This window comes from Salmo trutta, chromosome 27 (assembly GCF_901001165.1).
Source record: "Salmo trutta chromosome 27, fSalTru1.1, whole genome shotgun sequence".
NCBI lineage: Eukaryota > Metazoa > Chordata > Actinopteri > Salmoniformes > Salmonidae > Salmo > Salmo trutta.
In genome coordinates this window covers 7,665,584-7,737,672 of record NC_042983.1, presented here as the reverse complement: position 1 = coordinate 7,737,672, position 72,089 = coordinate 7,665,584, and the positions used below count along the sequence as shown (strand labels likewise).

Sequence of the window (72,089 nt, the reverse complement as noted above, 5' to 3'; positions counted from 1 at the left end):
AAATTATAGGCAATTAGCAAGACACCCCCAATAAAGGAGTGGTTCTGCAGGTGGTGACCACAGACCACTTCTCAGTTCCTATGCTTCCTGGCTGATGTTTGGTCACTTTTGAATGCTGGCGGTGCTTTCACTCTAGTGGTAGCATGAGACGGAGTCTACAACCCACACAAGTGGCTCAGGTAGTGCAGCTCATCCAGGATGGCACGTCAATGCGAGCTGTGGCAAGAAAGTTTGCTGTGTCTGTCAGCGTATTGTCCAGAGCATGGAGGCGCTACCAGGAGACAGGCCAGTACATCAGGAGACGTGGAGGAGGCCGTAGGAGGGCAACAACCCAGCAGCAGGACCGCTACCTCCGCCTTTGTGCAAGGAGGAGCAGGAGGAGCACTGCCAGAGCCCTGCAAAATGACCTCCAGCAGGCCACAAATGTGCATGTGTCTGCTCAAACGGTCAGAAACAGACTCCATGGGGGTGGTATGAGGGCCCGACGTCCACAGGTGGGGGTTGTGCTTACAGCCCAACACCGTGCAGGACATTTGGCATTTGCCAGAGAACACCAAGATTGGCAAATTCGCCACTGGCGCCCTGTGCTCTTCACAGATGAAAGCAGGTTCACACTGAGCACGTGACAGACGTGACAGAGTCTGGAGACACCGTGGAGAACATTCTGCTGCCTGCAACATCCTCCAGCATGACCGGTTTGGCGGTGGGTCAGTCATGGTGTGGGGTGGCATTTCTTTGGGGGGCCGCACAGCCCTCCATGTGCTCGCCAGAGGTAGCCTGACTGCCATTAGGTACCGAGATGAGATCCTCAGACCCCTTGTGAGACCATATGCTGGTGCGGTTGGCCCTGGGTTCCTCCTAATGCAAGACAATGCTAGACCTCATGTGGCTGGAGTGTGTCAGCAGTTCCTGCAAGAGGAAGGCATTGATGCTATGGACTGGCCCGCCCGTTCCCCAGACCTGAATCCAATTGAGCACATCTGGAACATCATGTCTCGCTCCATCCACCAACGCCACGTTGCACCACAGACTGTCCAGGAGTTGGCGGATGCTTTAGTCCAGGTCTGGGAGGAGATCCCTCAGGAGACCATCCGCCACCTCATCAGGAGCATGCCCAGGTGTTGTAGGGAGGTCATACAGGCACGTGGAGGCCACACACACTACTGAGCCTCATTTTGACTTGTTTTAAGGACATTACATCAAAGTTGGATCAGCCTGTAGTGTGGTTTTCCACTTTAATTTTGAGTGTGACTCCAAATCCAGACCTCCATGGGTTGATAAATTGGATTTCCATTGATTACTTTTGTGTGATTTTGTTGTCAGCACATTCAACTATGTAAAGAAAAAAGTATTTAATAAGATTATGTATTTCATTCAGATCTAGGATGTGTTGTTTAAGTGTTCCCTTTATTTTTTGGAGCAGTATATAATTGGCTTAACAACCAATGTTGAATTACTCAACATTACTATTAAAATACTCATTAACAGGATTGGTTAACTGTTTGCTGGATGAAAGCGTCTGCTAAATGGCATATATTATATTGTTTAGAAGTTGCTAGCTATCCCGTAAAGCCATCACCAAAAACCAGAATTATTTTCATCTTGTTCTGTGGTTAGGTAACTTCCTGTTCTATTGACAGAATCTGGCCAGACTGAAGACAACGCAGAGTTTGGAAAAATTGAAAGATTTTATACTAGGAAAGTCAGTTAAGAACAAATTCTTATTTACAATGACTGCCTACACGCAAGTATGCGGCATGCATTTCGCAACTGAGCCTTGGAAGCAAGGTGGCGTTGCGATGCGTCCCCATTGAAATGAATGACTTCCAGCGCAGCGGACTGCAAATTTGGGATGTGTACACGGCGTAAGGTCTGAAACATGCTGCCCTTTTATTAACTTCCATTTATTACATGATGGGGAATAGAGTTCCATGTTGTCATGGCTCTATGTAGTACTTTGTGCCTCCCATAGTCTGTTCTGGACTTGGGGACTGTGAAGAGACCTCGTGGCATGTCTTGTGGGGTATGCATGGGTGTCCGATCTGTGTGCCAGTAGTTTAGACAGACAGCTCGGTGCATTCAACATGTCAATAACTCTCATAAATAAAAGTAGTGATGAGGTGAATCTCTCCTCCACTTTCAGCCAGGAGAGATTGACATGCATATGATTAATATTAGCTTTCTTTGTACATCCAAGGGCCAGCCGTGCTGCCCTGTTCTGAGCTAATTGCAATTTTCCTTTGTCCTTTTTTGTGGCACCTGACCACACGACTGAACAGTAGTCCAGGTGCGACAAATCTAGGGCCTGTATGACCTGGCTTGTTGATAGTGTTGTTAAGAAGGCAGAGCATCGTTTATTATAGACAGATTTCTCCCCATCTTAGCTACTACTGCATCAATATGTTTTGACCATGACAGTTTACAATCTAGTGTTACTCCAAGCAGTTTAGTCATCTCAACTTGCTCAATTTACACATTATTTATTACAAGATTTAGTTGAGGTTTAGGGTTTAGTGAGTGTTTTGTTCCAAATATAATGCTTTTAGTTTTAGAAATATTTAGGGCTAACTTATTCCCTGCCACCCACTCTGAAACTAACTTCAGCTCTTTGTTGAGTTTTGCAGTCATTTCAGTCGCTGTAGTAGCTGACGTGTATAGCGTTGAGTCATCCACATACGTAGAAACTCTGGCTTTACTCAAAGTCAGTGGCATGTCGTTAGTAAAAATTTGAAAAAAGCATGGGGCCTAAACAGCTACCCTGGGGAATTCCTGATTCTAACTGGATTATATTTGATAGGCTTCCATTAAAGAACAAACTCTCTGTGTTCAGTTAGACAAGTAACTCTTTATTCACATTATAGCAGGGGGTGTAAAGTCATAACACATACGTTTTTCCAGCAGCAGACTATGATCGATAATGTCAAAAGCTGCACTGAAGTCTAACAAGACATCCACCACAATCATTTTATCATCAATTTCTCTCAGCCAATCATCAGTCATTTGTGTAAGTGCTGTGCTTGTTAAGTGTCCTTCCCTACAAGCATGCTGAAATTCTGTTGTCAATTTGTTTACTGTAAAATAGCATTGTATCTGGTCAAACACAATTTTTTTCAGAAGTTTACTAAGGGTTTGTAACAGGCTGATTGGTCGGCTATTTGAGCCAGTAAAGGGGCCTTTACTATTCTTGGGTAGCGGAACGACTTTAGCTTCCTTCCAGGCTTGAGGGCATACACTCTCTAGTAGGCTTAAATTGCAGATGTGGCAAATAGGAGTGGCAATATCATCTGCTATTATCCTCAGTAATTTTCCATCTAGATTGTCAGACCCTGGTGGCTTGTCATTGTTGATAGACAACAATACTTTTTTAACCTCTTCCACACTCACTTTATGGAATTGAAAAGTACAATCGTCTTTCCTAATTTGGTCCAATATACTTAGATGTGTAGTGTCAGCGTTTGTTGCTGGCATGTCATCCCTAAGTTGGCTTATCTTGCCAATGAAAAAGTCATTAAAGTAGTTTGCAATATCAGTGGGCTTTGTGATGAATGAGCCATCTGATTCAATAAATGAAGGAGCCGAGTTGGCTTTTTTTCCCCAAAATTTCATTTAAGGTACCCCAAAGCTTTTTACTATCATTCTTTATATAATTTGTCATCTTTGTTTCATAGTGTAGTTTATTTTTTATTTTTATTTAGTTTAGTCACATAATTTCTTAATTTGCGGTACGTTTGCCAAATCAGTTGGGCTGCCATACTTAATTGCCATACCTTTTGCCTCATCCCGCTCAACCATACAATTTTTCAATTCCTCATCAATCCAAGGGGATTTAACAGTTTTTACAGTCATTTTCTTAATTGGTGTGTGCTTATTAGCAACTGGAATAAGTAGTTTCATAAATGTGTCAAGTGCAGCGGCTGGTTGCTCCTCATTACACACCACAGACCAGCAACTATTCTTTACATCATCAACATATAAATCACAACAAAACTTATTGTATGACCTCTTATACACTATATTAGGCCCAGCCTTTGTAACTTTGGTTTTCCTAGATATGGCTATTATATTGTGATCACTACATCCTATGGATTTGGATACTGCTTTAAAGCAAACATCTGCAGCATTAGTAAAAATGTGATCAATACATGTTGATGATTTAATTCCTGTGCTGTTTGTAACTACCCTGGTAGGTTGACTGACAACCTGATCCAGGTTGCAGGCACTGGTTACAGTTTGAAGTTTTTTCCTGAGTGGGCAGCTTGATGATAGCCAGTCAATATTTAAAATCACCCAGAAAATATACTCCTCTGTTGATATCACGTACATTATCAAGCATTTCACACATGTTATCCATTGTCCTCCAACAAGAGTTCCTAAATCCTCTCTTCTCTCACATGTGATGTGAAATTAAACAATGTAGTGACTTTTCCTGCAGGTCAAATATGATGCAGATGTAACAGCCAGAGTGCTCGCTCCCAACGGCAAAAATAGAATTGTCATTCAATGAATTATCTGGGTGAATATTAAAAATGACAGGTCACACAGCAAAATATTTAGGGGCATATGCGACTAGCATGATCGCAAATTAGAGCACCTCACTAACTCCATACACAACTCCTACCACACACACACACACACACACACACACACACACACACACATATACAGACAGGCACATTGACTAAACTCCATACACAAGGGTCAACAAAAGTGGTTATCCGAGGTCAAGAGTTAGTTTAAATAGAGAACACCGTAAAACACAAGCAGACTACTCCACCTTTCACACACACACACCACACAACCATGTGCACACACACGCACAATATGGCATGATAAAGTGAGACAAGCCAACGTCCAAGCATAACTCTACTGAGAAACACAAGGGCCCAAAACTTCCTGAAGTAACAGATTTCGTGAAAGGCCAAAGCCAGGCAGGCCACAACAGTCAGCCCAGCATGGTTTAATTCCATCTCATTAAAAGTGAAATCTGCAGTTGTAACAATAACATAGCATACTCACTGGCTCTGTTTCAGTAAAAAACTGAAGGATGGGGCTGGAGAAATCTAACCACTCAAATTCATACAGAGCTATGGATCCAAGGACTGACCATCCATGATATCAAAATGATAGTTTTAACCATGTTTTGACTGAGGCTATAGTGTTTGTTTACATATACTTTGTTGGGGTACGATAGTTGAACTAAGCTCATGAGACAGAAGTTATATTCTTCAAGAATCAATGGGTTACATATCATTCATTTATTAGTCAAAAAATGTATGTAAGAACTGCAGATTGCCCCTTTAAGACACTATGTGGTAGGCTGTTGATGTTCTCCCAAAAATGGTAGAACTTCCCTTTCTCTTTGCTGACAAGAGGAATTGTAACCAAGTCAACAACAGTATTTAAAGGTGTTGAAACAGCCAGCCTAACACCTTATTACACCATAACATACTATTAAAATTGAAGATCAGACACCCAGAAAGTGAGTCAATGTTGGCAACATCTTTGGAAACACGCAACGGACTCAACCCCCTTTGATTTGTCCTTTCCACAATAGTCAACTCAACAACAGTCAAATATAGCATCTGTCTTGCTTCACAGAACCCAAATAACAATTTACAGTGCAAGTGTATTTACCCTGTTAACTCCATAGCTCCCCCGTGGACAGGACTGATATCATGCTGTTGTGATTTCAACTAAGTGTGCCAGAGAATAACAGATTTTTCTCAGACAAACTATTGTACCGAGTTACATTTTCTTTGGGGAGTCAGAAAATATGTTAAAGATGTGGTTTTTTTGGTAACGGAATTTCAAGGCACAGGGCAATGTCTCTTAAACTTGCACAAGGCAAATAATTTATCCAGAACTAAATATAACCATAGTGTTGATACTGTATTAGTTGCCAGGAGTCTTTACGTCAACATTATTGTGTTTTAAAGTATTTATAATACCTTTTAAGACTTTCTCTGGTAGATAGTTGAAAAATGTATTTACAGTATGCTTTAATTTCAACAACAAAAAATGTGACTCTTAGGTTTCAATTGACAACAGAATTGACACTCCTATGAACTTCCGATGTTGGTACTCATATGAGTCCTTTTACATGGAAATGCCCTTAGGGTAAGTTTTGCTGACAGGAAAAAGCTCAGTCTTTTTTGCCATGCCAGGCTGCATACTATGTGGCAGGCCGGCACTTGTGTGTAGTGGCGTAGTGTGCCTTTGAGCATTTCTGGATCATTCTGTAGCATTCCTCACTGTAGGCTATTATCACTCACAGCTATGCTCACGCTGTCAGGCTCAGGGCCATCAGATAGATAAACCTATAATTCAGCCAACGGGCCCAGTCATGATCCCTGTTACAACCACCCACACGCTGGTATTACCATTGACTCATTATTTTGGAGCTGGGTGATCCTTTGGGTGCATCTCAACAATAGTCTGAAGTACCTTCCTCTCCTCGACTTCATTCGCACTAATCTGAAAACATGGGCATAGAGGAAACTATATAGATACCTGATGCATTGCCCACCAGGAAGTGTCTTTCACCCATCCAGTTCCTTAAAAAGTTGGTTCATGTGAAAGAGAGCAGATGGGTAACTACTTTAGACTATTGAGATGTCCCCTTTGTGTCCCACATACAGTAGCTTCCAGCTGCAGACTAAATGGGTTCCAGTCAGTCCTATCAGTGGCATCGGAGCTCAGCTTCCTGTCCAGAAGAGGGTTGGGAGGAGGGATAAGACAGACACAAACACATCAAATAGCTGGCAGGATACTTTTCCCATGATGCCCCAAGGAGAGAGAGTGGAGGATAGAAACTGCCCTGAGTAAGTAGAGGGTCCAGACCAAGCATTTAGGAGGGCCCCAAATCAATACTGGTCTGCTATCCTACCACTACTCTACTCAAAGTATAATGCTTATCTTGCAGAGTTTAACTGACAACAGCAGGTGTAGATCTAAGAACACTGTCTATATGTCATTGACATTTTAATTGATTCATACATTTGCCTTAGTAGAGAGGATAGCATTGACATTCTTCCTACAGAGCAAATATTTGCACTTATCTTGAATTCCTCCTCTATCTTGGGTAAGAAACCAATATTTCCTGTTTTAAAACAGTCATGAAGTGAAAAGAGAAGTGAAACATCTGTGTGTCAAATAGCAGGATTTCCTTCTCACTCCATCTTGAGAGAGAAAGAGGAATGTGCTGATCTTTGCATGCGTATGTTTGCGTGCATGTATGACATGCTACAGTGGACTGGACGAACAGTGGAGAACCAAAAATGGTTGAGTGGATTTGTTGTATATTACTTCCAAACTGCCTGCCTACTTCATTCAACGAAATAGAATATGAAACGTGTTCACATTTGGAAAAATACAAATGGCTGATAAATTGTCCGTCAAGAATGTAAACAATAGCTTTTCATCATCACACAACGGCAGAAATGTGTCAAACTCAGTGAGTGACAGATTACTGTTGTTAGGGGTGAACCACCACCCACCCACACACTAGGGCTGCATAATTAATCTAATTCATATTGAAATTGGTACCAGAGCATCAGCTCTCGGACCAATAGGGTCCGAGACAAGCTTTACCCCCAAGCCATAAGACTGCTAAATAGTAAATTAATGGTATCCGAACTATCTGCATTGACACCCCCCCCCCCCCCCCCCACAAACACACACACACACACAACACCGGTCAAAAGTTTTAGAACACCAACTAATTCAAGGGTTTTTCTTTATTTTAAAAAAGTTTTACATTGTAGAATAATAGTGAAGACCTCAAAACTATGAAGAAATAACACATATGGAATCATGTAGTAACAAAATAAGTGTTAAAATATATTTTGATTTGTTTTTGAGATTTTTCAAATAGCCACCCTTGCCTTGATGACAGCTTTGAACTCTTGGCATTCTCTCAACCGGCTTCACCTGGAATACTTTTCCAACAGTCTTGAAGGAGTTCCCACATATGCTGAGCACTTGTTGGCTGCTTTTCCTTCACTCTGCGGTCCGACTCATCCCAAACCGTCTCAGTTTGGTTGAATTCGGGGGATTGTGGAAGCCAAGGCAACTGATGCAACACTACATCACTCTCCTTCTTGGTAAAATAGCCCTTACACAGCCTGGAGGTGTGTTGGGTCATTGTCCTGTTGAAAAACAAATTATAGTCCCACTAAGCCCAAACTAGATGGGATGGTGTATCGCTGCAGAATGCTGTGGTAGCCATGCTAGTTAAGTATGCCTTGAATTCTAAATAAATCACAGACAGTGTTACAAGCAAAGCCCCACCACAGCATAACACCTCCTCCTCCATGCTTTACGGTGGGAAATACACATGCGGAGATCATCCGTTCACCCACACAGCGTCTCACAAAGACACGGCGGTTGGAACCAAGAATTTCCAATTTCGACTCCAGACCAAAGGACAAATTTCCACCGGTCTAATGTCCATTGCTCGTGTTTCTTGGCCCAAGCAAGTCTCTTCTTCTTATTGGTGTCTTTTAATAGTGGTTTCTTTGCAGCAAATCGACCATGAAGGCCTGATTCACACAGTCTCCCATATCATGCATCCCTAACACACACACACACACACACACACACACACACACACACACACACACACACACACACACACACACACACACACACACACACACACACACACACACACACACACACACACACACTCCTGAACTTTCACAGGTTGGTGACCAGCTATGGTCAGCAACAAAAACCCATGTGGACAATATAGGCTGTAGAGACAGAGCCAGACCATTAGCTGGCATAGCAGTTCATTCAAAGAGCAAGATAAGATGCTCTCTGCCTTTCAGCAGCTGACCTCAGCCCTATTACACAGGAGATGCTGCCCCATCTTCTCCACTTCAATCAAACTGACAATCAAATAAATGGTAGGTCTCATCAGCATACTGAAGGCAGGGGGTGAGCGACTGAGCTAAATGGACAGGATACACATTGATTAATGTGTAATGTAACTTATAGTTCAGTCTAGGTTGGCGATTTGGATACTGGATACATGTTAGAATGCCACAAAATGTTCAGAAATGACAAGAGGTATGGGTTACTCAATACAAGGGCTTTCACAGCTCCACAGTTACTCCTTTTTGTATGTAAAGTTATAGAAGTCTATTGGGCCATGGGAGATATGTATTTATTTGATCAATGGCCTAACGGCATGACACACAATGGTCTCACATATACTACTTCCTCTGCACCTGGTCAGTGTGTCAGAGCAGGAACAATGACTAATACATCCCTTAATTTATAGCATCTCCGACTGGGCTGCGAGATGGGCTTCATATACACCATGCAGAGGGGAAATGATCGAATACAGACCAGATATAGAAACATACCCAATGAGGAGGAAATGAAGCAGACAAAATATGTTTGCATCAACTCAATGAGCTGTAAGTAGACAGAAAATATGCATGTTTTCTTGTTCATTGAGGGGAAATACAGTATAAAAGCGCTACTGTAGATAGAATAGGGTTTTATTGTTAGTTTACTACTTTAAAGATGGTATAACAAAATGTGTGATTGGTTTATTACACTCAAAAGCCTGTGTTTAATATTCTGTTTAATATCCTTATTCATAGAGAATTATTATTGATAGTTATTAAAGCAAATATCTCAGTGTTTAACTGATGGAAAGCAACCCACCCATGACAGAGTAGCCTAGCCTACAGTATTAACATATATTCACAACATGTAGCTGCCCGTTTAGGAATACACTCGCCGTCCTTTGGCATAACACAGCTCACTCAAATCAAGCCTGATGCAAAAGGCATAAAGGTGTGTGAAAGAGACGAACATTACCTGTTGATCTTCAGAGCGAACGCACGTCGCTCTGCGCTCGCCAGAGACGCCATGTGAAGTTTACTCCAGTTCCGCGGAGGTACAGCAACAGTTTCCCTGCGGAATGGTAACTTCTCCTAAAGCGCTGCTAGCGCAGATGTCATTGCAAGCCTCATCTTCGCGGTGGCAGCGTTATGGGTGGAAACTTCCGCATTTGAATCCTTCCCCATCCCAAACAGCCAGACACCGGCTGCGGAGTGTGAGAGGATCAGACACGCACACTCTCGCTGCTAGATAAGCCCTTGGGTTTGCGTAATAAGCAGTCTGGTGAGGGCGGGAGAGAAGTGTTGGAATGCCCACATTGACATAAACCCATTTATTTATAATATGTTCTGATCCCAAATGTGTGTAGTAGCACAACTTTTGAAAAGTCGTTTGTTGATAGTGACATGTGCTCCGCACCTCGAGGGTTAGATTGGACGGGAGTTTGATCTTCACTAGGTGGGTTTAAATAAAAGTATAAAGGATTGACTACATCAGAGGGGATATGTAAAAAAAATATTTGTACTATTGCTTGATTCAAAACAAATGTGCTGCACTGCTACAAAATGTATGCCATTAGGCCAATGGGGGCCTATAGCACAAATAGAACAATGATTCAGATAATTCACCGGATGAATAAATGTGAAGCTTCCGCTTGGCGTTTCCACTCAATTTCAAATATGTTAGTGAGAGGAAGCCCAGTGGCCGGCGGTGGGAGAAGACGGAACGAGATGTATTTTAGCCGACATTCTGCACATTTTCTCATCGATGAAACATCTGATCTCAATACAGTTTGCTGTTTTTTTTGTTGTTGACAGAATGCAAAGGCGAATTGAGTTAGTGCACACGTTACAGGCGTTCCTTAAATGAAATATGTAAATGTTTGCTAGAACGCGCCAATAGAATCTCATTAGCTCGTGCTTGTTCTGCCCACTATGACCCATTTGTTCCCATTTGAAACGACGGGTTGTGGTCTATCTTGGTTTAGTTATAAAACTCTGGCTGTAGCCTGTGATTGAATAGCTAGGTGCGTGCGCCCTCTACCGTCAGACAATAACTGTGTTGACATGCTATATACAGCCGCACGTTGTACAAGGCATAGTTAATTCGTTGTATTGATTAGAGGTGTGTATTTTCATACTTATTTTTAACGAATACCTAGCTACGTCTCAGAGATGTCGGTCGGTCGGTCTTGCGGAACTGTTTAACTAACAATCATTTTCTCAGACGGATTGTCTATATTGTTGTACAAAACTGAAAGGAACACGTGACAAAAACATCAGCATGGAAGTAGTTATGAAATCGCCTACTAATTAAAGCTAAAATCAGGTAAATTCAATGAATTGCCTTGATTTGTTTCAGACTGACAGTTTTAAACGCAGCGGTGTTTTAGCTAGATGCTCTGCTAACATTTCATATACATGAATGGGCAGCGTCAGCAAGCTAGCCTAGAAGCAGAGTTAGCCAGCTAGCTGATTTATCTATACTACAGCACTGCTGGTCCCTTAAACGGTCCCACATTGACAGCTTGCAAATTGACCAAATATACCAGATTCAACCTAAGGCTGTAAGAGCTAACTTAGACCTGTGCTTGAAATGAAAAGTTAACGTATTAACTGGCTATGTTAGCCCAGTGATAGGCTAAAGGAGCCTAACGTTACATGTTCTGTTTAAATCTCAATTGGCTCTGGAAACCAAAACAGACAGATAACGTTACTCCGTCTAAACGTGAATCAATTCTCAATAACAAATCCCTCTACTTTCATATCACTTCAAAATAATTTCACAAAAGCAAAATACACACTTAATGTAAACTGTTTTAGCACAGTTGCAGCTGACAGTATTTTTGAATGACAACACGTTTGTGGCGTCCGTCTTGTTTACACCCAAGTGTTGGAATATGCAGATAGCTAATTAGAACACTGTGGCTGCGTTTAATACAGGCAGACCATTTCTGATCTTTTTTCCACTAATTGGTCTTTTGAACAATCACAACAGGTCTGTTTCAGAGCTGATCTTATTAGTCAAAAGACAAATTAGTGGGAAAAAAATATCAGAATCGGGCTGCCTGCGCAAATGCAGACTGTCTTCTGTCTGTTTTCCGGAAACAAGTCAGTACAACATGAAAATATGGCCTTGTGGGAACCCTAATCCTATAAAGGAGTGTATCAATTTAACCTTTTTTTTATTGTTATTTCTCGCTGATATGAAAGAAAAGGTCCTTAAGCTTCCAAAACCGTACTGCAAGGGATGCATGTTAATGTTCTGCTTTTGTCCAAGGACTCTTATGTATAATGTAATGGAACTGAGAGTCATGAACAAGGGCTATAGCTAGGGCTGGGCGATAAGGCCAAAATATTACATCATGGTATTTAAAAAAAAAATGGACAGTATGACTGTATTTGACGGTATTTTTTGTTTTTAAATAATAAAGGTTTTACGTTTGTTTTATGAGTAGTGAGTGATCCTAGTGCTTTATGAGTAGTGAGTGATCCTAGTGCTTTATGAGTAGTGAGGGATCCTAGGGTGGCAACACATACATTCTCTGTGATTTCAATTAGTCTTTCTCCATTCTGATTGGTTTATACTGTTCAATTCAACTTCAACCAAAACAAATTTCAGCACTTTTATCATTTCCTGCACTAAATTGCAGTGGTGGAAAAAGTATCCAATTGTCATACTTGAGTAAAAGTAAAGATACGTTAATAGAAAATTACTCAAATAAAAGTGAGTCACCCAGTAAAATACTATTTGAGTAAGTCTACAAGTATTTGGTTTTAAATACACTTAAGTAATGTAATTGATAAAATGTACTTAAGTATCAAAAGTAAAAGCATAAATAATTTCTAATTCCTTATATTATGCAAAACAGAGGACACCAGTTTCTTGTTTTTTTATTTACTTACGGATAGCCAGGGGCACACTCCAACACTCAATCATAATTTACAAACAAAGCATTTGTTATTTAGTGAGTTCTCCAGATCAGAGGCAGTAGATGACCAGGGATGTTCTCTTGACAAGTGCGTGAATTGGACCATTTTCCTGGCCTGCTAAGCATTAAAAATGTAACGAGTACTTTTAGGTGTCAGGAAAAATGCATGGAGTAAAAAGTACAATATTTTCTTTCGGAATGTAGTAAAGTAAAAGTAGTCAAAAATAAAAATAGTAAAGTAAAGTACAGATACCAAAAAAAAACACTTAAGTAGTACTTGAAAGTATTTTTACTTAAGTACTTTACACCGCTGCTCAATTGAGAGAATTTTCTCACTGCCACTTAGGGCTGCACGATATGGGCAATCATCTCGGACATATTTTTAACCAAATGTTGCAATTGCGATTTGACTTGCCAATTAGAGCAAAACTGTTGGAATCATGGAAATAGAATGACTATTCTAATTCTGTAGTTAGAATATAATAGTGGGCACTTTGAATACAGTGTTGTTTGAGATGCCATCGAATTAAAATGCCAAGGAGGAGTTATTGTGACAGGGTAGGAACTAAAGTGTTGATAAGTGTTTCCTAGGGGACCCAATAAGCGTTTGGCTACATTGCATGTTTTCTCTTAGCTACTGATTGTAGCTAACATATTCTTGCTATGAATATTCCTCTTTGATTTAGAAGATACTGTTGCACAAACAAGATGAAGATTTAGCTCTACACCATCACTGGTATTATCAGGCTGTATTAGCTAGCTACGTCTCTTACTCAGTACATTTATTAGTTAGCTCGCTATTAGCATTAGCGGCTAACAATTAGCGAAAAGACAAACTGGCTGTTTGCTGATGTAAGAAACACAAACTAATAGTGTCATAGAACGCTAGTGGATTTATATTAAGCAAAGTGAAAACAGCATTGTTGTAATCAACATTGTTGAATGTGCTACATTGACCATGCAGACTGAACGCAAGTGTCTCGTGGTTGAACGTCAAATGCTTTCCTTGAGTGATAGGGGGCGTGGCTAGGTCTGTATGGAAAGTAGCGGAGAGCGATGACTCAAGTAGCGAAGTAAACTATAATGGCGTATCACATTAAACAAACCAAACATTCAAATACCGGTATAGAAGGTAAAGTAAAAACCCAAACCGGTCCCTGCATCAATACCGGTATATCATAAAATACGTTATACCGCCCAGCCCTAGTTATAGCTATTGACGCAATTAATACAATACAGATTTACAGATTGTCCTGTTTGCAAAAAGAACAGCCATCGATTAGGTTTTAATGGACGAGGAGGATGACTGCCCAGAGTTGGTCCCCATCTAAGGAAAGCCTCTCACCTGGCATGTAGCTACTTCGGTATGACTGCCAGGTCAGTCTAGTCCCCTCCCAATGTATACTGCTGTGTTAGAAAATGTGTGAAGGTTGTGGCCATCAATCTTGGTCCTCGAGAGAAACATGATGTGTATTTTTTTTCTTCTTCAAGCCTAGCACTAAAACACGGGTGGGTATAATTTGTGGAACTTTCAAACAGGAATCTCTTCCAAAAACTTCGTAAATAACAAGGTTGCCAACAAACGACGCATACAAAGTTGTATAGCGGCAAATTAAGATACCGCGTCTGTCCTCACTCTGGTCGCCTATGGACAAACATTAAGAATAAGCTATGTGGTGAGTTGATGCCTATTCGGCAGCTAGTTAACTAGGTGAATTGATCGCGCTATTTTGTATGCGTTGTTTGTTGGCATCCTTGTACTTTACGAAGTTTTTAGAACAGATTCCTGTTGGAACGTTCCACAAATTATACCCACCCCTAAAACACCTGGTCCGTCTAGCTCACAAGTCATTTGATTAGGCCCTAGTTGAATCATATGTGTTATTGCTGGGCTGGAACAAAAAGCCTGCCCACCCTGTAGCTCCCCATGTCCATGGGTAGTGACTTACCACTGGGACATAAATCTACAGTAATTACAGTGTGCTATGAATAGAATTCATACCTCTTCTGCAGACCATAACATTTAATTCATAACCCATATAGGTGTTGGGAAGACAACACTGTTGAATTACATTTTAACGGAGCAACACAATAAGAGAATCGCTGTCGTACTCAATGAATTTGGAGAAGGTATGTTCATTTTTGTGGTAACAGCACATGTTGTCCATCTATTTTTTCATGAAGGTACACAATTACTTGTTGCTTCATTACAGCTGTTTTCCGATGGCAGTGTGTTCAAGGGTGTGCATTTTATTTTATTAGTTGTACCACAGGGTTAAGTGCTATAGGGAGCAGAAAACAGCTTGGTTCAAATATATAGATGAAACTCTTGAGATGCTGCAAGGTCATGTACAGCCTCACTTGAGAATCAAATCAAATTTCACATTTTATTTGTCACATGCGCCGAATACAACAGGTGTAGACCTTACAGTGAAATGCTTACTTACAAGCCCTTAACCAACAATGCAGTTAAGAAAATCCCCCAAAAAAGGAGGAAATAAAAGTAACAAATAATTAAAGAGCAGCAGTAAAATAAAAATAGCGATGCTATATACAGGGGTACCGGTACAGAGTCAATGTGCGGAGGCACCGGTTAGTCGAGGTAATTGAGGTAATATGTACATGTAGTTTAGTCTGGCTGTCAATTATCATGAAATAAGCCTACAATATCTATGTGTGGACTCGGTCAATGGAACGCTATAAGGTTATAGCTGAGTAACAACAGATTTGTGCTTTGAACATAAACGTGTTTTATCAGGTGCGAGTAGTAGTGCGTCGAATAAAAAACAGTTTTGCCTCCATTTTGACCATGTTTAATTTTTTTTACTGTGTCAATGAATTTTTCTCAAGCTGATGTGTTCTGTTGTATGCTATGGTTCTATGTCAAAAATAACACGTTTACTGCTCTGATTATATTGTTGTCCCTCATCTGTCCTGTAGGAAGCGCTCTGGAGAAGTCTCTAGCCGTGCAGGAGAGCTGTATGAGGAATGGCTGGAGCTCAGGAACGACTGCTTCTGCTGCCCCGTCAAGTATGTGTATTCTAACAATAAGAAATACTGCCACTTTACATCACCTTTCACTACAGTAGCTTTCAAACCTGTATGGACTTCATATTGATTAATAGATATATTCAGCATTCCAAATCTCCATTTTCATTCCCTCTAGAGACAATGGCAAATTACACACATTGTGCCAAAACAAATAACAAACAAACACTCACAGGTTTTTGGTTCACATTACAATGCATTACCTTAAAAGTGGATATGCTTGGTTAGTTTAGCATTTCCACTCCTGGTTATCAGGCTTGTCTCCTTACATTACCCATGACATACCCTCTATTCCCTGGCATTGACCGCTCGGAGGGAGAATCATGCTGGGGAAGCAGAGGAGAGCGAAAACAGTGCCGGCTCATCTATAGGTTCTAGGGGAACGCATCACTCTCTGGATTGGGGGGGTGATATCTGAACCGCCTATTTCAATCAGGACAGGGAAGCCATCAGGCCGTAAACATTTAGCCAGGGATTCAGGGAGAAAAGGAAATCAATAGGAGGCCATTACAGGGAGAGCCCTGTGACGACTGGAGTTTGTCAATAAGTGACAGGTGTCAGTGGTCCAGGGATGCATCCAGCCACAGCCCACTGGTCCACACACACGGGCCTGACAGAGCGTGCTCAGACCGGGACTCGCCTCACTCCTCCACTGTATCATTGGCTGAGATAGGCTGGTTTTTGACTGAGACAGGGCTGTCATTGGCACAGACAGGCCTGTCAATCAGAGATGTCCCAGGGCTGGCCCCTCCCATTGAGGAAGAGGCTGGACCGGTGGTGCATGGGATGCCACTCACAAACAGTGTTTTCACTACTCTCCTAAGGGGGGTTTTCTCTTGTTGTAGAACAGAGAAAATGTTTGGAATGTCCACTGCCCAGGAGGAATACTCAGCTGTTCCTTCTGTTATGACAGAATACCTGGAAAACCCTCAGAGAAAGTGACTTAAACACACAGGCTAAACCAAACACCAAAAGGCTGCAGGGTCAGAGTTCATCAAAGTGTGTGTACAAGCCCTCTCATTGCCTTTTCTGGTTATGTTTGTTTACAGGTATAGTCACAGTCATCCACGCAAAATACGGAATACAGGTAAAAGCATATTCAAACATGGCTGCGTCAGTGTTCATTTGTCTTTAGTACTCTACATTCTCCTGAACGTCCGACAGGAAAGATGTTAATTTTGATAGAAATCCTCAGACAGGAGTATAGAAATGTTATTTCTCAAAAGCTCCATGTCAAGAGTCATTTCCTGTTTATTGTAATATGTCAAAGTTGAAATCGCACAACAATCCTCAACACTTGGGGGGGGGGGGGGGGCTGAGGTTGATCGAAACTGAAGGGGTAATTGATATCAGAGCAGATCACTCTAATAGGACGGTCATACCATCTCTACGCTCCTCTACCCCCTGAAATACTAATCTGACTGGGGGCAGGTGGGAACTCAAGTCCCAGGCCTCTCACTCACCACCAGGCCCCAGAGTGTCAGGGCATTGGCCAGTGATGGAGTAAAGTGATATAATAGTGGTGATCATTGCATTTCATTTTTGATTTCCATCACTCGCTACAGGCCGTAGCTGAGGGACATCCGCTGACAGGTTGATGTTTAGGGGTCAGGAGACGACGTTACGATCCCTAGTCCCTTTGTTGTTACATATTTCACTCAGGACATGGAACCAGCGCTCGCTCCATCCCTGACACAGTGGCAGGACACATAGAAAAAGTACATCAGATTTATCCCACTGTGGTTTCAAAGTGTTTCAACAGGTGATTTCTTTCTTCTATCACAGGTTGGATAGATGAGTTTCGCTCAAGTTCCTCTGTTCATTTTTGGGCCGTCACGTTTTGTGTCAGCTGTGACACGAGGATGAGTGAACCGTGTAAAGGTTTAGGGGGTGTATGACTTGGGTTGGAAGATGGATGAAGACATTATTATTGGATAACCTGCAGAAAACATAAGAGGGCCCATATATCTACTCTCCAGTCCCAGGGCTTTATCAGGTTTGAAAGGAAGTTAAAGGTGAAGACTAGCTTACACTTTCTTTTGCATCAGTTGGTCGGAGGGTGATGAATTGTCAGAAGCGAAAGTCGGACTCGCTCACTTTGGTTAATTGATTATCTTCCTGCAGCATCCGGGCAGAGGATAAAGCAGAGGGACTGGTCAATGAAGCAGCCAGGCATGCTCTCTCTCTGTCTGTCTGTCTGTCTGTCTGTCTGTCTGTCTGTCTGTCTGTCTGTCTGTCTGTCTGTCTGTCTGTCTGTCTGTCTGTCTGTCTCTACCTTTCTGTATCTCTCTGTGTCAATGCAAGAAGAAATCATGTGTTGTACTTACTAACCACCGATGCCTAATTTCAAAACAAACACATCATTTCACAGTTGTATTTCCAGAAAAGGTTCTCTGTTTGTGGCTCTTAGTTTTGGTACACCCACTGTCCCATCAGTCCTTTGGTTGCCTGGTGATGTTGTTGATACAACAGAGAGGAATGTCTACACACCCTCAGACCCTCTGCTCTCTGTTTGTGTTTTCCTCTCTAACAAAATGGGGGTCCCGTTTGAGCGCGGCACGTCTTTTACCATGCCACCCACACACAGTGTACACATCCACCTCAGGGGGGGATGAGAGGGTGAGCGCAGAGAAGAGTAAAGTGGAACAGCAGCACCAGTGTTACCACCAGACAACTTTGTAATGGTCACTGTATTAGTTTTACTGTTGTATTTGCAGGCAGATAGCCCTGGTAGACTTGACCATCATCAATAAGACTGACCTGGTGACTGGAGAGGAGCTCAACCACCTTAGAGACAACTAGTCACCTTTTACAGACCTTTTTTTTAACAAATACACTGGCCTGCTAAAAGATTAGCCAAGTGATGATCTGTTTCAATTTGTAATTGCGCTTTTTGATTGTTCAGATCAGATGTGTGAATACTATATGTTATAGATTACTCTATGTTATAGATTTTAGTGATGTTATATATATGCAGGCCTCAGCCACAACCCTGAGAGCACTTGATTCAGTGTATCATGCAGCCCTCAGGTTCATTACAAATCAGAAACGTCTAACACATCATTGTGATCTCTACAGCGCTGTTGCCTGGTCGTCATTGACCTTGCGTAGGCTTAAACACGGGTATACACTGATTTATAAGGCCATATTGGGTAAAATGCCATTTTATCTCTGTTCTTTTTTTAGTCAGGTCAGTAAATAAATATCAATTACGGTCCCATTCTGATTTGCTTCTAACAGTACCAAAAATTAGAACAGGTCACGGTAGAAATAGTTTTAGTTACTTAGCACCGTGGTCTTGGAATTCTGTCGTGAACATTTTAAAATGTGATGATCTAGTTTCGTTGCCGGAGTTTAAACACTTGATCGATGTATACATCATAGAAGAGTGTAATTGTTTTTAGGCCAGCTGTTTTTAGTCAAGACGTTTTGTGTTTTTTAATGTACAATGTTTTTGTCGTACTGTACGTGTGTTTATAGTTGTGTTTAAGGTTGTGTTAGTGTACTTAAGTTGTTTTGTCTGAAACGTTGTTCCCTCTGCTGCTATTGGACCAGGTCTCTCTTGGAAAAGAGATGTTATCTCAATGAGAAAAAAACCTGTATAAATAAAAGTTTTAAAAAAATGTAAAAAAGATGGTATTGTTGCGTAATAATAAACATATCTCCTTTCCTCTACAGGTCTATGAATGGTCTGGTCAAGATTCTGGAAACGCTTACGTCAAGGTGGGTTGGTTCATTTGGCCTAAATGAACGTTTACCATTACCTACTGTAGCACTACTCTCACCTGGAGACATAACCAGACATGGAGACAACGCCATGCTTCACATTACAGGGCAATTACTATGACTATTCTCGAACACATACAACTAGCACAAGCACACACACCCGATTATCCCCCTTGCATGTTTTCCCAGCTTTGTCCTTGTATCACAGATGAAACATATTAGGCATGACATTGTATTTTAGCCCCCCCACCTCCACAGGGCTGCACCCCCGCCTACACAAACACAACCCCCAACCCTACGGTGTTCAGTTTCCCACAAACCCTTGCTCTCTGACGCCCCACCAGGCACCACCGTGTGTGTGTGTGTGTGTGTGTGTGTGTGTGTGTGTGTGTGTGTGTGTGTGTGTGTGTGTGTGTGTGTGTGTGTGTGTGTGTGTGTGTGTGTGTGTGTGTGTGTGTGTGTGTGTGTGTGTGTGTGTGTGTGTGTGTGTGTGTGCGCGAGCGAGCGAGCTCTGCATGTATCAAAGGCAGGGTGTGTCTCAGATCCACTCTGCACCCAGAGGCAACAGAGAACAGATAGAGGGCTAACCTGAACAGCATTCCCACAACTCCTGTCATGTGTCAATGGTTCTCTGTGGACTGGATCTTAAAGGGTTTAATAACAGTCCAGATGAGTCCTATTCATTGCAGTGGTTTTGTATCATCAACATTGTTGCTTTCATTGCATATGCATGTTATAATACAAATATCAAAGCATTTTGGGCACCTCTAAGTTGACCCACCGTCTACTCCCCTCCCGTTATAATGAAACCAAAAATCAGCCGTTTTTTACTTGGCAGGTAGCGTTTTTGTCATGAATCCTGTTCTGGAGGCAGCTCTGCCGAGTAGTCACTAGATGGCACAGCCACAAAGTCATACAATCTGATTTGAAACCTAACCATAGCAACACTGCTAACCCTAATGCCTAACCCTAACCTTAATTTCAGCCCAAAAAGCTATTTTTGTTTTCATGAATTTTTACAATATTGCCAATTTTGACTTTGTAGCTGGCAGCTAAGGGGAAAATCGCTCAGTTCTGCCCCCAGGACTAGACTCAAGACAATAAACATCAACCTGCTTTTATGTTACTTGTTTCTCTTGGGTGGCCCTATCTCAGGTACTGGATCTGCATCCCTGGAGTAAAGTCAGTGTGGCTTTGAATCATAAGGACTGCACCACTCTCAGCTCCATTCTCAATCACTCTCTACGAGCAAAGTATATTAAACATGTAACAGCCTACACAGAGGTGGTATTGTTGACTATGTTTCCCTGTAATGAAGGGCCCAAGCTATAGAAGGGTTGGTGTACTGTAAGTCCATGGGGGGGGGGGCTCATTGTTACCACAGTAAAACTTACATTACATGAATGGACTCAAGTGCTGGTAAACCTCCCTTCACACTCTTCACATGAATGCAGTCACTGGTGTTTTCTCTTCTCCCAGCCAGCTGCAGTGGATTAGTGTGTGTGTGTGTGTGAGATGATCCCTGAGGAGAGTCATCTAAACACACTTGTCCACACAGATAGGCCCTTTCCCCGTCTTTCCACCCCCCTCTGGCCTCCCAGAGCCCATGCTGATTGTTTGAAGCCCCCCCCCCCCCCCCCCCCCCCACACCGGTCCACTTGTGTGGCACTAGCAGCAGAGAGGGCTAAAGCTGCTGTACAATGTTTGTTCTCCTTGTGGGGTCAAGGGGGGAGGTAGAGGGACAACAGGACAGGATCTGGGGGGGGGGTTGCAGTCCACAGCTGATCTCTCTCTTAATATGCCCCAACAGACACACACAGACACACACAGTCTTGTTTAACCTTGTGGGGGGACACACTTGATTCTCATTCAAAATCCTATTTTCCCTAGACCTGCATTGCTGTATGCAGTGACATATGAAAATACCTTTCTTCTTGTAGCCATATAACATCACAGAATGCTTAACAGACTCTAAAAAGACAACCATATTAATCTCACAGGTAGATGCTTCCCGATTGAAGAACAAGCCATGTGTTTGCGTGGTCCGTTGTCATGTAAACAAAGATACTAGAGAAACACTGCACACCTCACTGTTGCTTCTTTGTCTGACAGTTTGGCAGAAAAGCTACAGCTTGTGGAAGCAACAAGACCACATCTAGACAAGGTAATGAGTGCCAATGGTGATCCATGAAAGGAAAATTACTTTGATTAGGCCTGCTCTATCCATGTCTTAAACAATATCGTTTTGGTCTAGTTTTTTTTTTCACAGACGGCCCACAATCTGGCATTTATAAAGAATAAATTAGCAGTTGTGTAATAAACAACCACAGGTTTGGGGTCAATTATATTTCAATTGAAGATGTGAAAATAATGGGACATTTTTAAATCATGTATTGAATTTCAGTTCACCCCCTGTATTGATGTGGAATCGGCCCCAGGCCTGCTCTGTATGCAGTGGGCCAGGGAGACATTGTCCTGGGGCAGAGTTTGGCCCCTAATGCGTTCAGGGTCTGACACACTAGTGAAAAGTCCACACTGCTTTTCTGTTTTTGTGCTTGTGACAGTAAACCAAGTAAACCAGGATCAATTTTTAGTCTGCGACCCAAAGACATCTGTCCTGATTATCCTGCCTCAAATGCCATCATATGGGGAAACGCTGGGTTAGTGTGCTCATTGGTTAGTTGAATGAGACTGGCTTGGCATTGGTCTTCAGTTATGTTGTTTGCACCTCACAACAGCTATCACAGGGTGTGGGCTTGTTAAAGGGGGGGGGGTGTTAATGTCTGCATTGTCATCAGTTTTTGCCAGGTCCCCTTTCCCACAAATTAGCTAAACTTTCCTTGCTCCAACGTCCTGCCCCGGTAGGGCCAAACTCCCCTCCCTCCAAGTTGCTACTTTCATGCTAATGAGAGTGTTATACCAAATGAAAAAGGAAATGTGTGATCTTAACACTGCCTCACAATGCCCAAAATATATGCGAAGTGCCCTTGTAATGCTGTAAGTATACAGCGGAGGGAGGGAGAGCGGGGGGAAGGTAAAGAGAGGATGTGGGGGGTAAATAAGGGTGTCACAGCTGGTTTATGGTGCTTGATAGAGTTTAGCTTTTTGACGAATTCGTGGACAAACTCATCAGCCGCACTTAAAATGTGGTGTGACAATAAAATGTTGTTAAATGTTAAGAATGTGCTGGTTCGATTTAACTATGATTTACTTTACTCAAGCAGGTTTATATTGATATTAATTAAAGGATTGTTTTATTTAGCAATATCAAGCATGCAAAGGTTTTGTTTCCCAAGAACTTCTTGCAATCAAAGTTTTAATTACAAGCATAAAGCAACAGTAGTCAGTTTTAGAGTAGTCATTTCAAGGACAAAACTTGTTGATGTTTAGTTGCTTTTACGCTTAAAAAATGCAATAATATTAACCCTGTTCTGGGCTAATTGTGCACCGCCCTGCGGGACTCCCAATCACGGCCAGTTGCGATACAGCCTGGAATCGAACCAGGGTCTGTAGTGATGCCTCTAGCACTGAGATGCAGTGCCTTAGACCGCTGCGCCACTCGGGAGCCCGAGACTGCTGATTCTCATGAAGGCTATAACGTCAATGTTTTGAAACAAAAGTAAGCTAATCTTTTCACATCAGAAACGTTCTGTTTTACAATAGCTTGTTTCTTTCCAGGATCTTCTGTGAGAGAAAGCGTTCAAGAACAAAGCTGGACTTGCCATGAATGTCATTCGGTTGAATGTGAAACAACATTCAGCCTTTGTCACTGGTTTTCAATAGGCATCGCTGTGCTAATACAGTGTGCATTTATTTTACAGTATACCTTCCATCTAAATCATGCATTCATTGATCTTAATGGGAGATGTAAGTTGGGCAACATTTGATACGGTAGCAAACTTTAAGTTAGGATTCAACCTTTTGTGTGTATTCGTTTCTGGACATTTTAGGTACAGTTGAAGTTGGAAGTTTACATACACCTTAGCCAAATACATTTAAACTCAGTTTTTCACAATTCCTGACATTTAATCCTAGTAAAAATTCTGTGTCTTAGGTCAGTTAGGATCACCACTTTACCAATGTGAAATGTCAGAATAATAGTAGAGAGAATTATTTATTTCAGCTTTTATTTCTTTCATCACATTCCCAGTGGGTCAGAAGTTTACATACACTCAATTAGTATTTCGTAACATTGCCTTTAAATTGTTTAACTTGGGTCAAACGTTTCGGGTAGCCTTCCACAAGCTTCCCACAATAAGTTGTGGGAATTTTGGCCCATTCCTCCTGACAGAGCTGGTGTAACTGAGTCAGGTTTGTAGGCCTCCTTGCTCGCACACGCTTTTTCAGTTCTGCCCACACATTTTCTATAGGATTGAGGTCAGGGCTTTGTGATGGCCACTCCAATACCTTGACTTTGTTGTCCTTAAGCCATTTTGCCACAACTTTGGAAGTATGCTTGGGGTCATTGTCCATTTGGAAGACCCATTTGTGACCAAGCTATCCCAGGGGATCATGTCTATTGCAGGTAAAGCCCACCAGGTGATGTTGTAGGGGGTCCATGAACCCTACGAGCTGGTTCAGTCCCCACAGGTGTGGGGGGAGGAGTCTAGGGTCAACCACCTAGTCTTCATAGGTCAGCACTGTGTGTGTGTGTGTGTGTGTGTGTGTGTGTGTGTGTGTGTGTGTGTGTGTGTGTGTGTGTGTGTGTGTGTGTGTGTGTGTGTGTGTGTGTGTGTGTGTGTGTGTGTGTGTGTGTGTGTGTGTGTGAATGCATTCTTCTGATGCGTACCTCACTCAATAAAGCCTTTGTATCCCCTCACCTCTACAGGGAGAAACCTGGACAAAGAGGTCCTACAGGAACCGTTCATCTCAACAGTACTAAAGGTGGGGGACAGGAACTAAACAAGAACTCCCCCCTCTCTCTCCTCATGGTGAACTATTCCAGTTTATTCCTGATACACTTCACAAGAGGACCTACCTACTGCAATTGTGTTAATCCTCATAATTATGGTGTTCCACTTCAGTCCAGGAGGACCTCAAAACGTTATGGTATTTACTGTTAATGATGACTACATGCCAAATCTGATAAGCATCTTAGTGACTACAATAAGGTCAGGTTTTACGGAGTGCTAGTTGTTGAGACTTGGTGTAATTGGGCCCCTTGCTCACGGGCCAGATGCTATGAGGAAACATTAGATTAGCGTGTGAGCGGACTTAATCTATAATCAACCATGTTGGCTATCTCATTACCCAGTGATACACCCGACCCTCAATCAAGATAAAGCGACAACTTGAAAATAGAGATGTCATTAGCGCCCTTACTGTCATTTTCTCTGTAAATTATTTTAAACTTTTGGAAACCCCTAACATCCATACAATATTATTTGAAGTTTGAGTGTATTCATCAATAGTTAGGCTGTGTTTTAGGTCTGTAAATTGTTGGTGAAGTTAAGGTTTTGTACAGGCTTTTATCACATCTCAAAAGTGGTGCGACACAAAATTCGGCTGGTCTGTAAATGTCCACGTGCTTGACTGTTAGCTTGACCTGTGAATACGTTTGTTTTTATTTCACATATTATCATGTAAGGGCTGTTTAAATTATTGAAATAAACAAGAATCTGATTTAAAGAGTGGTGTTTACGATATTTAATATTCCACTATTATTAAGTATTGACTGGCATTTTGTTGTAATGGCTAATAATTGTGAACTAGCGAATTGATATAAACTTGGGTCTTGTCTGAAGGTGTTTAACTAACGTGCGTAAATCCAATGCGATATTCCACAAGGTGCGTAAAACGCTGAAAGCACATTAACACCTTTGTTTTATTGTTGTGAAGTGACGTTGCATGGGGTCCCCATTCACATTCTGAATTACTAAGAATTATGCTGACAAGTCTCAGTCAAGGAATTTGCCATAGTGAGGAGATTTAGGGAGATTTATTTTTGCGATTCATGTAAAATAACGAATTTAAATAAAATACGTGGAAGTTAACGGCTAATTAGACGAAGAATAGCCCTGTAAAATCGGATGGTTTGTCTTAAGTCAAATAGATTTGGGCTTATAGTCTACGTTTACAATTTTACCCAATATATAAACTCAGTTAAACTTTATATTTTAAATTTCATTTGATAACATCATTGTCTGGCCTAGTTCTACATGTGCGTCTAATTTGCTGTGGCCATTCACCCCGGCTATGTCCCGTAGCCCTATAGCTTACGGTGCAGCTGCGCAGTATTCAACCCGATTCTGATGCTTATTGGCTCGTTAAGTTGCCTCTATAGCCGCTTTACTCTCCCGGCCACGGGGAGCTGTCCCACGGCCATTTTCACGGTCACACCACCTGTGGACATCCGGAGCAGTGGCGGTTCTAGACCATTTCAACTGGGGGGCCAAGCTGGGGCCAGTTGTACTGTTAGAGGGGCCAGTTACATTAATAACGAATGTAAAACAAAAAAAGAACGATAGCAAAAATTTGTTATGTAGAAATTATTTCATACTCCACATTTAGGGGGGCCACAAGGGGGTGCAAAATTGTTGCCACAGGGGCACTAGAACCGCTAGTGATCCCGAGGTGGCAAACTAAACCAAACCACGGGGGTCTGGGGGGTAAAACGCTGCGTTTATTATCAGGGGTAGGCGTGGTGTTCAAACTTCACATCGCATCCCCGTCTCCAGCCGAGCTACTGTGCTACTCTATTCTCTGCCGGGCGGAGGCCCTGCGTAGCTTTTAATAGGCCTAATTGAACAGGTTCTCGGTCTAACGTTGACCTGTGAATAAAGTTGAGCACACTGTATATCAATTAACATTATAAAGTTGACCGCAATGTATTTGCATTTGTAGACATAATGTGTCATGTCTGGAGCGGGAATCTGATAGACGGACCTGGATACGCATGGGGGATCTTGCTAAAAATCACCATCTGATTCTACCCTCACTTTGTAATAAATCATTTTTGCAAACTATATATATGCCTACATTTGATACGTGTATTTCACCCTAAAAGTCTTATGATTCATGAACTTTGAGGTGTCTGCATACTAGATCAATTATGTATGTGAGGATTCTCCGGATTAGTTTTCCCTTTGTCTGCCCTGACACCCTGGGGCGAGGAACTACTCTGATAGGTCTGAGTGTGACTGGGCTGTGGCGGGGCGGGAGGTACAACAACAGCCCACTAATAAAAAAACGAAACTCCCACGGTCAACACAAACAGGCTGACCAGGACCACAGGGACAGGAGGAGCCGAGAAAGTCAGAGAAGAGGTAATTGCGCTTTTACGCATGTTAAGAATTAATGATACGGTGGTCAGAGTTTCGCTTTTACGCGTGTGTGGACGTTGTGGTCTGAGCCATGACCCTCTCCAAGGAGTATGAAACGTCCCAGCAGACTGGCTTGCCACTGGACGATGATGAAGTATACATAGCGGGAGAGGACGAGCCTGTCCTTGACCGGCATCTTCTCTACCGGACCGACAACACCAGGGAGCCTAGCTCATCCGCCGAGTCCAGCGTCGAACTGGACTGCTCTGAGTTCGACTCATCTGGGGAGAGCGAGAATAGTTTCTGTGCAGACACACCTTCATTGGGAAGACCTCACGGTTCTGTAAAGCCCCCGTATTCCTACATCGCTCTCATCACCATGGCAATCTTACAGTGTCCTCTGAAGAAACTGACGCTGAGTGGCATCTGCGACTTCATCAGCAACAAGTTCCCCTACTACCGGGAGAAGTTTCCGGCGTGGCAGAACTCCATCAGGCACAACCTGTCACTCAACGACTGCTTTATCAAGATTCCGAGAGAGCCTGGAAACGCAGGCAAAGGCAACTACTGGTCTCTGGACCCCGCATCTGAGGACATGTTTGACAACGGCAGCTTTCTCCGGCGCAGGAAGAGGTTTAAGAGAAACCAGCCGGAGCATATGAAAGATGGACTCATGTTTTACCCAAACTTTAGCTGTTACGGGCCTTACGGGCGACCTTACTGCGTCCAAAGCCAAGTGAGCGTACCGGCTGCCCCTCTCTGGTATATGCCCGTTCAGGACGGGCTCGTGATGCTACCTTCCTCCTACCTACCATACCCGAGTCTAAGCAGCAGCTGTAAGGTAGATGCCCCCAAGGACTTCAGAATGCAACTTTACGCAGCAACTCCCGCAGTACAGAAGGCTGCGAGCGACACACATACGAAGTGTTCATTCAGTATTGACAGCATTATGAGTAGAACCTTTCCTTATGTATCACATAACTCAATACCACAGAACTCCAACCCCCATTGTTCTGTTGATCTTCTCACGGGCCCTGCTTGTTTGGTTCCCGAGCCTGATTCCAGCTCCAATGACTCCATTCTGCTCATGTGCAATGTTGAGCGCTGCTCCTTCAATAACAGAGACTGTCCCAATGTCTTACCTTAGTTGTTGAACTGTTTGTTTGTTATAGCTTTAACCAAAGAAACCTCTGTGTTTGTATACAAGTGATAAAATGATCCAATGGAGGCACGTTTACGCATTTCTCAAAGAAATGATTTAAACTGCGTGTTGTTTATGTTCATTCAATGTTGAATACAGTATGTCAAATGAAGTTAATGTAAATATGAAGACTGGTAATATATTTGTTAAAATATGGCGTCAATGTGAAAGTGGAACCACTTTTGCCAAATGTTTAAAAATCCATTGTGTTGTGATTTTCGACATTGAAATGAAACAATAAAAAATTGTTTGACCGTACCGGCAGGTTTTTTTTTTGCGGTGTTTGGTTATGCTTAGGCCAACTTATTTCCTTCCCCACATTTTATTACACGTAGAAATTGACTGCTAAAGATGCCATCTATTAGTACTAAATAACCTGAGGAAATAATTCCACCTAAAGGTTTACAATTTCAGTTTCTGGAAAACCAGGTCTAAATTAGCAGGACTATAATATATTGCACAGACTTACTTCGCAAAAAGGCAAAATCGGTATCTGAACAGCAAATGATAGTATACGATCTACTTACGATCTTGTTATTGTGAATTATTGCAAGCGTAGGCTATATTTATTTTCAGCAATTCTGTTTGTCCTGTAATTGGCGAAACATAACTCTTGTTTGTCACTCAAACAGATCAGTCTCATCATTGCGAATTTCGTGCCCTGTTTTGTTTTATTGCAAATAATTCTTGTAATATTTAATTGAATCGCTTTTAAATACATATTAAATACCAATTAAAATACAATTGATTCCATCTTAATTTACTTAAAAATCGAATGAAAACTTGAGAACGTCTGCATCCAGCTGTAGGCCAGTTCAATGCTGCCACCGTGTGGCCCAGGTTTAATGCATTTCAATACAGACAACTACTTTTATAGGACCAATGGCCTACAATTTTGCAAAGCACTTTCTACAAAAATGTATTTCCTTGATTTTGCTCCTGGTTGCGCTGTCCACTAAGTTATGCATCAGTGAACCAGCCCGTATGCTTCTCTCTCTCTGGCCACCCATAACGCATCTTGCTCTTCTGATGTTAGCTTTTATGCATTATAGTACAAAGAGAGCGAGAGAGATAGAGAGAGCTGCCATTGAACAAGACGCACTCCATTTTTGTCACAGTTTATTTCTTTTTGAAAGGGAGTGGATTTCATGTTATCATTCTACTCCATTAGCTTAAAGTATCATATTAAAACCAACGAGTGTGTTTTACTTTACCACGTACTATATTTCCTAATATGTGGGACAGGGGAGGTCTACTGACGCATTGCCTTGCCCATGGCCAACAGTGCGCCCTCAGGTCCTGCCTCGTCACTTTTCCGCATGTCTTTGACCGTTAACTGCTTAACGCTCGCTCGCACACTGACAGTGCTTTGCCTTGTACAGCCCCAGCCCGACACAATTCTCCCCGTACTCCACCGGGCTATTTTTGTCCAGAGGCGCAGCTGATTGTAGGGGCTTTTGGCCCTCCCTGATTTTGGCAGGCGCATGTCCTTGTGGAGAGTCGGGCTTATTTGGAAAATAGGGAGTTGTCAGGCGGAAGAGAAGACTGGGCTTAATATTACATTAGCCTATCCAAAGCTCTCACTGCAAGTTTTCTGTGGCATGTGTTTAAAACCCTACAGCAGGCCTAGAACTAGCGTTTATCTCAAACCGAGTTTACAAGCCAAGGAATTTGTTGACGGGGATTTATCATCTTAATAGCCATCCCTCTGGAAAGCGCTGGTGTGCTGTCATTGCGTAAACGCATCCCCCCACCTCCCTCGAAAGTGCTACTTCTGGAGGACTTAGAGCGGACATCACTGGACCTCTCACCTCCCTAACACAGTCCGTCTCCTACATATGTTTGACTCTCCACCTCTATCCAGCCGACAGTGAGTCATCCCCGGTATAGCCAGTCGACCCGCCACTCCCGGTGGGTTCTTGTGCGGAGGATGGAGACGAACCCCATTCCCGTGGTAACGGTCCAGACGAGCCCGTTTGATGACCAGCGGCCCGGTACCAACGGGCTGCGGCGGAAGACGGCTGTGTTCGAGGGCAAGAAGAACTACCTGCAGAACTACATCCAAAGTGTACTGTCGTCCATCGACCTGAGGGACCGCCAGGGATGCACGATGGTGGTGGGCAGCGATGGACGCTACTTCAGCCGAGCAGCTACAGAGATTACAGTTCAGATGGCCGCTGCCAACGGGGTAAGACAAGAATGTCATGTCAGAAAGTTTGGAATAGTTCAGGGTTCGTGATGATGATGATAATGATCATGATAAACGAAGCACAGAAATAGCATAATAAACCATGGTATTTTATTGTTAATCCTCCATATGCCTATGGCTCGTATAAACGATGGTTTATACAGCTGAAACTCGCGTCAAGTGCATACAAGGGAATGCTGTACACTAGTTTACCTAGCATAGCTGTTCATGCGCCTCTGAAACGATTAGTCAGTCCAGTGGCCTTGTTTTTAACAACACTCAGGTTTATGGCGATAGGCGTACGTGCATATAGATAGGCAGGCTATGTTACAACCTAAAGCTCATACCCTCTCCCAGTGTCAGTGTGTTTCTGTGTGTGTGTGTGTGTGCGTGCGTGCGCGGGCCTGCGTGAGTGGCGGAGCCTTTTAACCATTTGCGCAGAGCGCTTGGAAAGAACAGCGGTCTATTCTCAGATCTATGCGACAACAAGCTTGGTGAAATACCTAAAGGAAAAACTGAGGGGAATGTATTTGTTTTAAGATGGGTCTATTTTTCTGCTGGCCCAGCTTAATGTCTCCTGCCTTATCGGCTGTTCAATCCCTCGTCCACTCCTGCCCCCGCGCCACTCAGCTACAATCCTCCCTGCTTCGTTCGAAGCTTTGGGGATACCCAGTTTAGTGGCCACGAGCCAAACTCACAGGAGATAAGCGCTGGGAAGACATTGAAGGAATATTTGTGATATTCTGGGGGCAGAGTATGGAATGATGATAGGCGTGTAGACCTACAACGGGTCGCTGACAGGGCATGGCAGGTGTTAAGTGCGCACCCAAAGGGCACTATTCGATCCAAAGCGGTCTGAGATATGTTTAAATATAAAAAAATATATAGAGAGAGAATGTTGTCATTAACACAGCTGATTTTATTTTGTTTTCAAACCATACAAATGTTTTTGCTCTTATGCCAAAAACAAGGTAACCGGGTTTGATTGAATAGAGCCAAGAGTATCTCTCTCTCTCTCGAAATCCTGAAGTGAGGAGATGCGCCGACGTCATAATAATTCATTCCACATGAATGAGGACACTTTTATTTAGAATAGTTGAGATGCTACAGCCTAGGGACAGAACATGCGAGACTGTTCGTGCCGCTTCAATAAATGGATGTAGACGCCCATGATGACTGTCTGGAATGTAGCCTAGTCCAAGCCTGATAGAACGTCTGGAACCTCAGTCCGTGCCAAATTCTGGACGCATCTGGTCTGGAAAGATGAAGCCCTGAGCCTCATGACAGAAGCCACATGACCAGTTCTAGAAAACATCTCTTGACTAAAGGCATGACATGAAGCTCATTACAATAAAGAAATGCGAATTAAGTAATTCTGTAAACTACACTGAGCTAGTCTACAATAATAGGCCTTTTCATTCTTGAATTGCGATGTTTGTACATGCCTTAGTCTTGAATAATGTATGATACGATGAATTACTTCAATATGAACAATGTGAATGAGATTCAGTCAGCTAAAGTTCCTCAAACTCTCCTTCTGTCTGTTTCTTTCAGATTGGTCGGCTGGTGATTGGACACAACGGCCTCCTCTCCACCCCTGCTGTGTCCTGCATCATCAGGAAGATCAAGGCCATTGGTGGAATCATCCTGACAGCCAGTCACAATCCAGGAGGCCCCGGGGGAGACTTTGGGGTCAAATTCAACGTGGCCAATGGAGGTGAGGGGCTTATTTGACTGATTGCTGTCAACCTGCCAGCCAGTCAATCTGTCAGTCAGTTAAAAGATTGATGGACGTCCTCCTACCTAAGGGGTTTTCGTGCTTGCTCTTCTTGGCTTTATGCCCAGGTATTAGTGGGCTCTTTATTATAAATGTGTTTGTTAAAAGTGCTATATGAATACAATATTGGTGATTTATTGACTGAGTTAAGAGAGTTGGCACCATAGCCCACTCACAGCCCCAGCAATTATCCGTGTATTATCTTAACAAGGAATACTCACATATTCCTGAAGTTCCATCATGGACAGGCCTTCCCGAGTCCCCAGGGCTTTACTGTGGAATCTCAGTCATCTTCCAGTCGTATAAATAGAGCAAAGTGGTGTTGCTCTCCTCATCCCTCATGTCTCACGCAACAGTAGTTATCTTTCAGAGCCCACAGACTGTGGCTCTCCAAAGGATAATACACAATGTTCACTTTGTCAATGTCTACATGACTCCAGTAGCTTCTTACAATCCTAAACATGGTACATAAAAGATGACGACTTTTCAGTAATATGACTTCTCAATTTAGAGCAAAATGTTATTTAACTTCCTATGCATAACAGTGGTGCATTAAAATGCCACCACAGGCTTCACTGTTCTTAAACATGTACAGTGCCTTGCAAAAGTATTCATCCCCCTTGGCGTTTTCCCTATTTTGTTGCATTACAACCTGTAAATTAAATGGATTTGGGGGGGGGGGGGGATTTCATGTAACAGACATACACAAAATAGTCCAAATTGGTGAAGTGAAATCAAAAAAATAACTTGGATTAAAAAAAAAATTCAAATAAATTTTTGGGGAAAAGTGGTGCTTGCATATGTTTTCACCCCCTTTGCTATGAAGCCCCTAAATAAGATCTGGTGCAACCAATTACCTTCAGAAGTCACATAATTAGTTAAATAAAGTCCACCTGTGTACAATCTAAGTGTCACATGATCTCAGTATACGCTACCGTTCAAAAGTTTGGAGTCACTTAGAAATGTCCTTGTATTTGAAAGAAAAGCACACTTTTTGTCCATTAAAAAAACATCAAATTGATCAGAAATACAGTGTAGACATTGCTGTTGTAAATTAATATTGTAGCTGGAAACGGATGATTTTTAATGGAATATCTACATAGGCATACAGAGGCCCATTATCAGCAACCATCACTCCTGTGTTCCAATGGCACGTTGTGTTAGCTAATCCAAGTTTATAATTTTAAAAGGCTAATTGATCATAAGAAAACCCTTTTGCAATTATGTTAGCACAGCTGAAAACTGTTGTTCTGATTAAAGAAGCAATACAACTGGCCTTCTTTAGACATTTTACATTTACATTTTACATCATTTAGCAGACGCTCTTATCCAGAGCGACTTACAGTAGTGAATGCACACATTTCATAATTTTTTTTTCTTCGTACTGGCCCCCCGTGGGAATCGAACCCACAACCCTGACGTTGCAAACACCATGCTCTACCAACTGAGCTACAGGGAAGTTGAGTATCTGGAGAATCAGCATTTGTGGGTTCGATTACACTCTTAAAATGTCCAGAAACAAAGAACTTTCTTCTGAAACTCGTCAGTCTATCTTGTTCTGAGAAATGAAGGCTATTTCATGCGAGAAATTGCCAAGAAACTGAAGATCTCGTACAATGCTGTTTAGTACTCCATTCACAGAACAGCGCAAACGGGCTCTAACCAGAATAGAAAGAGGAGTGGGAGGCCCCAGTGCACAACTGAGCAAGAGGACAAATACATTAGAGAGTCTAACAGACACCTCACAAGTCCTCAACTGGCAGCTTCATTAAATAGTACCCACAAAACACCAGTCTCAACGTCAACAGTGAAGAGGTGACTCCGGGATGCTGGCCTTTTAGGGTTTCTAGGGTTTCAAAAGTTTAAAATCATTTACAGAGAAAATGACAGTAAGGGCGCCAATGACATCTCTATTTTCAAGTTGTCGCTTTATCTTGATTGAGGGTCGGGTGTATCACTGGGTAATGAGATAGCCAACATGGTTGATTATAGATTAAGTCCGCTCACACACTAATCTAATGTTTCCTCATAGCATCTGGCCCTTGAGCAAGGGGCCCAATTACACCAAGTCTCAACAATTAGCGCTTCGTAAAACCTGACCTTATTGTAGTCAGTAAGATGCTTATCAGATTTGGCATGTAGTCATCATTAACAGTAAATACTATAACGTTTTTAGGTCCTCCTGGACTGAAGTTGAACACATAATTATGAGGATTAACACAATTGCAGTAGGTAGGTCCAAATGTGAAGTGTATCAAGAATAAACTGGAATAGTTCACAGTGAGGGGGGGAGTTCTTGTTTAGTTCCTGTCCCCCACCTTTAGTACTGTTGAGATGAACTGTTCCTGTAGGACCTCTTTGTCCAGGTTTCTCCCCGTAGAGGTGAGGGGATACAAAGGCTTTATTGAGTGAGGTATGCATCAGAAGAATTCATTCATACACACACACACACTTATACACACACACACACACACACACACACACACACACACACACACACACACACACACACACACACACACACACACACACACACACACACACACACACACACACACACACACACACACACACACACTTTGTTCAGAGACTTAGACATACATACAGTACAGCTGTTCTGAAAGTCCCCAGAGTCTGCAACACCACTAAGCAAGGGGCACCACCAAGCAAGCGGCACCATGAAGACCAAGGAGCTCTCCAAACAGGTCAAGGACAAAGTTGTGGAGAAGTACAGATCAGGGTTGGGTTATAAAAAAATATCAGAAACTTTGAACATCCCACTGAGCACCATTAAATCCATAATTAAAAAATTGAAAGAATATGGCACCACAACAAACCTGCCAAGAGAGGGCCGCCCACCAAAACTCACAGACCAGGCAAGAAGGACATTAATCAGAGAGGCAACAAAGAGACCAAAGATAACCCTGAAGGAGTTGCACTGCTCCACAGCGGAGAATGGAGTATCTGTCCATATGACCACTTTAAGCCGTACACTCCATAGAGCTGATCTTTACAGAGGAGTGCACAGAAAAAAAGCCATTGCTTAAAGAAAAAAATAAGCAAACACGTTTGGTGTTCGCCAAAACGCATGTGGGAGACTCCCCAAACATATGGAAGAAGGTACTCTGGTCAGATGAGAATAAAATGTAGCTTTTTGGCCATCAAGGAAAATGCTGTCTGGCGCAAACCCAACACCTCTCATTACTCCGAGAACACCATCCCCACAGTGAAGCATGGTGGTGGCAGCATCATGCTGTGGGGATGTTTTTCATCGGCAGGGACTGGGAAACTGGTCAGAATTGAAGGAATGATGGATGGCGCTAAATACAGAGAAATTCTTGAGGGAAACCTGTTTCAGTCTTCCAGAGATTTGAGACTGGGACAGAGGTTCACCTTCCAGCAGGACAATGACCCTAAGCATACTGCTAAAGCAACACTTGAGTGGTTTAAGAGGGAATATTTAAATATCTTGGAATGGCCTAGTCAAAGCCCAGACCTCAATCCAATTGAGAATCTGGGGTATGACTTAAAGATTGCTGTACACCAGCAGAACCCATACAACTTGAAGGAACTGGAGCAGTTTTGCCTTGAAGAATGGGCATACATTTCAATGGCTAGATGTGCCAAGCTTATAGAGACATACCCCAAAAGACATGCAGCTATAATTGCTGCAAAAGGTGGCTCTTCAAAGTATTGACTTTGGGGGGGTGCATAGTTATGCACGCTCAAGTTTTCATTTTTTTTGTCTTATTTCTTGTTTGTTTCACAATAAAATAGAAGTTGTATCTTCAAAGTGGTAGGCATGTTGTGTAAATCAAATGATACAAACCCCCCAAAAATCAATTTTAATTCCAGGTTGTAAGGCAACAAAATAGGAAAAATGCCAAGGGGGGTGAATACTTTCGCAAGCCACTGTATAACAACAACCATAGACCAGGAACAGGTCAAATAATGTGCAAACATTGGTGTCCATGGTAACCGTGTCCCCCACCCCATAGGCCCGTCTCCGGACACGGTGATGGAGAAGATTGCCCAGGTGAGTAGGACCCTGGAGGAGTATGCCATATGTCCTGACCTCCGCATTGACCTGGCCAGGCTGGGACGCCACGACTTTGACCTGGAGAACAAGTTCAAACCCTTCAGAGGTACTGGACTCACACACGGGCTAGACACACACAGACCAGACACACACAGAGCCAGGGGCGTAGAAGCGCCTCTGACATTGGGGGGAACTATTTTTCTACGTGGGATTTTTTGTTGTTGAAAAAAATAGGTTTTAAATGCTCATTTCTAGTGACTTTAGAAAAAAGGATACAGAAAAATATGAACTTACAAATGGTCAAATTTACAAGGCTAAGGGGGGCCCTTGTAGAGAGGCACTTGCTCCGATACAGTCCAATCAGTCTTGAGGGCCATGGCCATTCGTACTGTACTGAATACCAGTGTGACTGTTAATGTGCATGTATTCAATTACACAACCATTTTGTACTCTTTCTCTGCTACTGTATGATTCATTTCCTAGTATTTTTCTCAGTTCCACTATGTCAGGTTGTTACAACTGCTGCTCTACATACAGTATGGGTTGAAACTTAATGTAATATTTTCAACTTATAATACAGTTAGTTATATGTTATGTTTTAATAAATATAAAAGGTAGGCATGAAAGGTCAAACTGAAATTAATAAATCTCCACTCTGCAAAATTATATATATATATATATATATATACTGCTCAAAAAAATAAAGGAAACACTTAAACAACACAATGTAACTCCAAGTCAATCACACTTCTGTGAAATCAAACTGTCCACTTAGGAAGCAACACTGATTGACAATACATTTCACATGCTGTTGTGCAAATGGAATAGACAACAGGTGGAAATTATAGGCAATAAGCAAGACACCCCCAATAAAGGAGTGGTTCTGCAGGTGGAGACCAAAGACCACTTCTCAGTTCCTATGCTTCCTGGCTGATGTTTTGGTCACTTTTGAATGCTGGCGGTGCTTCCACTCTAGTGGTAGCATGAGACGGAGTCTACAACCCACACAAGTGGCTCAGGTAGTGCAGCTCATCCAGGATGGCACATCAATGCGAGCTGTGGCAAGAAGGTTTGCTGTGTCTGTCAGCGTAGTGTCCAGAGCATGGAGGCGCTACCAGGAGACAGGCCAGTACATCAGGAGACGTGGAGGAGGCCATAGGAGGGCAACAACCCAGCAGCAGGACCGCTACCTCCGCCTTTGTGCAAGGAGGAGCAGGAGGAGCACTGCCAGAGCCCTGCAAAATGACCTCCAGCAGGCCACAAATGTGCATGTGTCTGCTCAAACGGTCAGAAACAGACTCCATGAGGGTGGTATGAGGGCCCGACGTCCACAGGTGGGGGTTGTGCTTACAGCCCAACACCGTGCAGGACGTTTGGCATTTGCCAGAGAACACCAAGATTGGCAAATTCACCACTGGCTCAATGTGCTCTTCACAGATGATAGCAGGTTCACACTGAGCACGTGACAGACATGACAGAGTCTGGAGACGCCGTGGAGAACGTTCTGCTGCCTGCAACAGCCTCCAGCATGACCGGTTTGACGGTGGGTCAGTCATGGTGTGGGGTGGCATTTCTTTGGGGGGCCGCACAGCCCTCCATGTGCTCGCCAGAGGTAGCCTGACTGCCGTTAGGTACCGAGATGAGATCCTCAGACCCCTTGTGAGACCATATGCTGGTAAAGAAAAAAAGAATTTAATAAGACCATATGCTGGTAAAGAAAAAAGTATTTAATAAGATTATTTCATTCATTCAGATCTAGGATGTGTTGTTTAAGTGTTCCCTTTATTTTTTGAGCAGTGTATATATATATATATATATATATATATATATATATATATATGATATATATATATATATATATATATCATCATGGCTGCCTCTCTCATGCATGAAGTTAACACATGCAATACACCCTCTAGACTTAAGCTGCTATCGTTTCATCAGAGACCATATATGATCATTCCGATTGATTCACACTATGACAGATCATCAGTCTATGAACTCTATGAGCTTGGAGAGGCACTTCTCACTATCTTACCTGCTCTCCCTCTCTGCCTATCTGTCTGTCCGTGCGTATCATCATCGTTGCCTCTCTCCTGAATTAAGTTAACACATGCAATACACCCTCTAGACCAGGGTTTCCCCAACTCGGTCCATGCGACCCCAAGGAGTGTACGTCTTGGTTTTTGCCCTAGCACTACCCAGCTGATTCAAATAATCAACTAATCAACAAGGCTTTGGTCATTTGAATAAACTGTGTAGTGTTAGGGCAAAAACTAAAACGTGCAACCCTTGGGTTCCCTAGAACCGAGTTTGGGAAACGCTGCCCTAGACCCCTCAGACTCAACTCTGGACCGTGAAGCCAGTTCCAATCCTTTTTTTTCATTGTTCCCCTCTAATCAGGGACAGATTTAGACCTGGGACACCAGGTGGGTGTAATTAATTATCAGGAAGAACAGAAAACCAGCAGGTTTGTAGTGTAAGAGTTGAATGCCCCTGCTGTAGACTAAGGATGGGCAACTTTGATGGGGGTCGGGGCCACAAAAAATCAGAACTCATCATGTGGGGCTGCAGTGGCTATCAGGTCTGATTACCCACATCCATACCCACACATGCAGTCAGAGTCGCCCCTAGCGTTTGGGGGCCCTAAATGAAATTTAGTTGGTGGTTAATTCTACTCCGCCCCATGAGACAAATGTCTTGCAATTTCCTGGAGAGAAATGTTTTCAGTTTTTAATATAATATCTGAGTGACAGTTACTAACAAAATCAATGGGGGCTCCCTGGTCGGTAATTCGACCATAATTACTACAAGTTTAGATAGCTGGCTAGACATGCATTTTTTTTAGCTGACATGGCTAATTGAGTGACTCTCAGTGACTGACATAACAAGATAAAAACTGCTGATGCACAACCACATTTTGAAATTGCACCTTGTGTATTATACTATTGTAACACAGTAAGCTGAGAATTCCTACACATTTTTAAATATGAATAATTGTGTGTGTGGGGGGGGGGCATGTTACCTGCTTCTAACATTTCTGGGGGGGCTCCTACGCCCCTACACAGAGCAGACACACACACAGAGTAAACACAGACACACTGCAAACACATATACACTGCAATCGGAAAGTATTCAGACCCAGTAACTTTTTCCACATTTTGTTACGTTACAGCCTTAACCAAAAATGTATTAAATCGTTTTTTTCCCCCTCATTAATCTACACACTATACCCCATAATGACATAGAAAAAACAATAAAAAAAAAATGAAATATCACATTCACATAAGTATTCAGACCCTTTACCCAGTACTTTGTTGAAACACCTTTGGAAGCGATTACAGCCTCAAGTCTTCTTGGGTATGATGCTACAAGCTTGGCACACCTGTTTGGGGAGTTTCTCCCATTCTTCTCTGCAGATCCTCTCAAGCTCTGTTGGGTTGGATGGGGAGCGTTGCTGCACAGCTATTTTCAGGTCTGTTTGATCAGGTTCAAGTCCATACTCTGGCTGGGCCGCTCAAGGACATTAAGAGACTTGTCCTGAAGCCATTCCTGCGTTGTCTTGGCTGTGTGCTTAGGGTCGTTGTCCTGTTGGAAGGTGAACCTTTGCCCCCAGTCTGAGGTCCTGAGCACTCTGAAGCAAGTTTTCATCAAGGATCTCTCTGTACTTTGCTCCGTTCATCTTTCCCCTTGATCCTGACTAGTCTCCCAGTCCCTACCACTGAAAAACATCCCCACAACATGATGCTGCCACCACCATGCTACACCGTAGGGATGGTGCCAGGTTTCCTCCAGACGTGACGCTTGGCATTCAGGCCAAAGAGTTCAAACTTGGTTTCATCAGACCAGAACATTTTTTCTCATGGTCTGAGAGTCTTTAGGTGCCTTTTAGCAAACTCCAAGCGGGCTGTCATGTGCCTTTTACTGAGGAGTGGCTTCCGTCTGGCCACTCTAACATAAAGGCCTGATTGGTGGAGTGCTGCAGAGATGGTTGTCCTTCTGGAAGGTTCTCCCATCTCCACAGAGGAACTCTGGAGCTTTGTCAGAATGACCATCCGGTTCTTTGTCACGTACCTGACCAAGGCCCTAATTCCCCGATTGCTCAGTTTGGCTGGGCGGCCAGTTTGGCTTGGTGGTTCCAAACTTCTTCCATGAATGATGGATGCCACTGTCTTCTTGGGGACCTTCAATGCGGCAGACAATTTTTGTTACCCTTCCCCAGATCTGTGTCTCGACACAATCCTGTCTCGGAGCTCTACGGACAATTCCTTCAACCTCATGGCTTGGTTTTTGCTCTGACATGCACTGTCAACTGTGGGACCTTATATAGACAGACGTGTGCCTTTCCAAATCATGTCCAATCAATTGAATTGACCACAGGTGGACTCCAATTAAGTTGTAGAAACATCTCAAGGATGATCAATGGAAACAGGATACACCTTTGCTCAATTTCGAGTCTCATAGCAAAGGGTCTGAATACTTATGTAAATAAGGTATTAGTCTTTGTAATTTTTAATACCTTTACAAACATAAAAAAAAACGTTTTTGCTTCGTCATATTGGGGTACTGTATGTAGATTGATGAGGGGAAAAAATTATTTAATCAATTTTAGAATAAGGCTGTAACGTAACAACATGACAAAAAAGTGAAGAGGTCTGAATACTTTCCGAATGCACTGTTCATTCACACACTCACACGCCAGACATACACAGTCTCACCACACATACACTCTGTTCTTGCATACAAGTAGCATAGCATTGGATGGATAGACACATGCAGATACACATTAGACTCTGAGCCACTTCTGTGTGTTGTTAGTTGAGATAGTGGACTCAGTGGAGTTGTACCTCAACCTGCTGAGAACCATCTTTGACTTCAACGCCATCAAGAGCCTTCTGACAGGACCTGAACAGCTGAAGATACGCATAGACGCCATGAACGGAGGTAGGACTATACTAATAAAGACCAAAGTAGTTACAGTATTGTATCAGGTGCTTACCAGTGATTATATTGTATTGTGTTCTATTGTATTGTGTTGTATTGTGTTGTATTGTATTATATTCCATTGTATTATTTTCTATTATATTGTACTCTATTGTCAGTGATGGGTCTGTACGTGCGCCGTATCATGTGTGATGAGCTGGGGGCTCCTGCCAATGCTGCTGTCAACTGTGTCCCCATGGAGGACTTTGGGGGCCGGCCTCCAGAGCCCAACCTCACATACGCAGCCCCATTGGTTGATGCCATGAAGGGCGGAGACATTGGTTTCGGAGCTGCTTTCGATGCAGACGGGGTAAGACAGCTGAGGAGGAGAGGAACACTGCCTTCACAAAGTAAAGTATTCACTTGACTTTTTCCACATTTTGTTGTGTTACAGCAGTGGTATTCAAACTCAGAGGGGACCCCATTTTTTTCCCACAACAATTTCTTGCGACCCCACCCCACCCAAAATCTAATGACACAATCTTAAAATAATTACATTTAGATTTTTACATCAACAAATAACATTCAATTCATTGCATTTTCAACTCTTATCAAAATGAAAAGAAACCAATAAATACATTAACTCAATCAAATTGTACGTTTCTAAAAACTTTTGCATAAAACTGTTATTTTTATTTTGGTGACCCCACTGCAGAACTCGACTTTGAATACTTTGTTAAAGCCGGAATTAAAAATGAATTAAATGTAGATTTGTTTTTCACTGGCCTACATGTAACTGTATAGCTTCCGTCCCTCGCCTCACCCCTACCTGGGCTCGAACCAGGGACCCTCTGCACACATCGACGACAGCCACCCTCGAAGCATCGTTACCCATCGCTCCACAAAAGCCGCGGCCCTTGCAGAGCAAGGGGAACAACTACTTCAAGGTCTCAGAGCGAGTGACGTCACCGATTGAAACACTATTAGCGCACACCCCACTAACTAGCTAGCCATTCACATCGGTTACATACACACACTATAACACCATAATGTCAAAGTGGAATTATGTTTTTTTTTAATTTTTACAAATTAATTAATGAAAGCTGAAATGTCTTCAGTCAGTAAGTATTCAACCCCTTTGTTATGGCAACGCTAAAAAATCTGCTTAACAACTCACATAATAAGTTGCATGGACTCAGTCTGTGTGCAAAACAGTGTTTAACATGATTTTTGAATGACTACCTCATCTATGTACCCCACACATACAATTATCTTTAAGGTCCCTCAGTCGAGCACTGAATTTTAAACACAGATTCAACCACAAAGACCATGGAGGTTTTCCAATGCCTTGCAAAGGGCACCAAAGGGCACATATTGGTAGATGGGTAAAAATAAAAAAAGCAGACATTGAATAACCCTTTGAACATGGTGAAGTTATTAATTATACTGTGGATGGTATATGAACACACTCAGTCACTACAAAGATACAGGCGTCCTTCCTAACTCAGTTGACGGGGAGGAGGGAAACCGCTCAGGGATTTCACCATGGAAACTTTAAAACAGTTACAGAGTTTAATGGCTGTGATAGGAGAAAACTGAGGATGGATCAACAACATTGTAGTTACTCCACAATACTAACCTAACTGATAGAGTGAAAAGAAGGACGCTTGTACAGAATAAAACATGCATCCTGATTTCAATAAGGCACTAAAGTAATACTGTAAAAAATGTATCAATGCAATACATTTTTTGTCCTGAATACAAATCCAATACAACACATTACTGAGAACCACTCGCCATATTTTCAAGCATAGTGGTGGCTGCATCATGTTATGGGTATGCTTGTAATTGTTAAGGACTGGGGAGTTTTTCAGGATAAAAAAAATTACGGAATGGAGCTAAGCAAAGCCAAAATCCTTGAGGAAAACCTGGTTCTGTCTGCGTTCCACCAGACACAGGAAGATTAATTCACATTTCAGCAGAACAATAACCTAAAACGCAAGGCTAAATCTACACTGGAGTTGCTGAGTGGCCGAGTTACAGTTTTGATTTAAATCTGCTTGAAAATCTATGGCAACCTGAAAATGGTTGTCTAGTACTGATCAACAACCAATTTGACAGAGCTTGAATAACTTGTGGAAAGCTTTTAGAGACTTACCCAGAAAGACTTAGAGCTGTAATCACTGCCACAAAGCGATTATATACATTTCTATACATTTGCAGAAAATTCTAAAAACATGTTTTCACTTCGTCATTATGGGGTATTGTTTGTAGATGTGTGAGAGAAATATCTATTTATTCCATTTTGATTTCAGGCTGTAACACAATAAAGTGTGGAATATGTCAAGGGGCATGAATACTTTCTGAAGGCACTGTATAATATACAAAGTACTACAATACACTTTCAGGGGAGTTGATAAGGACGTTTGATGAGCATGTTTGATTCTGCTTAAATGGGTGGTGTTCACACTTTTGGGACTATTCCATTGGTTCCATGGCAGCAAGCCAAATCAAGCATGTTTAAAGTATTTGAAAAAAAAACAAGAACTTGACCTATGTGGACCCAGGTCTGCTATCTAATGGGAACTTGGAATTGCCTTCGTTTGTTTTTGTCTGCATTTATTTTCTTGTCAATAGCAGGATGTTAGGCAATGGGACCAGCTAATATCTATGACAGACATCTCTTTTTTTCCCACAACATCTCACATAGTAATTTGTACCAGCGCCACGCTCACGTACATTAGCCTAACTCAATTACCGGGCCTAGCATCAGGAGAATTATGTCACTCTTTTGTGTTCCATTGGAGCCCTTTCCCAGTGCTTACAGTGCTGCATCTTAGTAGGAAGGAGTGTGTCCCATACATTTGATTTGATTGGGAGAGATGCAATTAAAACAACCGTGTATCAGCTGGTAGGGATGGGAGTGCCGGTTAGAGTTACAGCAAATATTTATCTTTAACATACTTTAATTAGTGGAGGATTAGATTAGGTATTTATTGGTTATGCATTGATTATTTCTTCATGTATTGCTGTATGGTTGATGAGTGTATGTATTGCAGGACCGGTATATGATCCTGGGTGAGAATGGTTTCTTTGTGAACCCTTCAGACTCCTTGGCTGTTATGGCGGCCAACCTCTCCTGTATCCCCTACTTCAGACAGCTGGGACTAAAGGGCTTCGCTAGGAGTATGGCTACCAGCACTGCCTTAGACAGGTAGGACACACACACACACCAATATCCCTATACCCTGTTTGTGGCTGCTGGAGAAAATGCTCCACATGACTTTTCCATTTTTCAACACCTCTTCACCTTAGCCTCATCATTCTCCCTCCCCCCAACCTCCGTCTCTCTCTCTCTCTCTCTCTCGTCCCTTTCTCATCCCTCTCTCTCTTTCATCCCTATGTCTCCCACTCTTGCGAACCTCAATCCACACACACACACACAGAGAGCATCTGCCTATAAATACAGCCCAAAGAACCCCACACTGAGACATAAGAGCAGTGGTGACTGAGAAGGTGTGATCAGGGGGTCAGTAATATACATTGTGTGTGTGTGTGTGTGTGTGTGTGTGTGTGTGTGTGTGTGTGTGTGTGTGTGTGTGTGTAACCCTGGCCCCTGACCCTCTCTTCTCTTGAGGGTTGGTGGACTCAGTCACGGTCCTGTTAATGCTGGCAGCCATGGAGGAAATGAGCTCACTCCCCAAGCCCATATCTCAAGGGGCCGCAGCCGCTATCGCTAACCCTAGGTCACGTGTGAGGTTGACGTGACATCACATCATTGATGGCCCTCTCGCCGTGGAACTGATCTCACGCGCACCTATGTACAGTATACACACACACGCATACGCGCGCGCACACAAAAGAGGGAGAAGTCAGGGGATTAGCAGAGTAATTTGAATAACAAGACAATCCATTTTCAAGCCCTCATCCTGTCCATGAACTAAATCTGTACTATATTATAGAAAGTCAAAAGGGAAAGCGGTGTACACGTACCTACTTCTGTTGCACAGGTAACTAACCACCGTACCATCTCCCTCCTCCTCCAATTTAACGTAGACAGGGTTATCCTCATCACCTGATGAACGAGAGCTGGGGCTATGTCTTCTGATATAGAAACATCATGGACACATTGATGACTTCAATGTCCTGTTCCAAAACACACTGAGTCCAATCTTCATGAGTCCCACAAGATCATCCAACACCGATTACAGTTTTTTACAATCACTTTGGCATTCAGAACCTTGTGGTCATTTTTCAAAACTCTAGACACAAAACTCAAAACGGTCATCACTTGTAACAAAGGCCGTCCAATGTTCAAAACATTGCATTGTGCATTCATATCTTTAAGGAAACCTTGCACTTGCAGAATCATTGGTTCAAATAACTAATTTATCATGAAATACCATAGGAACATTTATTTAGATCACCCACACACAAGATACCAATAGTTTCACTGTGTAGTTGTTCGTACAATCATTAAATATTGTAGTACAAAATATGTGATACATGTTTCATTATGCTACTACACGTAAATACATCACTGTAAAAGGACTAGTAGAGAGAATACTACAGAAACAGTGGAATTATTGAACAAAATATGAAATGTATTGATGAAATACAATAAAACCCCAACATAGGTTCTGTTGAATCAAAGCAAAAATAATTAGCTACAAAAAAAGAAAAAACAGTTAAAGGTCAACTGCAGTGTTCCTCACCTGGCTTACTGTAAAAAGCAAAACAAAGGATTGATTACTGTACTTCTATATTTCCATCAACCCTGTCTTGTGGATTTGGCCACAGGTTCTCATCCACATCATAATTTATGTTTTAATTAGCCAAACATCTTGGAAAGAATATTCGGGCGAATCCAGGCCTGACACTGGTCTGCCGTTATGTCCTTGCATGCGTCATCCATAGGTTGGAGAAGGGTGGCTTGTTCGTGAGGGCGCCTATCATATACCTTCCACCTCCATGTGGAGAAAAATCCTCAATCGGGTTTAGGAAAGGAGAGTATGGGGGTAAGTACAGGGTGGTAAATTGTGGTTGGGTCTGAAACCATGCTTGCACCATTTGAGCATGGTGGAACCTGACATTATCCCACACAATGACATAGGTCACGCCATCAGCTCTATAGACCTGATTTAGCTCATCAAGGAAGGTTACAAGGAGAGCTGCATTATATGATCCAATACGAGGTCTGCGTCCCACCACACCATCTTCTGATATAGCCACACACATGGCGATGTTGGCCTCATGTTGTCCAGGTACTTGGATGGTTGCCCGCTGGCCAATGAAATTCTGACCTCTCCTCCTTGTCTTGGCCAGGTTGAAGCCTGCCTCATCCAAAAAGAGGAATTTGTGATGGTTTTCGTCAGCATCTAGCTCCATCACCCTCTAAAAATACATTTTGGAAAGAAAATGACTGATTACAATGATGTAGAATTTTGGGGGAATTTTTCACAACAGGCATCTTGAAACTGAACATACCTGAACGTACTCAGTCCTCAGTTGCTTCACTCTGTCTGCATTTCTTTCAGAAGGCCCACGGTATAGCTGTTTTAGAGACACCTGGTGCCTTTTCAGCATGCGTGCAATAGTCGGCAAACTTATGGCTTCCACATTGTTGAACATGTCGTCATTGTCCAAGATGTGCTGCCGAATTTCTGTAAGGTGAATATCATTTCTGGCCCGAACCAAATTGACCACAGCCCACTCTTGTTGGTCAGTCAGAATTTTGCCTCTGCCTCCCCTATTTGGCCTAGTCTCAATTCTGCGGGGAAAATGAGAGTAAGAACACATTTAGTCACATCACCTACTCTGTGGTACACATTGGCATGCAGTATACAGTCATTTGACAATTGAGAGTAGCCTAATGTTTAGTGCATGCCGAAGAGTTACCGGTTCTCATTGCGGAAAGTTCTGATGATTGAGGCCACGGTTGATCTTCTGAGGTTTGGTTGAATCATTGTAGCTGCCTCAGTCATTGTCATGCCATGATTTACCACAGGGTCTTCAACTATTGCTCAGATTTCATTGGACACTCTTTGATGTTGCTGCCGCTGTCTTGGTCCGTGGCCTTGTCCTCTACCACGTTCCCCCAGACCTCTCAAACGAGGCCCACGACCACCTCTCAGAAGGGGTGCTTGTCCCCTGCCTTTGACCACCACGTCTTCCTCGTCTTCCTCCTCCCACTGCTTGACCTCCATTGTGACCTGGATCACCTGCCGTCTCCATGTTATCGCTATGTTGTTGTAGGTGGATACCACCCATTTCGCTATATACTCGTACCACAATGTGATATCAATCATCAGTAACGAGTTGGCAGTATTGGAAAAGCAATTACAAGGGCCTGCATACATACACTTTATTAGGTACAGCTGCATGTTAACGCAAATATCCTGCTCCTTCGAACAGCGATTCAAGTGGCTGCCTGCAACTCAATATATAGAGTATATAGAGTAGAGAGCTTAAGTTGCTGTTCGACCAAACGTTAGAACGGGCAAGATGAGTAATCTAAGCAACTTTGACCGTGGTATGATTGTTTGTGCCACACATGGTGGTTCCAGCATCTCAGAAACAGCTGCCTCCTGGGATTTTTACATACTACAGTCTCTAGAGTTTACAGAGAATGGTGCGATAAACAAAACACATTCAGTGAGCAGCATTTCTGTGGGCAAAAACACCTTGTTAATGAGAGAGGTCAGAGGAGAACGTCCAGACTTATTCAAGCTAACAAAAAGGCCACAAATACTCAAATAACAGCTGTTTAAAACAGTGGTGTGCAGAAGGGCATCTCTTAACATACAACCCCATGAATAATTCAGGCTGTTGTGGAGGCAAAAGGGGGTCCTACCCAGTACTAGGTAGGTGTACCTAATAAAGTGTACAATAATGTCAGATCTGAAAACATGGTCTGGAAAAGTGGTACATGGGTCCATAGAAACAGTGTCTGATAAAGACTGATGATGAAATATTACATCCATAGATAATGTAGTCCAGTTGGTTCATGTTCCACTGTAATTGGTGTCAATGGATCTCGTTATCCTGAAACTTTCATGATCTAAACATGGAATATTGTTCGTCAGTTTCCATAAAACTATGCATGAAGAGTAATGCAACAGTTACTTATCATTTTGATAGTTAGATCATTGTAATGAAATTAATAGACAGTCATCTCAGATGTAGTGTGTGAATTGCATTTGGAAATGGTAATACTTTGATGTTAAATTGTGTCATTTTGAACAGATGATTTTAGTTCAATGAACAAATTATCTTATCTTTATGTGTATTGTATCCAAGCAATTGGAACAAGTGTTAGAGTTTTGAAAATTGTGCATTTTGATCATCGGTTGTGAGTTGTGTCTAGAGTTGTGAAAAATGACATCAAGGTTCTGAAATTAGTGTCAAAGTGATTGTAAAAAACTGTAATACACACACGCCCATATGACACACACACACTGGTTGATTCCTGTACTGTATCGGTACCTGTGGCAGTGTATCTCAATGGTGTTGTGTTATTTAGTGAGTGCTGGAGAGCTTTATGATGGCCCCAGCCCAGTAGTATGCCTTTTAAGGAGTGTGAGAGCAACCATGCTCTATCTATCTATCTGTGTGTGTGTGTGTGTGTGTGTGTGTGTGTGTGTGTGTGTGTGTGTGTGTGTGTGTGTGTGTGTGTGTGTGTGTGTGTGTGTGTGTGTGTGTGTGTGTGTGTGCGTGTGTGTGTGTGCGTGTGAATGCTTGCATGTATATATGCAGTCTTGTGTGTATGTGCCTGTGTCTGTCAGTGTATACATGTATATTTGTGTGATTGGTTTGTGTGTGAATGTGTTTGTGTGTGTGTGTGTGTGTGTGTGTGTGTGTGTGTGTGTGTGTGTGTGTGTGTGTGTGTGTCTGTGTGTGTGTGTGTGTGAGAGAGAGAGTGTGTGCGCAAGCGAGGGAAGCCCTATGTTTCTGCAGTGAGGGAAGGGAAGGTGGGAGAGGAAACATCTGCCTCTGCTTTGGCCACTCCAGGGAGGGGGGATGGGAGGAGAGAGGGAGGAGGAAGAGGGGAGGAGGGGTTTGGCTGGGCCACTGTTCTGCCTGTTACTAGGATAAACCAGTGAAAAACAAGGCCTTTTTAAAAAGTTTAAATTCTGTCTCCCTGATTTTTGTACTGGGATAAGTGTGTGTTTGTGTGTGTGTTTGTGTCTGTGTGTATGTGTGTGGGGGGTAGGGTCGGGTCTGTGTGTGTGCGCTCGTCTATGTATCTGCGTTTATGTGGGTCTCATCTATAAGACTGGAAAGTGACGGTATTCACCAGGGAGACATTGCTGAGCCCAGCACCTGTTGCGAAAATCACCCCGATCATCCTTCTCTGTCCTGAACCTGAGGAGAGGGACAACAGGATATATGGAGGACATTCAGGAGACCAGATCCATCCAGTCCCATCTAACATCACTGTTGGCTTAATGATGCCATCTTAGCAACAGGATATGGGCTTTAGGTGTTCTATACATTATACACACATCCAGGTGCTGGCATTAAGGAACATAATTATATGACATGGAAAACGTATTGTGTCATTGGATGGATTGTATATGTTAGTTAATGATATAGGTAGTAGTACTAATTTAAATAGTAGTCTTAGACAATGTCTGTTACAGTGAGGGAACAGTGTAAACATGCAGAAGACGGTTGGTTCTTACTGACCCTAATGTCCCTGGGCCAAACTGTCCATCTTCTCCGCACGTCTCCAGTAACACTCATGCCAACATCCCTCCTTTCTGGCAAAGACTGCTGGGAAAGAGGCTGTTTTCATTGTGAACACAGATGGAGGGAGTGAGAGAAAGAGAGAGAGAGAGGGAGAAGGGAGGGAGAAGGCAGGGAGGGAGGGACGGAGAAAGAGAGGAGTGGGGAGAGAAATGGAGAGAGAGAGAGCCAGAGAAGGAGAGAGATGGAGAGAGCCAGAGAAGGAGAGAGATGGAGAGAGACAGAGAAGGAGAGAGAGAGCCAGAGAAGGAGAGAGAGAGGAGAGAGAGAGACGGAAGGAAGAGAGAGATGGTGTAGGAGAGGGAGAGAAAGAAGTAGTGCTCACCCAAGTGTCCATTTGTAACATATCTTTTTACACTGGAGAGAGATTTAACGAGCAGAGAGATATCAGCCTCGAGTAGTTTGATTGACAGTTGGACATGATCCTGCTTCTCAGATACAGGCCCAAATAGCTCTCAGTAGAATTTAACTACTGTGTTTACTTCTCCTAGTCAACAACGTTATGGAAATACAACTATCATACTGAACAAAGAACAGGTTTTTGTAATTATAGTTATAAGAGGACATTTTACGATAAATCTTTGTGTTACTGAGCGGAAAATGAGGATGATTGCATCTGGAGTACAAGATACATGTTAATTAAATGACTATGAAGCTTTTGTCTCTGTATGTGTCTTCCAAGCCTTTCCTGACAGCTGAATCAGGACACACCCATGTGAGGAGTAATACTGGTCTAAAAACTATCTGTGTACCGATATCGGCCATCATCACCGAAGTCCGGTTTTGAAAACAGTTGCTGTTCCCAGTTGGGTTTAACTGAAAGCATGAAGGGCGTCAACCCAACCAACAAGCAACTGTCCATTTCCCTTTAGAGTTTGCCTATTGAGACAATTGACAACGTTGCTAAAGCATTGCTGGAATGTTTGGGGAATGTTATGTGTCAGCTGTGAGCTCGTGTCAGGTTGTTTCGTGTGTGTCGGCTCTGAAGGGGTTTTGTGCTTATGTTATGTTGTTGTCAGGTTGTGGTCAGGGCACAGCTGGTGCGAGCGTTAAGCCCTAGAAAAGCACCACATTCCCTCAGCGCTGTTATGATGTCGTGGAAAACAAACAACTTTTTCCCAACATCCCCCCCTATCGTTGCCTCAACATCCCCCTAACGTTGCAGCAACGTTCTGCATGACCAGGGCCGTGCCGGGTGCTTGTGTTGGCTGCAGACATGCGAATGAAACGTCAACAGTGAGTCAAAGGTTCAGAGTTTCCATTTTCTTGTTGGAACGCCAGGCTTTCTGTTCCAGAGCCATTCCCTGAGGGAAATAAAAAGGCTTCACACACACAAACACTGTGGGTTTATTTCACGGTGCAGACAACATCTCAACGTCTCACCCACCAGGATATCACCCCCTCAGAATTCCAATTGAATTCCACAATCCAGCATTCAGCATCTGGAATTGAAGTGCGCTGTGTCCAGCAGTGTTTCCAACTTGGGATCAGCACACAGTTCTGTTAGTTGCATGTTCTTTTAAATGAGTCATTTGTGATGGAAGACGGAAATAATAATAGTCACCCATCAAATCAAATGAAATTGTATTGGTCACATACACGTGTTTAGCAGATTTTATTGCGGGTGTAGCGAAATGCTTGTGTTTCTAGCTCCAACAGTGCAGCAATATCTAACAAGTAATATCTAACAATTTCACAACAATACACACAAATCTAAGTAAAGCAATGGAATTAAGAATATATAAATATTTGGGCGAGCAATGTCAGAGCGGCATAGACTAAGATACAGTGGAATAGAATAGAATATAGTATATACATAAAAGATTAGTAATTATTAAAGTGACTAGTGTTCCATTATTAAAATGGAGAGTGATTTCAAGACTTTTTACAGTATATAATGTGCTAGTGATGGCTATTTAACAGTCTGTCGGCCTTGAGATAGAAGCTGTTTTTTAGTCTCTCGGTCCCAGCTTTGATGCACCTGTACTGACCTCGCCTTCTGGATGATAGCGGGGTGAACAGGCAGTGGCTTGGGTGGTTGTTGTCCTTGATGATCTTTTTGGCCTTCCTGTGACATCGGGTGCTGTAGGTGTCCTGGAGGGCAGGTAGTTTGCCCCCGGTGATGCGTTGGGCAGACCGCACCACCCTCTGGAGAACCCTGCGGTTGCGGGCGGTGCAGTTGCTGTACCCGACGGTGATACAGCCCAACAGGATGTTCTCAATTGTGCATCTATAAAAGTTTGTGAGGGTTTTAGGTGCCAAGCCAAATTTCTTCAGCCTCCTGAGGTTGAAGAGGCGCTGTTGCACCTTCTTCACCACACTGTCTGTGTGGGTGGACCATTTAAGTTTGTCAGTGATGTGTACGCCGAGGATCTTGAAGCTTTCCACCTTCTCCACTGCAGTCCCTTCGATGTGGATAGGGGGGTGCTCCCTCTGCTGTTTCCTGAAGTCCACGATCAGCTCCTTTGTTTTGTTGACGTTGAGTGAGAGGTTATTTTCCAGGCACCACACTCCCAGGGCACTCACCGCCTCCCGGTAGGCTGTCTCATCATTGTTGGTAATCAGGCCTACTACTGTTGTGTCGTCTGCAAACTTGATGATTGAGTTGGAGGCATGTATGGCCACTCAGTCATGGGTGAACAGGGAGTACAGGAGGGGGCTGAGCATGCCAATGGCGACAGCTAATCATCCTGGGGTCCGACACATAACAAAAAATACATTACAGACAAAAGACTTTACAATTTACATACATTTATAAACATTAACATGTAGTATGTGTGTGGATCAGTTACACCTACAGTGTATTTGTTGGCATTTCCTGCCTAAGTTTGCCCACAAACAAATTCTCTAGTGAGTCTCAGTAATGGCTAATATGTGAACTTGACCACAATCGGCCTGCCCTGTCACCTGGGTCGGTGGTGGGTTTTCCAGTGCTGTGGGCATGCTCCACCTCAATCTTCCTGTGTTCAAATCTTCAGTTTCTCCGAGATCATTTCCCTCACTATGTCCTCAGACTCCGTCCAGGTCTCATATGGAGATTCTGCAACTCCATCCACAACCATGTTGTTCGACCTTGACCTTGAATCAAGATAATCTGATTATCCGTCATTGTTGGATTCACATACAGAAATGATGTCATCTCTGAATGACTTAAAGATTGCTGTCACCAGTATTGACTCCACCAGTATTTGGACAAAACACTTGAAGCTATTCTCTTGTTGTTGTAACAACTGCTTGTAGAACTCTGTTTGTTTGCTTAAAAGATCCTCCACCTGTGATAGAGAGACACCACTGTCCTCAACGGTACTCCCGCTGGCTTTGGTCTTTGTCATGGTAACAACGTAGACTACGCTGTTACTCCTCACAGACAGGCAGGTCGCAGGAAGATTGAAAAGAACAACAACAACAAACAGCAGGGGTCTAGACAGTCACAAGCCCGGGACAATCCGCGGTCCCGGCCATAATGGTTAACCGAGTCGCGGGCTGTTCAAGCTCTCAAGAAAACACCACTACCTTGATAGGCAGCTAGCTAGCAGCTAGGCTAGCTGCGACGGCAAACAACTCCTCAGACCCGGCCTTGGTCGGCAGGATCACTGGACAGATAGTTGCGGTGCCAGCAAGTAATGCCATCCGTGTCACGGGATCCAAACTCAAAAGGTAGCTAGCTAGTAACCAAACTTTTTCAATAGACTTTCCAAAACAACAAACCGAGCTCTCCCTTCTTCTGCATTCAACAGGAAGTAACGAGTTCTTTGTGTGCTCTAGGGCAACGATGTCTACATATAGTTAGTATTTGTTGTCCTGGCTACTGGACCTTTTTTGGGACACCATTATTTTTGTCTTCCTGAGATTCACTCTCATGGCCTGAGTCTGACAGAATCTGTGCAGAAGATCTAGGTGCTGCTGCAGGCCCTCCTTGCTTGGGGACAGAAGCACCAGTTAATCTGCAAACAGTCAACATTTGATTTCCGAGTCAAGTAGGTTGAGGCTGGGTGCTGCAGACTGTTCCAGTGCCCTCGCCAATTCATTGATATACAGTATATGTATTGATTTTATAATGTCATATGTTTTCCCCCAACACCACTTTCCATCAATTTGTATAGGAGATTCTCAAATTGAATCAAAAGCTTTTTTGAAATCAACAAAGCATGAGAAGACTTTGCTTTTGTTTTGTTTGTTTGTCAATAAGGGTGTATACATTGTCTGTCGTACGGTATTTTGGTATTCTCTCTCTCTTTCTCTTGCTCTCACGTTCTCTCTCTGTGACTGTGTGATAGAGCACGTGGCTCAATTAGCTGAAAGGTTAGCTAGTTTTGATGCTCTCTTTTCTCCTTATTAAGTTATTGGATGAGTAGATGGCAGATTGATCTGGCAGGCCAGCAGCCTGAAAGGTCACTTTGTATTTTGTGAGCTCTGACTCATAACTGGAGAAAGGGGCTACTCATACATTGGAGAAAGGCTAGTGTTGAATATGTTCTCCAGAGTTGTGTTGTCCAATCCAAAATGTGTGTGTGTGTGTACATGTGTGTATTTATGTGTGTGTATACATACTGTAACTATCACTAACCCGTGCTCTGTTTGTGTGTGTGTGTGTGTGTGTTTGTTTGTTTGTTTGTTTGTGTGTGAAGGGTGGCCAAGGCCTTGAAGGTGGCGCTGTATGAGACTCCTACAGGCTGGAGGTTCTTTGGGAACCTGATGGACTCCGGTAGGTGCTCGCTCTGCGGAGAGGAGAGCTTCGGGACAAGTGAGTGTTACTGACTGTTTCTATTTACTCCTGTTTGACATTTACATTCATCTGAGCCGTACTGCAACTTGTTAACAGCTAAGTTTGCTCAACTTTCAGTAAAAGCCAGTCTGTTCCTGCAGCATCCATATACAGTACATCACATCCTTAAATAGAGAGGCCTGGTGGGAGTCATCCCAGCATAATACATATGAGGGGCTGTGTGTGTGTGTGTGTGTGTGTGTGTGTGTGTGTGTGTGTGTGTGTGTGTGTGTGTGTGTGTGTGTGTGTGTGTGTGTGTGTGTGTGTGTGTGTGTGTGTGTAAATAATCCCCATTCTTCTGCTATAAAAGGAGAGAGAAGCTCTGTGAATCACCAGAACCCTCTGCCTCTGTTGGCAGCTGCTCAGCCCACCAGGAAAAACTCTCTCTCCCTCTTTCTCTCTCTCTCACTCACTCTCTCTCTCTCTTTCTCTCTCTCTCTCTCAATTTCAATTTAAGGGGCTTTATTGGCATGGGAAACGTATGTTCACATTGCCAAAGCAAGTGAAATCTGAGGAATCTAAGACGGAGATAGAGATAGAAAGGGAAAGAGGAGGATGGAGAGAGGAAGAGGGAAGGTGGGAAGGAACAGGAGAAAGAAGTAGAGAAAGTTGAAGTGAGCAGGAGAGAGAGGAAAGGAAAGAGAGATGCAAGGGGACAGGAGATAAGGAGGTAATTAAGGGAAAACAGAAAGAGGGGGAATGGAGAGCAGGGGGAAAAAGTGGAAGAGACAGAGATGAATAGGACAGAGTGCTTTGCGACTTTGTGCTTTGCTCGACCCATTTAAGGCTAAACGGCTAGAAGGAGCAGCAGTAAATTAGGGCTATGTTCGATCCTCTCTCTCCCTGTCAAACAGCTACAGCTGGAACTTTTATTTATAAACATTAGTCCGGTCTGTATTTTTTGTCTTCTAATTTGCATACATAGAATCCAATTTGAGCTTTGAGATCTTCTCAAAGTGCTTCATTAAACCATTACATTATTATTGCTCATTGTCTTGAAATTGGCAGAGAATCAAATTGGTGGTTTGTAGCTGAAAGATATAAAGGTCAGGAGATTATTATCATTATTATTCTCATTCTTCTTATTATTGTTATACACTACGGGGCAGATGGAGAAAGGACTGATCTTGTGATTTTGATCTTGAGATTTTAATTTATTTTATTAGACAGCTTGTAAAGACATCCAGTGTCTCTCTCTCTGTGTGTGTGTGTGTGTGTGTGTGTGTGTGTGTGTGTGTGTGTGTGTGTGTGTGTGTGTGTGTGTGTGTGTGTGTGTGTGTGTGTGTGCGCGCCTGTGCATGTGTGCTTACGTACGTGCGCGTGTCCACAACAAAATTCACTTCAATGAAATCAGAAAGACAGAGAGGGGGTGGAGAGAGACAGGGGCGGGGCAGCGGAAATGGGCAACTGTCAATTTCCCAACAGCCGTACAGTATTCTATTAGGGCCAGACTTTCTAACCATTTACTCCACAACAAAGTATGCACCTCTTAGTTTCCACAGGAAACAAAACATAGAACATAACAAAAAATATATGTTAAAAAGAAAGGATCCGATGTAAAAGGTACAAGTTGGAACCATAAATGGGATGGTTCTTTGAAGAACCATACAAAATCCCAAACCAGAAATGTTTTTTGGCTGTCCATGACCGGAATTGAATAGCCCTGCTTTTAAGCCTGATTTGCATATTTCCCAGGGTGCCTTTAGAGTGAATTTTAGAGTTACCAGTACCACCCATGACTGTGTTTGCAAGTGACAGAGACATAGTTGTTGCATTCAATCAATCAATGTACATGCAAAAACATAGATATTGAAACAAACAATTATAAAAATCTACCTGCAAAAGAGCATGCTGGGAAATATGATAATGATGGGCATGGTTTTGGTTAAACTCTGGTTATTAACAAAAACACTGGGCTTATTTTTACACCACTGAATGTTATTTTAACTCTTTATAGTAATGTTTTAACTCAACACTGGAAATGTTAAACTGAAAAATCAACACTAGTTAACACTGGGGAATTTGCTGTGTGCTATGAAAGGGTCACATCTGCAGGCTTCCATACATTTTGAGAACCTTTTAGAATTTGGAAGAACTGTAGATGTCACGTCAAGAACCCCACTCTTAAGTCGAAGGTTCTTTATCGAGCAAGAATTCTCCAAGGAACCTTAAGAGCTGAGGAAGAACCATTTCATTTAAGAACCTTTACTTTTTTCAGTGTACTATGGGCCGATTCCGACTTAGCAAATTCCGCCTTTCTTACGCAAGCCTTTCCTACGCACTTCTTAGTAGTTGGTATTCAGACTTATGAAGGTTCATAACAGGCTTTGCAGGCGTGGTTCACTTGTGCATGCTGAATAAATGTCATTCAACCGCTGAAAACCCTCCCACTTGCTGGCCAACAGATTTTCTCTTGGAATTTTCATTCAATAGGGTTTTCAGTACATTTATCATAAGCCATCCCTTTAAATATGGTGTACCTTTAATTATAATTTTGCCGACAGACTAGAATACATCGAGAGAATGGGTTCAGAAAATAGGGATCAATGAAAGACAGCCATCTATGCATATTCGTCTCAGTTTCAGCATCAACTGGTAGATAAAAAAATACACTGATTTTGTAGATTATTTAGGCGCATTTTAGGGTTAAGAAAAGTATGTATGAATCATCAAAGAAAACATGTTTGGAGAGCCTTTATGCACAAAATATACTGCTCAAAAAAATAAAGGGAACACTTAAACAACACATCCTAGATCTGAATGAAATAAATAATCTTATTAAATACTTTTTCTTTACATAGTTGAATGTGCTGACAACAAAATCACACAAAAATAATCAATGGGAATCCAATTTATCAACCCATGGAGGTCTGGATTTGGAGTCACACTCAAAATTAAAGTGGAAAACCACACTACAGGCTGATCCAACTTTGATGTAATGTCCTTAAAACAAGTCAAAATGAGGCTCAGTAGTGTGTGTGGCCTCCACGTGCCTGTATGACCTCCCTACATTGCCTGGGCATGCTCCTGATGAGGTGGCGGATGGTCTCCTGAGGGATCTCCTCCCAGACCTGGACTAAAGCATCCGCCAACTCCTGGACAGTCTGTGGTGCAACGTGACGTTGGTGGATGGAGCTAAACATGATGTCCCAGATGTGCTCAATTGGATTCAGTTCTGGGGAACGGGCTGGCCAGTCCATAGCATCAATGCCTTCCTCTTGCAGGAACTGCTGACACACTCCAGCCACATGAGGTCAGGCATTGTCTTGCATTAGGAGGAACCCAGGGCCAACCGCACCAGCATATGGTCTCACAAGGGGTCTGAGGATCTCATCTCAGTACCTAATGGCAGTCAGGCTACCTCTGGCGAGCACATGAAGGGCTGTGCGGCCCCCCAAAGAAATGCCACCCCACACCATGACTGACCCACCGCCAAACCGGTCATGCTGGAGGATGTTGCAGGCAGCAGAACGTTCTCCACGGCGTCTCCAGACTCTGCACGTCTGTCACGTGCTCAGTGTGAACCTGCTTTCATCTGTGAAGAGCACAGGGCACCAGTGGCGAATTTGCCAATCTTGGTGTTCTCTGGCAAATGCCAAACGTCCTGCACGGTGTTGGGCTGTAAGCACAACCCCCACCTGTGGACGTCGGGCCCTCATACCACCCTCATGGAGTCTGTTTCTGACCATTTGAGCAGACACATGCACATTTGTGGCCTGCTGGAGGTCATTTTGCAGGGCTCTGGCAGTGCTTCTCCTGCTCCTCCTTGCACAAAGGCGGAGGTAGCGGTCCTGCTGCTGGGTTGTTGCCCTCCTACGGCCTCCTCCACGTCTCCTGATGTACTGGCCTGTCTCCTGGTAGCGCCTCCATGCTCTGGACACTACGCTGACAGACATAGCAAACCTTCTTGCCACAGCTCGCATTGATGTGCCATCCTGGATGAGCTGCACTACCTGAGCCACTTGTGTGGGTTGTAGACTCCGTCTCATGCTACCACTAGAGTGAAAGCACCGCCAGCATTCAAAAGTGACCAAAACATCTACCAGGAAGCATAGGAACTGAGAAGTGGTCTGTGGTCCCCACTTGCAGAACCACTCCTTTATTGGGGGTGTCTTGCTAATTGCCTATAATTTCCACCTGTTGTCTATTCCATTTGCACAACAGCATGTGAAATTTATTGTCAATCAGTGTTGCTTCCTAAGTGGACAGTTTGATTTCACAGAAGTGTAATTGACTTGGAGTTACATTGTGTTGTTTAAGTGTTCCCTTTATTTTTTTGAGCAGTGTATATTGATGAATAAAAAATACAGTGGTTTGATTCATCCTGAAAGTTGTCATATTCAAGTTCAAACCATGAAATATTGGAAGGTGGAAAGAAAGGTGTACAGTAGGGGTTGAATAATAGTCCTATGAATGTACCCAAACTCTCACTAATCTGTGATGACAACGGTCCAGTCATCGTGAACCGTGCGCCAGGCTCCAGGTTTAACCTGCTACGTGTGGTCTGAGTTCCAGAATTATTCAAATAGGCTACATGTCCTAAATTATTGCACAGCGTTAGCCTAATATGATCCACTAATGCTAGTGACCCTCAGGAACAACTTACACGGATGTGACAGAGGAAAGAAAGGTAGATGCAGGGAATGATGCAAAATGTAAGCTTCAAATTTAACATGATACAAATTGTAAAAACAAAATCAAACGGAGAAAAGCCCAGGCATTGGCTAGAATTCTAACATTCTAAAGCTCATACATAAACTCTGCAGGTTTAGCCCTACAGAAGCCTGTAGCTTGGGTGTCCAAATTTCATCCACCCAAATAATGAGGGCACACAATAAAAATTCTGGGAATAACGGCACAGCTATTTACAGCCTATTTCACTGTGGCTCGTTGAACTTTTTTCTCCAGGGATCATAAGGAAAACTAATCTAAAACAGTTGCTATGTGTATTTACAATCCCCTTCTCCAAACGGATTACTCATTTACCTAGCTCTTACCAATAGCTCTTATCAAGTTGTAAAATACAGTCCTCATAAAATTGCAAAAATATCTAAAAACCTGTTTTTGCTTTGTCATTGTGTGGTATTGTGTTTAGATTGATGAGAAAAACGATTCAATCCATTTTAGAATAAGGCTGTAACGTAACAAAATGTGGAAAAAGTCAAGGGGTCTAAATACTTTCCGATATGCACATAACTTTATTGTTTGCGTCTTTTATTCCCATCTAAAACTAACAGGTGTGAATTTTGCACTGCAGCTCACACTTAGATCTGGTCCTTAGTGTAGAATAGCCCACCTCAGTTAGAGATCACTGGCAGTGTGAACAGACTGATCTCTCCACAGAGAGTCTAGCTGCACTTAAAGAGATACCAGTCTGTCTGTGTTAGTATACTCCTCTCTCTCCCCAGCCACCTTTGTTTTTATTTGGACCTTTATTTAACTAGGCAAGTCAGTTAAGAACAAATTCTTATTTACAATGACAGCCTAGGAATAATGGGTTAACTGCCTTGTTTGGGGGCAGAACGACAGATTTTTACCTTGTCAGCTCGAGGATTCGACATCGCAACCTTTCAGTTATTGGCCCAATGCTCTAACCACCAGCCTACCTAAATACTTTACAGTTACACATACTGCAAGTCACTCTATGTAAGAGTGTCTTCTAAATAACTAAATAACAACAACTTTTACTCATACATTCAGCATATGTGGCCATGCGGAAATCGAACCCACAACACTGGTTCTACAAGCACCATTTTCCAACCCAACTGAACCACATCAATATCAGCAATGTGAATAGTACTACCAACAGAATGTGTTGTGAGAAGCTGGCTTCCTGTTCTGTAGAAAGCCATCAGACTCCCAGAGAGACTCAGGAGAGGCATCCATCCAGTGTTTGTGTGGGAGCCAGAGAAACAAACTAGTGGCTGTTAAAGTCTATGGCTCAGAGTTGAACTGAAGAAAGGGTTCTTGTCAGAATGCCTGTTAGAATGTCTGTTAAAATGCCTATGAAATAAACCTTGTTTTAATCAGTTTTAGCCAAGGAATTCTCCAGGGTAACATCCCTTAAAAAATATCCCATGTTGATCTAACCCCCCACTCTGCCCCATATGTTTGTAACAGGTAATAACAGGGTTATGAAGGTTTAAAACAGGGTTATAACAAGGTTATGAAGGTTCATGTTCTCCTGGGCTAACTTTTCTCCACTCGTGTACAGGTTCAGACCACATCCGTGAGAAGGACGGTCTGTGGTCGGTGCTGGTGTGGCTGTCAATGATGGCTGCCAGGAAACAGGGCGTGGATGAGATCGTCAAGGACCACTGGGCCAAGCTCGGACGCAACTACTTCTGCAGGTCACTACAGTCGATACTCTGCTATGCAATCAATCAATCAATCAATCAATCAATCAATCAATCAATCAATCAATCAATCAATGGACTGAAAGAAATGTATAGTGAACACAGAATGACACATTGAAGATGTCATGTCCTTATCTACTTATCTAATAACAAGCATCCTTGAATAGACTGACCCCCCCCCCCCATTAAATGCCTTGGTGTTGCATAAGGTGTCCCCCTCTCCTGCCCTGGATGACTCCGTTATGCACCCCCCATTAGTCTCTTATCTCAGTCCGTCCCCCCTGTCCCCACCCCTCTTCTAGCTCTTATTTTAGCTGCTCCCCCAGGAGAGACAGAGAGACTAGTACTGCCAGTGTTCCCCATTGTCCAAATACATAATCCTCAATATTCCCACGTAAATGTTCCTAAACCCTGACACAGACTAACCCTAACCCTAACCCAGCACACAGAGGGAGATGGAGTGGAAATAACCAGCTCAGTCTCAACACAGACCAAACTGTTGGGACTTTGTTTGGGCTTTACTGTGAAGACAGAACATGAACGGAGTTTTATATAAGGAATTGATCAGCGTCTGTAAATGTCAAGGCTCTTTAAACTTTGTTTAAAGAAGCTTTACAGTTAACTAAGTGTCTTAAAATGTGTTTGTCTCTATGCTTGTGGTTTCAAGGAGTGTTTGTTTGTCTTTACGCTGCATTTGTGTATGTGTATGTGGTTCGAATCCCCGAGCCGACTAGGTGAAAAATCTGCCGATGTGCCATTGAGCAAGGCACAACCCCAATTGTGCCTGTAAGTCGCTCTGGATAAGAGCGTCTGCTAAATGACTAAAACGTTAATGTAATCTGTGCGCGCGCACACCTGTGTTCACACCTGTGTATGTGTGTCCCCAGGTTTGACTATGAGGGTGTGGACCCCAGAGCAGCCTTCTATCTGATGAAGGACTTGGAGGGGGTGATCACAGACAAAGCCTTCCCGAGCCAGAAGTTTGCTGTGGGGAATACCGTCTACAGCGTGGAGCGGGCTGATAACTTTGAGTACGTCGACCCTGTGGACGGAACCGTGGTCCGCAACCAGGTCAGTCTACCTGCCCCACGGCTCTGAGAGGAGGGAAGGAGGGGAGGAGAAGAGGGGAGAGAAGAGGAGGGGAGGAGGGGAGAAGGAAAGGAGGTTTGGTTGTCTATGAGGTCTATATAATTGCTCACTTTATTAGTCAAAAAGTCGGCACATATTCCTCTTCCCTCTATCCGTCTCTCTTTCTATCCTACTCCTCTCTGCTCCACACCACCCAGAGTGCATGTGCCCAGAGTGGGGTTCCATGTTTGGGCATGGCTGTCTCTATCCCTCCTCCTCAGCCAGTAAACACACACACACACATACAGTAGAGCACTGCTTTGCACCAGTACTGAGAGACAGAAACAGGGCAGCTAGACAGGCAAAGATAGAGTAGTGGCGTGATATACAACCTCTGGTTAGGAACGGTTGGCCTACTGTTGATGTTGAACATACTTTTGAGTGGTAAACACTTCTCCCCAGTTCTTACTTCAATGGTGTGAGGGCCCCGCTGGTCACAGTCGAGTCCTGCGTGTTTTTCAGAAGCGAAGCTATTCAGCACATTAGACCATATGTCTATGGCATTGGTTCTGGTGACATGTTGAGTCATGAGAAGACTCCCAAAGTTTCAGGTGGGTCACAGGGCTAAACGGTTTGGGAACAAGTGATGTGCATAAGGCAGTGATGTCACAGTGGCTAATGTTTTGGCTTGGCCTTTATTCTGATTGGTAGACTTGGTTTAGTCTGGGGTTTGTAATGTCATTGGTGGAGGCAGATATGTCTTGGCTGGGGCCTTTATTGTGATTGGTGGAAAGACTGATGAATCGGAAGTCTGTGTCAACCATCCACACGCACCTCAGTAAAGACAATGAGTGTTGTAGACAGTCTACTGTTGGTGAATGTAAACACAGACACAGACACACACACCACTGCCACCCCCCTCACCTCCATCATATCCTTGTCTGTGAAGTTTACCCTGCGGACTACCTCGTTCTGTCCTGGAATGTGTGGAAACTAGCCTGGCATCGACATTTCTCAGCCTCCAGCCCCAGCTCATACGACACACACAGACAAACACAGACAAAATAAAGACTCGTAAAATCCTGATGGCCACCCATTGGTGTCAGGAGTCTTGGTCAGGGATGTATGGATGGCATAAGAGATGGAAGCGTGTGTGTCTGTCTGTGTGTGTGTGTGTGTCTGTGTATGTGTGTGTTTAGCTGTACGTTTGTGTGTGTGTGTGTGTGTGTGTGTGTGTGTGTGTGCGTGTGTGTGTGTTTTCAGTCAGTCACAGTCCCAAATCGGGCCTGTGACAGTAGCAGGATCAAACCTGGGCCATCCTTCACTGTCACCGTGAGCTCACAGCGCTCCACAGAGGCACAACGATTACAGCTTGTAAGTCAGTCAATCAAAAGTGTGACATTCCCCGTCCTCCCCCCTCCCTCCTCCCCCCTCCCCCTCCCCCAGTAAACCCTGCTCCCCCTTGTCCATGTTATGACATGATACATTCCACATAGACACAGGGTTGTGTCAGCTGTTGTCTCTCCCCTCTGCCTGTCTGCCTGTGAGAGGGAGGGCAGTGTCAGCTGTCCCGCACATACATGTGTACGCACACATACACACACAAGCATATTTACACACACACACGCCAGAGTATACATACATTCTTTAAACAGAGACACAAGCTCCCAAATGTTCACACATACAGAGATACTGTACACATGCTGTGCACATACAAACAAACACACGCACACACACACACACACACACACACACACACACACACACACACACACACACACACACACACACACACACACACACACACACATGCAGACTGGCTGTGATGACATGTCGAGGGAAGAGAGGCTTTACAGAGCTATGAGTGGGTTGCCTCTGTAGCCTGCTACTGAATTCTTACCACATAGACAGATTACACACATACTATTGTACATTGACCCTCTCTCTCCTGACACAAACGAACAACTACATGTACACAAACACAGATAGGGTTGCACTGTAGGTAAGCACGCACACACACACACACACACACAGAGCAGGGTCAATTCTTACCTTTACTCATATGACTACAGCGGCATCTAGTGGATGTCATTTGATACTGCATTAAACAACCCTGACTCTCCTCTGTCTCACTGCCTCTGGACTGTCTGTCTACCTGTCTCAATGCCTCTGGTCTGTCTGTCTCTCTTTCTCACTGCCTCTGGTCTGTCTACCTGTCTCACTGCCTCTGGTCTGTCTGTCTACCTGTCTCACTGCCACTGGTCTGTCTGTCTATCTGTCTCACTGCCGCTGGTCTGTCTGTCTTCCTGTCTCACTGCCTTTGGACTGTCTGTCTACCGGTCTCACTGCCTCTGGACTGTCTGTCTACCTGTCTCAATGCCTCTGGTCTGTCTGTCTACCTGTTTCACTGCCTCTGGTCTGTCTACCTGTCTCACTGCCTCTGGTCTGTCTGTCTATCTGTCTCACTGCCTCTGGTCTGTCTGTCTCTCTGTCTCACTGTCTCTGGTCTGTCTGTCTACCTGTCTCACTGCCTCTGGTCTGTCTGTCTCTCTGTCTCACTGCCTCTGGTCTGTCTGTCTACCTGTCTCAGTGCCTCTGGTCTGTCTGTCTACCTGTCTCACTGCCTCTGGACTGTCTGTCTACCAGTCTCACTGCCTCTGGACTGTCTGTCTACCTGTCTCAATGCCTCTGGTCTGTCTGTCTACCTGTTTCACCTCCTCTGGTCTGTCTACCTGTCTCACTGCCTCTGGTCTGTCTGTCTATCTGTATCACTGCTGCTGGTCTGTCTGTCTCTCTGTCTCACTGTCTCTGGTCTGTCTGTCTACCTGTCTCACTGCCTCTGGTCTGTCTGTCTACCTGTCTCACTGCCTCTGGTCTGTCTGTCTCTCTGTCTCACTGCCTCTGGTCTGTCTATTTACAGGGTCTGCGGATCGTCTTCACTGATGCATCCCGTCTGGTCTTCCGTCTGAGTGGGAGTGGGGGAGGGGCCGGGGCCACGGTCCGGATCTATGCAGAGAGCTTAGAGAGAGACCCCGAGAGACAAAACAGAGAAACTCAGGTAGGGAGTTTACACTGGAATCCATTATGATAGGTACTATAACATTACAGTGTGTGTGTGTGTGTGTGTGTGTGTGTGTGTGTGTGTGTGTGTGTGTGTGTGTGTGTGTGTGTGTGTGCGCGCACGTGAATGTTTTATTGTTTGTGTGTTTGTTTCCGACAACTCAGCAATGGCAATAAGAGGGTCTTTCTGGGTTTTTTCTGTATTTACAAGCTTACAGGCACATGAACTAAGGAGAGGATCTAAAGTCTTAGAAAAAAAGGTGCTAAGTAGAACCATATATGATTCTTCGGTTTGTCCCAATAGGGGAACCCTTTTTGCAGAAGATTTTAGCTAGAACCTTCTATGTAGGGTTCTTCATAGAACCCCCTGTAAATTGTTCTGCCTAGAACCCTCTATAAAAGGTTCTACCAAGAACCGTTTTTATCTTTGAAGGGTTGATCCTAGAACCCTTTATTAACGGTTCCACCAGCCTTATTAGCCTTTAAAATGAAACTCTTTATGACAATACATTACATACTGTATATCATAAGGCCTTTCTTTGAGGGCCTAGTTATACCATAACACAGTGGTTTACTCTTGAAAGTTGTAATAGCAGAATACACAAGGTGCAATTTGAAATTGGGTAGTGCATCATCAGTTCCTCTTGTTATGTCAGGCATTGCATACCATAGAGAGCTATTTATAACTTGTCAGAAATGTCCAGATTAACTAGTCCAATGTTTTTTAGCCAATAGATTTAGTTGTAATGTTTGAGTCACTCAAATATCACACAAATACACATTAGACATGGCAAAATGTATAGAATTGAAAGAAAATTTGCTTTAAAACAGCAACATTGCCTCTGCACCCCATGACAAAATGTGTCAAATTGCAGGAAATAAGCTTTAAGCCTGCTCAATGTTTTTTCCACCAACAAGAAGGGTGTGAACAGTCTGTCTCATGTACAGTGCTTGTGCCCATAGAAATAGACGTGGCGTGCGCACCCCGGAATATTCCCCAATGCTGGAAGTGGGACCTAAATGAAAAAGTTTGAGAACCCCTGCCCTAACACAGTGCTGTTAGGAAACTCCTGGTTTACAGGCCACATCAGGGGCCTCATTTAAAAAATATATATTAGATTTATACTCGAACTTAGTCTCAAGATAATTTCCGACGGTTTGCTTATGTTCGATTCATTAAAGATAATGAGCATAAAAAACCTTGCTTACGCAGGTTCTAAGAAGCCCATTTGTAACTTATGCACCTGTGATCTATAAATCTCAAATTAACTTAAAATTGACGGCACCTGAATGTGCCTTACAATCAGCGATTTCCCCTTATAGAATGCTAACACAAATGAGGGTTTAGTCAGGAACAGCCATGGACCAAAAGAGAAAAGCAAACTTTTTGGAAGACGAGATCACTGCGATGGTAGAGGAGATTGAAAACAGGCAACACGTATTATTCGGTGGACTAAATGGTGGGTTGACAAACAAAGCCAAACAGGTAGCTTGGGAGCGTGTCGCCGCTGCAGTGAACGAGGTGGGGCAGCAAGACAGAGCTGTGGCTGATGTGAAAAAGAAATGGTCTGACTTTAAACTGCAAGAGGAAAAAATAATATCCCTACATAACCAGCAGGAAAATCACTTACGTCAAGTCTAGACTTTGCGTAGAGATAAGATCATTTCCAGGTCAAAGTAAGGTTTTATAAATAACTACTTAAACGGGGTTTTCGGCGTAAGTTATACTTAAGATCGAAATTGATCGTAAGTCCGTTTTATAAATGAGGCCCCTGGCCTGCAATTCACATAATGATGGCTTGCAAAATGATGTGTAATTCCTTTTGGAATCCAGCCAGAGCGAGGATATCCAACAATTTGAACTTTTAATCACCTGCAATCTGCATTCAGAATTTTGATTGTGACTACCTAAATCATCTAAACTGGAAAAACCATCTCAGTAACGGGTGCAATAAGTCCAAATACTAACATATTGGATTAGTTTAGAAAAATGTATGTTATTTATCTTTGTGTAGAATAGGATTAATCAACATACATGCAAAAACACATATATAGTAGAAAGCATAGTAGAAAGAGGAGGAAGGGAAGCGCTACTAAGGTACACAATAGTACATTTTGGTAGACAGAAGGTGCTCTTCGGTAAAAGGGGTAAATTGGTCATCAAAAAGAAAGGAGGACCAAGGCACTCTTCATATAATTAATTAAAATGCCTTTATTAGTATGGCATGTTCAATAGAAACAAAGTATTATAAATCCAATGCATTTCAGCTGCATGGCCTTCGTCAGGGAGTACAAAAAATAATAATACAATGTCCTCTTTTGAACAGCTTTTCCAATTACCCTAATTAGAAGAGGGAGTGGTTACAAAATTGATTGGACACACCTAGTAAGCAATACTATACACATTAAAAAGTGAAATACTGTTGCTATGTTATCATAAAAATACAACTCCAAGCTAGAAGTATCAGGACACTTAGAAAGGTAGTTCTAACCTTAAATATGACTGGGAGAAGTGTGAAGAATAAGAAAGCAATATATTCCATAGTACACTAGAACACAGCAAAACATGAACAACAACAGTCTAAACATAGCTGAGGGCAATTGAGCAAAATGTCCACTAGATGACAACAAATGGACCTATCACAACCCTACAGGAAGGGTGAGAAATCCATATCTTCATTTAAACCAGGGTATTTAGTGGCCTGTAGTTTGTAAATCCAAATACTTTCCCTTTGGTTTAACTGTTTAAGACGGTCCCCTTTTCTAATAGAGGCCGGAATATGATCAATACCCATAGCTTGTAGGGAGGCAGGGTTGCCATGGTGTAAGGACTTGTAGTGCCTTGCCAAGGGGTCGTCTTCATTGCCTACCCGTATGGAGTACTTGTGTTCCGCTAAGCGGTCTTGAAGGCGTCTCTTTGTCCGTCCAATGTAGAACACCTTGCACTGTGGACATTCCAATCTATTGATGACATGAGTGGTTTTGCAGTTAATGAAATGCTTGACGTAATACTCAATTTTGGAAGCTGTGTCAACAAAATACTTCTTCTGTGCAATATTTCTGCAATGGTTACATTTAAAAGAGCCCTTGGGTTTGTGGTCAAGCCAAGTTTTATGAGAGTCACCCGGAAGATAACTTTGGACTAATTTGTCATTTAGGGTAGGACATCTCTTAAAGCTTATGACTGGTGGCTCAGGAAAGACTTGGCGTAGTAGCGTATAACTTTGGATGATTCCCCAATTATTTTTAATGATTCTTTGAATGTTCTCTGCTTCAGTGCTGTATTTTGTAACAAAATACACTCTCTCTGATGTACCATGAGGCACTCCCCTTCGCAACAAGTTCCCTCTGTCAAGTAATCCAGCCCTTATACTGCAATAGAGCATGCTGGGAAATATGATAATGATGGGCTTGGTTTTTATAGTTTGACTCTAAACACAGTAAAAATGACACAATCACACTCAACTCTAGTTGTTAACACCAACACTGGGATTCTTTTTAACTCCTTTATCAACACTAGTAATGTTACACAAAAACAAACACTAGGTAACACTGGACAATTTGCCACAACTGCCAGTAAGAGAGTCCATGATTGAGTCTTTGTATGTAGAGAAGGAGATAAAACTGTCTAGTTTGAGTGTTTTTTGCAGCTCATTCCAGTCACTAGCTGCAGCGAACTGAAAAGAGGAGCGACCCAGGGATGTGTGCGCTTTGGGGACCTTTAACAGAATATAACTGGCAGAATGGTTGTTGTATGTGGAGGATGAGGGTTGCAGTAGATATCTCAGATAGGGAGCAGTGAGGCCCAAGAGGGTTTTATAAATAAGCATCAACCAGTGGCAGAGAAAGCTTGTTGGACACTAAGAAAGCTTTGTTGTGGAGCGTTTAACACAAAATCCAGGGAGGGGCCAGCTGGGTATAAGACTGTATCATCTGCATATGAATGGATGAGAGAGCTTCCTACTACCTGAGCTATGTTGCTGATGTAAATTGAGAAGAGCGTGGGGCCTAGGATCGAGCCTTGGGGTACTCCCTTGGGGTAATCCCTTGGTGACAGGCAGTCAGAGAGGTAGTTAGCAAACCAGACCAAAGACCCCTCAGAGACACCAATACTCCTTCTTGTCTCCTTATCTTCCAAAGAATCCTTTTTGCCTTCCAAACAATCATGAAAGAACACTTTAAAAAATTGTTATTCTGTTGAAAAACGTTCTGGGTAGATCTCTTTGCCTGACAAAGAACCTGTGTCTTCCAAAAGATTTGTTCAGATGAAGACGGTTCTTGGTAGAACCCTTACTGTCCGCAAAGAACGCTTTTGGAAGAGGGTATAGAACATTGTAATTTTCTTTTTATCTATATACTTTATTTTTTAACCACAAGGACAATGGCATTGTCAACAATAGGGGCATGGTTCACAATGGTCACCAGAAGATGTCTTGATTGTGTATATCTTCACACCCCAGAGTTAATAATACTTGGTGGAAGCATCTTTGGCAGTGAACATGATGTGGCCACCACAATACTTGAAAATACAGAGGATAAACAACCTTGCATTCACTCCACATTACTGGCCTGTATGACAGAGTGAAAATAATGAAGCCTGTGTTCAAATATCTAGTCCAAATCATCCATTATGTGTGCAACAAGGCTGTAATAATGCAAGAAAACACGACAAAGAAATTAACTTTTTTGCCCAAATTAAAAACTACAGGCTTGGGTCAAATCCAATACAACACAGAGTGAAATCCACTGTATTTTCAAGTATTGTGGTGGCAGCGTCATGTTATTGGTATGCTTGTCACCGCCAGGGACTAGTGAGTTTCTCAGGATCACAATGAACATGAAAGGAGGACAATCCACAAATTATAATGCCCAAAAATGTTAAGATACAAAAAATCAAACCAGAATGGCTTTCCAAGAGGTGTTGAGTATTTCAGAGTGGTCCAGTCTCAGTCCTGACTTAAAATTGCTTGAAAATCAGAGACAAGGTTTGAATATTGCTGTCCATCAATGATTCCCAACCAAATTTACTGAGCTTGAGCAATTCTGACAAAAACAATGGATCAATGTTGTCCTAAGAGTTGTGCAAAGTTAGTAGAATCCTGTTCAAAATGATTCAGAGCTGTATTTGCTGCCAAAGGTGCTTCCGCTAAGTATTAAAAGGCCCAATGCACTCCGTCCCACCAAAACAGGCTGACATTTCAGGCGATCTTTTCAAACAGCTCTTACTCTAAAAAGGCATTATCATAATTTTTTACAATTTCACAGTATTATTCTAACTTCATAGTGTGGAACTATATATAAAACATTTTTGACTGCACTGGTCCTTTTACTCTGGGGTATAAAGACATACACAGTCAAGACATCTTAGTTTCTTTATTTTGTATTCATTTGGAAAATGTTCTATAATTGTATTTCATTTAGAAAATATGGAGTAGATTGTGTTGATTGGGAGGAAGAAAATACAATGTATTCCAGTTTTAAATGTCATTTTAAGGCAGAAAATGTGAAGACTGTGAAAGGGGTCTGTAGACTTTCACTAGTGACTGTAGGTGAGTCCTCCCTTACTAAACAAACCCAATCAAATGATAACAGCTGTTAAATGCTTAACCTATAAAGAATTGCCATACTGTATCTTCAGTGTGTATAGAGTTGATGTTTATGGTGTCTGGTTGGACAGTTATATGTAAGACTGGAGGGCTTTTGGTTTTATGTTCAGGCTGTTGTTGTCATTTGTTTTGGTGGCTTACAGTATACACCTGATTTCTGAAGCTGGTTTTAGATGCTTGATTAAGTTTGTACAGTACAGCTATATGTAGTTCACTACTCCCCAACACTGGATTCTTAGTAGGAACCACTGTGGGTAGTGTAGAAGGCTCTGGGGTTATGGCTGTCTAGTTAAGGAGAATGCCAATGCAGTCAGGCGTATAATCTACCACTACTACTGATTACCTTCAATGCCTTTTACACAGGGATGTAAGGGATTAACATATTGGCCGTCCTGCATTTTGAGTATGCTGTAACTATGTTGCTAGTATACCAATACCACACTCACATTGTACACTTATTGGAACATGAGCAGTGGTAGTGCATCCTTTCAAGGTCTCTACGGGCATTCTCCATTAGAAAAGAAATCCTGAAGTAGTGGCAGTAATGTGTGTATTGTGTGAAATGTGTATGAAGCAGTGTGTGCTGTCTGTATCCCAGGCGGTGCTTGGTCCCCCCATTGTCAGTATTAGTGCATTGTGTGAAGTGCGTATAAAGCTGTGTGTGTGTTCTGTGTCCCAGGCGGTGCTGGGTCCCCTCATTGCCATCGCCCTGAAGATCTCTGACATCCACGAGAGGACAGGACGCCGCAGCCCCACCGTCATCACCTGAGCTCTGCTCCACCGCACACACACACACACACACACACACACCTGAGTGCTCCCCCCCACAAAACACACACATCTCTGAGGTTACCACGTCCTGCTTGTTGCCACACCTGGGGCCAATAGCAAGCAAGCGCTATTCACTCCCTATTTATCTCAACATTTTAAATATTATGTGGTCTGCAAAGAAAAGAAGCAAGCTGTGTATTTCAGCAGTTGATAAGACACCAATTGTTAATATCATGCCTCTGTTATGAAAGTTTTATGTTCTGGATGCGTGAAATTACAGCCACAAAGCCTGTGTCTTTATCTATGTGTGTGTGTATTTGTTTGCCTTATCATTATAAAGGTGACTGATGGAATTAAAGGCAGAAGTCCAGTTGTTTATACAACATGTTTTCTTACGATATATTTTTTAACATAGTATAATTTTAAGCAGCGTTTCACCTTTCAGGAAGTTTATGCCACATGCACGCACCCACACGCGCACGCGCACATGCGCACACACACACACACACACACACACACACACACACACACACACACACACACACACACACACACACACACACACACACACACACACACACACACACACACACAGACACACATTCTTCCTAGTATGTTTGTCTTTAGCCAGGAGTAAATCGCACATACAGAAAAATTATATATTGGAATATATTTCAATAAAATATAAATATATTTAAATATATGTGGGAAATGTATTTATCAAATATAGAAATAAATAAAATGTATATTTGTAAAATACACAC

General features: G+C 42.9%; 3 protein-coding genes across 4 annotated transcripts in view; 2 read left to right on the top strand and 1 right to left on the bottom strand.

The window, feature by feature from the left end:
* The window catches only part of dock8 (dedicator of cytokinesis 8), an 82,373-nt gene extending 72,228 nt beyond the window's left edge, over positions 1-10,145 (bottom strand). The window contains exon 1 of one of the 2 annotated variants that reach the window (XM_029716508.1): positions 9,835-10,145. In XM_029716508.1, the coding sequence (XP_029572368.1) occupies positions 9,835-9,887 (53 nt within the window). In that variant the 5' untranslated portion in view covers positions 9,888-10,145. The remainder of the gene's footprint in view (positions 1-9,834) is intronic. The other variant, XM_029716507.1, reaches the window with a different exon arrangement.
* Positions 10,146-26,831: 16,686 nt separating this feature from the next.
* Positions 26,832-28,367, top strand: LOC115165171 (forkhead box protein D5-B-like). The gene has a single exon (XM_029718198.1). The coding sequence runs from the start codon at positions 26,915-26,917 to the stop codon at positions 27,968-27,970; it is 1,056 nt and encodes a 351-aa protein (XP_029574058.1). The 5' UTR covers positions 26,832-26,914; the 3' UTR covers positions 27,971-28,367.
* A 1,039-nt stretch (positions 28,368-29,406) lies between these two features.
* pgm5 (phosphoglucomutase 5) lies at positions 29,407-71,710 on the top strand. Its single transcript, XM_029716506.1, has 11 exons — positions 29,407-30,212; positions 31,767-31,929; positions 35,988-36,134; positions 40,847-40,972; positions 41,131-41,321; positions 44,011-44,165; positions 54,328-54,443; positions 60,679-60,814; positions 61,708-61,891; positions 64,809-64,946; positions 71,234-71,710. The coding sequence occupies exons 1-11, from the start codon at positions 29,955-29,957 to the stop codon at positions 71,321-71,323; spliced, it is 1,704 nt and encodes a 567-aa protein (XP_029572366.1). The 5' UTR covers positions 29,407-29,954; the 3' UTR covers positions 71,324-71,710.
* The last annotated feature ends 379 nt before the right edge of the window (positions 71,711-72,089 follow it).

Coding starts and splice junctions, on each gene's coding strand:
- LOC115165171 (XM_029718198.1), top strand. CDS start 26,915: ATGACCCTCTCCAAGGAGTATGAAACGTCCCAGCAGACTGGCTTGCCA.
- pgm5 (XM_029716506.1), top strand. CDS start 29,955: ATGGAGACGAACCCCATTCCCGTGGTAACGGTCCAGACGAGCCCGTTT. Junction 31,930..35,987: donor ATTCAACGTGGCCAATGGAG/GTGAGGGGCTTA, acceptor CCCACCCCATAG/GCCCGTCTCCGGACACGGTG. Junction 44,166..54,327: donor ACCAGCACTGCCTTAGACAG/GTAGGACACACA, acceptor TTGTGTGTGAAG/GGTGGCCAAGGCCTTGAAGG.